The 60,948-nt window shown below is 41.5% G+C and overlaps 3 protein-coding genes across 4 annotated transcripts; 2 read left to right on the top strand and 1 right to left on the bottom strand.

The window, feature by feature from the left end:
* The first annotated feature begins 505 nt into the window (after window positions 1–505).
* Window positions 506–13,476, top strand: LOC306752655 (inosine-5'-monophosphate dehydrogenase 1b-like). 2 transcript variants are annotated; one of them, XM_079236448.1, is made up of 16 exons: window positions 506–632; window positions 2,384–2,482; window positions 2,658–2,735; window positions 5,837–5,885; window positions 7,375–7,476; window positions 7,578–7,652; window positions 8,110–8,316; window positions 8,409–8,496; window positions 8,596–8,795; window positions 9,171–9,261; window positions 9,385–9,480; window positions 9,921–10,064; window positions 10,238–10,382; window positions 10,471–10,614; window positions 10,700–10,783; window positions 11,324–13,476. In XM_079236448.1, the coding sequence occupies exons 2-16, from the start codon at window positions 2,385–2,387 to the stop codon at window positions 11,343–11,345; spliced, it is 1,623 nt and encodes a 540-aa protein (XP_079092574.1). In that variant the 5' UTR covers window positions 506–632; window position 2,384; the 3' UTR covers window positions 11,346–13,476. The 2 variants fall into 2 exon arrangements, with proteins under 2 accessions (XP_079092574.1, XP_079092573.1); XM_079236447.1 differs by lacking the exon at window positions 506–632 and having other exon boundaries at window positions 2,655–2,735.
* A 645-nt stretch (window positions 13,477–14,121) lies between these two features.
* On the bottom strand, window positions 14,122–27,401 carry prrt4b (proline rich transmembrane protein 4b; the record flags this gene model as incomplete). The annotated part of the gene is given in 3 exon segments (XM_079235817.1): window positions 14,122–16,329; window positions 21,283–21,440; window positions 26,366–27,401. Coding segments are annotated over 3 exon segments (3,249 nt in total). The 3' UTR covers window positions 14,122–14,274.
* Window positions 27,402–41,056: 13,655 nt separating this feature from the next.
* On the top strand, window positions 41,057–43,946 carry LOC306752354 (uncharacterized protein; the record flags this gene model as incomplete). The annotated part of the gene is made up of 4 exons (XM_079236105.1): window positions 41,057–41,082; window positions 42,073–42,146; window positions 42,261–42,734; window positions 43,463–43,946. 4 exons carry the CDS (start codon window positions 41,057–41,059, stop codon window positions 43,846–43,848), a joined length of 960 nt encoding a protein of 319 aa, XP_079092231.1. The 3' UTR covers window positions 43,849–43,946.
* Window positions 43,947–60,948: the final 17,002 nt, after the last annotated feature.

Genomic DNA, 60,948 nt, shown 5'->3' with positions numbered 1-60,948 from the left:
CACAAGAGACATTATTATGTTTTAATATTTTATGTTTTAGATATTTCTGAATAAAATGTTTTTATGTTTTAATAAGTTATCATCATTATGTTTTAATATTAATAAGAGAGACATAAGAGACATTAGACATAATTAAAGACAACAGAGACGACAGTAGAGATAACAAGTACAAATCCTGCATTCAAAATGCAAACAACTAAATAAACTGTAATGCACCGCAGGCAGCTGTGATAAACCGGTCCGGCAGCATGACAGAGAGCGAAACGTCCACGTAGAACGAGAAAACTAGTTAACCATTTTTCCTTCACCCAAAAAAAAGCAGAGGGTTAAACACGCCTCTGAAAGGAGGAGAGGGGATGTGACGCCGCTGCCAGTACATAGCACCAAACACGCACTGTCTGCAGCGACAGGCAATCACTTCTGATTCACTTGACTGCTAGCCAGTACTTTCACATCTTGGAGCACCGAGCGACTCCCTTTTTTTCCTCTTCCTCTCTCTCCATCAGTTTTGTTTCTTCGGGGTAGAAGGAAACGCACCGCGTCTATTGCCGTGTTTGAGAGCGTGGTTTTCGGTAGCTTCACAGCTGGAAAGTTGCTTCCCCTTGGTCAACGTGGGCATCAGCTCCAAAAAGGTTAGCTAGCGAACGTAACTCGGTGAAGTGTGGGGGGAATATTGTGCACGCTGGTTTCAGAAGCCACGTACTCTCAGACCACGGTATTTCCTGTTTCACTAAAGGGTGGAACAAAAGCTTGCTTTAAGCTCGGGAGCATTTTTTTTCATTGTGCCACGCCAAAAAATAACAACCAGACCGCTGATGTTAATGCTAAATGCTAACTGCTGCTCCCACATGTCTGCAAGTAAAGCCTTGCTGGACTCGGCTCATGTGTGGTCTGCCAGAAGTTGCGTTTGCGTGCACATACGTGGATTATTAACACATCGGCACCAATTGGGGTGCTTTTTATTGTTGTTGTAGCGCAAACGGGGTAAAGTGTATCTACTTGTATTAAAAGAGTAACATTGTAGCCGCACGGTTATCTGACCCGTTACGAAGACAGTGCGATGGTGCGGCGACTGTACACAGACAACGATAACGTTTAGTGACATTAATGTTTATTTCGTTGAACTTTACTGGTAATGATGCTAAACAATTGTAAGTGCACGTTAATTGAGTCCCTCGCGTCTGCTTTGTTTTTTATGAAAACGCTACATTAATTGTATCGAACAGAACGCCCACACGTTCTGTCGGCATGTACTCGACCTACACCTGAACGCAACACCAAACTCTCATCAAAACTCCAGCGAAATAATTTTGCCTCTGTTCTTTTAATCGGCGTTATATGGGGTAGACAAGTATGTTGGATCCTATAGTGAACAAAAAGAGCCCCTCTTCCATTCGGCATGCTTTGTATCGGTTTTCAAAATGCAATGGTCTGTTTAATCGGATGTTTGCTTTCGAGGTGATGTGAGGAGGCTAACATGGGGACTAGCATGGATCATAATCAAACAGTAGATACAAAGCAAGGGTGTTGCGTATCCTCCTTACTGTAAACATGTAACGCTGGTACGTTGTGTTAACTAAGGGTGTGCAGTGCCAAGGCAGCTAATGTTTGGCAGCTACTGATAATGCAATGCAGGTCATCAGGCCAGTAACGAGACGTCCCGTTCCAGTTGAGACAACACATGTGGAGGATGTCGTGTTCTTTTTTTCTTTTTCTTTTTTTTTCAGACAACGTTACAATTGATAAGCTTGTTTTCCTTTTCAATTTTTTTAAACCTGGTATAGTCCTAGCTATCCGTTCAGTTAAATGTAAGTGGGTCATACGGCCAGGTTTTGCTTCACAGGCGCTCACGTGGGGATTATTGCACTGATGTCATACGCCATATGCGCACGATTTTATGTTTTGAGAATAGTAATGGCATTAATAATTTAGAAGTAGATTCATAAATTCGCTCGGCACTAAATCACAGTAGACATTTTATTTTTTCACAGTGACGTATATATGTTTGTGATATATAATGTTACATAACGTCCCGTGATATATCCGCAGCAGTCATAAAAACAATGTCTGAATTAAACGTGTATAACATTATGACGAGTTTATTACTGGATTATTATTATTATTGGCCTGTTTTTGCAAACGTATGAAGTGGTCGCAGCTTGCGTCCGTCGCGCAGGCGCACTGACCTGCCACTGGCTGTGGGATGTTGATGTTGCTATGGTTATGTCTTCCTGTGAGAAGGTCACTAAAGCTCTGCCTGCAAAGTGGATGCCAAGTGTTCTTGCAGAGCATCCTTCTACTGTCTTTCTTTTAGATGCACATCTTTGTCCGAGTCTTGGGCTGCACAGTTGATCTGAAGTTGCTTCTCTTTATCATTTGGCAGCATGGCGGATTACTTGATCAGCGGTGGTACGGGATACGTCCCTGAAGATGGACTCTCTGCTCAGCAGCTTTTCTCAGTCGGAGATGGCCTTACGTACAAGTAAGTTTCCCTTCATCACAATCTTTGATTTAGATTTTTCCAAGAAATCTCAGTAAAATTAAATTCATTCAAAGTTAGGTCTCCTTATTTTAATAAAAACCCTCACCTGCGCGCAATGGTGGGTGACGTGTACGCAGCAGTGCTTTGTAATGGCCAACACGTTTTGAACCAGCAGATCTGACCAACAGTGCGTTGTCTCCGATGGTCATACGGCTGAAGAGCTATGCTCTAAAGGAGATGGGTTGACTTACAAGTGAGTAAAACAGTCATCTTCAAACTGTTTTGAAACTGTGCTGTTAAAAATCCTTTGTCTCTCCAAAGAGTGAATTTATAAAGGGGAAGCAAATGACAGTCCTTCTAAAGCAACTTTACTTTAACTGAAACAAACCATACCAAAAATCTCAATCTGGTGTCATGAAAGTGCATGAATGCAGGAGATAAAAGGGGGGCTCAATATGATTTTAGTCATGGGGATCAAATTTGCTTCCATTGGACATAACTGCATGATTACCTTCAACTAACCATCAAAGGGCATGATCTGTTCTGTGAATGCACCATGCATGTCAGAGCAGCTCATGCCCTTTCTTAAAAACACACACTTTTCTTTGATTAAATCACCAATCGAGCATTACTTTCTCTCACCTTTTTGTGTTATCCTCACTCAGCTCTGGTACACATTCTGGTGATGAACAAAACCTGCTTTGTATTTGAACTCATCATGCATTTTGTCTGAACTTGTCTTTTAATAATCCTTGAACTCACCCCTTTTAATTTTTATAAATTCTAAATGACAAGAAGCAAAGCATCGTGTAACTCAGTCGTAGCAGCTTGAACTTTCTCCTGAATCCTTTGCAGTGCTTTACCTCTTGAACAGACACTAACAACCACCACAATCAATGCTTATGATCAGCGCTCCCTGAAAGACCATTAGTCAATGTATGATTCTCTCTGGTATATAGTAGATATTTCTCCTAATTGTCAGTGCAAAAAACCCCGTAATTTATCTACAACTACACTGATCACGCTGCGCCTGCTATTACAGACGCTAATTGAATAGAAAACGTTAATAGTGTTTGAGTGTGTCCGCATGTGATTGAACAACCCGCTCCACACTGTAATGAAGTGCATCACGGCCAAAGGAAGGTTTGTGCACATGATGGCCTGAATTGACATCATGTGGACTGCAGGAGCAACTGGGGTTGATCGGGTTGGTTCAACTTCTATTGTTAGACTTCTTAGAAGCACAATAATATTTGCTGACCACGTTTTTGGTAATATATATCTGTTAAATCTCCAAAATTACTTGATCAACTTAGACTCTTATCTCAGGTTCTGAATCTAAGAATCCAATTCAACAGGATGTTGCTAATTTATCTCTTTTGTTATGTTCGGGGTAAAGGAAGTAAGCCATCTAAAGCAAGTGAGACACCGGAAGACGGAAACAGTGAGGGAAATGTGTTTCTGCATCATTTTGACCTTTTTTAAACTAGGTACATCTTCTTTTTAATCAAAGCTACTTTTGAACTACACTTTTCTGTCACTATTGAAATGGCCTAGAAAGTGAAAGAGATGGCCGACTTTCAGAGTTCCTAGTTGTTAGCTTTCCTTTATGAGTCAAGATGATGAACTGTAGTTTATGCACGTAAAAAAGTTAAAGTGCCTCCTATGCCACAGGCTGCTGGTTAAATACATGGTCACCGGCATTCACATAAGACTACTTCAACTCAACCATATCATTTAAACCATGCACCTTATACTACTCGGCTACATGCTGTGGGCCTTGTGGACTCAACAGTCTGTCCAGGATGTTCACTGATCACACACTGTATCTTTATAATGACGCGTAAAAATCGCTCTATACGGTCGAGTCACTTGGCAAACCAAGTCATCTTAAAACAATCATTTGATACCAACCGTAGTTGATGATCTCAGACGTGGGTCTGGCATAAGAGCACCTACTGTATTTCTCATTGTTTTACTTCTTACAGAGCCGTAGCAGATGCATCCCTGCTGCTAACTAGTGTAATAATATCGTCCACCAGCGAAAAATACTGAGGGCCATGCTCTCAGCTGCTTTTGGATGATGTTTTGAGGGGAGTGCTTTTTTATTTTGTATTTTTATGCCCAGGCAAGAAGAGGCATCGGCACAAACGAAGGCAGATCTGTTCAGGCCTCTGGCTCATGCATTTGTCTACATTAAACATTCAAAACGAGAACCATAATAAGGCATCACCGAGCCAGTGTTGGCGTTTTGGAATTCAAATCCGACACGATGAGCTCTGGTGTAGCGCTGACCTCCCCCACGAGTCAGAAGGTGCAGCCCCGTGAGCCGCAAAATATAGCGGCTGAGGTTTGTGGCGGCTGCTAAATGCGAGCAGATGTGTGCTGGACTTCCTGTGCGTCCCCACGCTGATGTTTGTGGATGTTTGGACTCTAAAGTGAGGGGGAAGCAAACAACCACACAAACGGGACTCCTCCCTTTATAGTAGAATAGTAAGAAGATCTTCCTTTTCCACACACACAGATCTGTTACAGTGTGTCAGCCCTCTACTTTCACTGTCATCCATTGTCCGCCTGTACTGCTCACCTTGTACCTGTTTCACACACCCACACTGTGTCTCCCCACCCCACCACCTCAAGCTTCCTCCAACGTCCACGTGGCATACAAAGCCTCCCTTGTTCCTGCATCTTTCCGTCCGTTCCCTGCCCTGTTTTCACACCCACCTACAAAAACCACTCGAGGTTCTGGTTGAAAAACAAACGCACCATTCCTGCGTCTCGCACTCCCACTTATCTCATCCTTGTACCTGCTCGTGGTGTTTATACAGTCCAAGAGCTGAGTGAGATCAACTGTAGCTTTTACAGGACACAGCGTGACCCAGCCACACTGTGTCTGTGCTCGGCCACTACCCTACTTAGTAATATTCTGGGAACCGTGAGGAGACATAAAAAGAGTATCCAGCAATAGGTTGCAGGCTAGTTAAAATTGGTATTCTGAAGGAAACGAGTAGAAAGAGAGCAGGCAATGACGAACCAATTAAATGTCTTACTAATATTTTTTGTTGTTCTGTTATGGCCCCTTACGACTCAGTTTTCTTTTTTAAAACACAGTCTTGTTCAATAGCAGTCACATTCAATTGCTTTTCTATTCACCCCATGCGCTACTCGTAAGGTAGGAATAAGAAAACATGCTCAATTCTGTTTTTCTTGAAGATATTTTGCAGAATAAACCACAAATATTCACAATGTTTTCAACACGAGGGACTCTTTAGCTCTTGGTATTTTAAAGGATTTCACACCAACCATGCAAAGTCACACCGGGCCCTTACTTCACATCTTGTTTATGTCTTTCAGTGACTTCCTGATATTACCTGGCTTCATCGACTTCACCTCAGACGAAGTGGTGAGTACACCTACGCGCGAAGGACATCTTTGAGAATACAAAAGGGCACGTAAGGTCGTTGGTTGTTTCAGAAGATTGTTGCAAGTATCCGCCGCATCTGAGAAGAGACTTTCTCAGGCACTATAAAAGACGAGGCAATCACTTCTGTTTCTTCCGCACCCCTCCATGATAGTTAATGTGTCGGCAGACGCAGCGCTCTTGGCCGAGTCCTAAACCATCAGCCGTATAGCAGTCTCTCTTTTTAAATTTAATTTAAAAATAAGCCTCTCTATCCCAGACTGCAACAGTGTGTCATAATGGCAGCTCTTACAAAAAAACAGTCTTGTTTTTGTCCCTTTTTTTTTTTTAAAACCGTCTGCATCATTTCTTCTCTTCCCCCACTGCCCTGCTATTTTTGCTATTTTTGCCCTATGTGGTCACCCACTGGCTGCTGCCTCACCCGTGTGTTTACATTTGTCTGGTCGGTTGCTCGTCCACATCTCTCGGCAGATGACAGAAGAGTTAATCTCTGGGCTTCAGATGAAATTCCTCTCTTCTGCTTTGTCCATCTCGGCAGTCCTTTTAATTAATGTATCTCTAATCTCTTTTTTTCTTCTTCCTTTTAGTTATAGAGGGCTTTCGATGCTGTGCGAGATGCTTGCCTGCATCGCCATGTTGTCATGGGCTTGTTGTCTCAACAGTCTTTGCCATGCCCTAGTTTTATTCAGGCTTGAATAACAAATGCTTCCACATTTGACCTCTGTCGCAGCTTTGAATGGAGCAGTTTATATTCACACAGTAACTCTGTAAATCGGACAGAAATCTCCAATATACTCCGTATCGTTTGTGCTCACACTGTAAGGTGACGCATGTGCGTGGAGGTGTTGTGGAAAATTCCCGGGTTTGTGATGTTCTTGACCTGCCGTCCTAGCGCTCGGTTGAATTTAGCAGGCTAGTGCAGCTGTGCTCTCTAAATGGAGACGTGGTGTTAGGTCCTGACTTGGCCGTGAACACCCCTGAGATAAGCCTCCGTAGTTTGTCTGCCACCGATAAGGAGGGGACGCTTGGACACCACAGAACTCATTTGCTGGTTTCCCATGTGCAAAGAATGTCAGTGTTTTCACACACGCGTGGTCGAAGATAACAGTAGCGGGTGACGGCTGTTGTGGGAATCGGCAAGATGTTAAAGTCGGAGATACAGTGGTATGGAGGACTGTGGTTGTGATGGCCCTTGCATCTTATTCACTATAGACATCTTGTGTCACAGATGAACACACAAACTGACATGATGTACATTTTATGTGAAAGGAGCTCTAACGTACACCAATTGTAAATGAATGTGACCTCAAGTGACTCCTTTGCTGTCACTGAAACATATTAGAAAATATGAACTACTACAGTATATTGAATCTGCCAAGTTTAGTCTGCCCCCTGGTGGTTCATGTGCAGACCTCCAGAAACAAACCTGTGAAGACATTAAAGAGTGCATGCCCCTCTTTGTGTCTCTTAGGACCTGACGTCAGCGCTGACCAGGAAGATCACATTGAAGACCCCTCTCATCTCCTCCCCCATGGACACGGTCACAGAGTCGGCTATGGCTATTGCTATGGCGGTAAGACACTGCTTCGCCAAAACTGCTATTACGGAAGCACCAATTTTCATTTATTGTCTAATTCAATTCTGAAATTGTTTTTATTTTATTTCATTTGGTAGCTTATGGGAGGCATTGGCATCATTCACCACAACTGCACACCAGAATTTCAAGCCAATGAGGTCCGCAAGGTTAAGGTAAATAATGATGATAAATGATTCTTCTTCATATGTACAACCATCTTCTTTACATTTTATGTCACGCTATCTCAGCATTGTGTAGTTAAGTCCAATGCTTACTCATGTTTGATTTTTTTTAATGGAATTATTGTTGTTTTTACCATGACGCACTTGCATACCTGTACAAATTTATATTTACACCAAAAGGACTAAAGTATAAACCTTCACCAACCTAACTTGACTCTTGCATGACCCATATCTTGATCTCTCCTCCTAGGTTATGGTAATCATCTTCTGTGTGTGCGTGTGTGTGTGTGATTTGTATATTAATAGTTTTTTTCTATTTGCTTATTAACTTGTACTTGTTGTTTGGTGTCCTGCTGTGATTTGTTTTGCGCTGCTTTGCACAAATAAAGCGGAGGGGTGGGGAATGTAGCAATAGTAATAATTCCTTTTGGTTTCTCTTGGTCTCCAGAGGTTTGAGCAGGGTTTTATCACAGACCCTGTTGTGATGAGTCCGCGCCACACAGTCGGGGATGTGTTTGAGGCCAAAGTAAGACACGGCTTCTCTGGTATTCCGGTCACAGAGACGGGCAAAATGGGCAGCAAACTGGTGGGCATCGTCACCTCCCGAGACATTGACTTCCTTTCTGAGAAAGACCACAGCAAACCTCTGGAAGAGGTGTGTATCGTTAATTTACTTTTTAAGAAAACCGATCATCCAGTTTACAAACGTTCCTCTCATTTGATTGCTTCCTGCTTGTCATCCCCAAGGTCATGACAAAGAGGGAGGAGTTGGTCGTGGCTCCGGCCGGTGTTACCCTAAAAGAAGCCAATGATATTCTGCAGCGCAGTAAAAAAGGTGATTAGAAGTTCATGTGTGGCGGCAGCTTTTTGTCGTTGAATTTTGGTCACTTTCATGCAATTTATTAACCCCAACTTTAACTTTCTCCACAACCAGGCAAGCTTCCCATTGTAAACAATAACGACGAGCTGGTGGCCATTATTGCCAGGACGGATCTGAAGAAGAACAGGGACTACCCGCTGGCCTCCAAAGACTCACGCAAACAGCTGCTCTGTGGCGCCGCCATCGGCACCAGGGAGGACGACAAATACCGACTGGACCTGTTAGTGCAGGCTGGAGTGGATGTCGTTGTGCTGGTGGGTCGTTGGATTGTTAAGGAGGCTTGGACCAAAGTTAGGTCATTGTCTAAGCAGAGATTGCCTAAAAATGCATGTTTTTCACAGCGGATTACAACTGATACTTGGGGAGAGGGTATGTTCATACGGTGGAAATTCTATGCCTCTGCATACTATATTTTACTGGGAGCTTTAAGTAAATACTTAACAATACATTGTTAAAATATATACCATTACTGTCTTAATTTACAAGTATGAAGAACAGAATGTTTCCTGCACGTGAAATATGCCTGCATGATGCACACACTGCATGCGTTTCTTAGTTTTCTGTTAAGACTGCTGACTCCTCGGGTCCATGACAGTGAACTTTACTCATGAATGTTTTTGCATCCCCAGGACTCTTCACAAGGCAACTCGGTGTATCAAATCAACATGATAAATTATATTAAACAGAAGTATCTAGAATTACAAGTGGTGGGAGGAAACGGTGAGTTCCGCTTGTTGCTGCTGTTGCCTAATGACTTTGATTTAGTTTTTTTTTTTTGCCAGCCAACAAAAGCTAACAGTTTGCAAAACATATCTGCCCCTTTTCTTCCTCTTTTACCGACAGTGGTCACAGCGGCCCAGGCCAAGAATCTGATCGACGCTGGTATCGATGCTCTGAGAGTCGGCATGGGCTGCGGCTCCATCTGCATCACGCAGGAAGGTACTTGACCTTCTTTGCTCAATGCCATCCCATAAACACAGTCGCAGCACGTTTTCTCTTCTTTTGTTACCAGAGTACCGGAAATTACATTTACATAAATTTAATTTGCGCTATAGTGAAAAGAAAAGGCCATCCGTTGCTAATGCTAAAAAAAAAAAAAATACCCCAAGACCCTCCTAGTTGTCATGGTGATCTACCAAGGCCTCATTCTCGGTAACCATGGGGACCAGCCTCTTGTGCTCAGATTGGGTCACGTTCCTCATCAAGAACAGAAGACACGCTTTGAAGCAAGAGGACAGCAACCTAAAATAACTCCATTAGTCCCCACTAAAATAGATGCTGCTTGTTATTGTTTGTGTGTGTGTGACTGTGTTTATTGACTGTTGTTTAGCTCATCTGATTCCATGGCAGTCATGTCAGATATGCTTTCTGTCTTCCAGTCATGGCATGTGGACGGCCCCAGGGGACCTCGGTGTACAAGGTAGCCGAGTACGCCAGGCGCTTCGGCGTGCCCGTTATCGCTGACGGCGGCATTCAGACCGTGGGCCACGTGGTGAAGGCTCTGTCTCTCGGAGCGTCGACTGGTGAGATTTTAAAAAGATTATGACATGGAGAGTGTTGTAACATTGTGAAAGGAAGGCCTTATCTCCGTAGTCATATTTCATAGTTTCTTAATCCTGGAGAAATGCAGTCTAGCGATGCCGCTAGATTGGGTAATAAAAGAACACAGATAATACTCTCCTGTCTCCCACTCCAGTAATGATGGGCTCGTTGCTCGCTGCAACCACTGAGGCTCCAGGGGAGTACTTCTTCTCAGACGGTGTGCGGCTGAAAAAGTACCGCGGCATGGGCTCCCTGGACGCTATGGAGAAGAGCACCAGCAGCCAGAAACGCTATTTTAGGTAAGTGGGAAACAAAAGTTAGCGAAAAGCAGCAGCTGTTAAACACTGTGATTCCATAGGAGGAATAATGATGAATGTGTTTCCACAGTGAGGGCGACAACGTGAAGGTAGCCCAGGGTGTGTCGGGCTCCATCCAGGACAAGGGCTCCATCCACAAGTTCGTCCCTTACCTGATAGCTGGTATACAGCACGGCTGCCAGGACATCGGGGCAAAGAGTCTCTCTGTCCTCCGGTGAGTAGTGTGCGAGTCTCTGGTTATAATACAGATGGTAACTTTTATGTGCTTTTATGTTTGATAACCTTTCTATCTTTTACAGTTCCATGATGTACTCTGGAGAGCTGAAGTTCGAAAAGAGGACCATGTCTGCACAGGTGGAGGGAGGTGTTCATGGACTCCACTCGTAAGTACAACAAAAATAAAAGCTCTTTTCTGCATTGTACCGTACATTTTCTTCCCAAAAACGTATTTACTCTGGGACTTTATCCTCTGTAGGGATCATGCACAAAGAAACAACAACAAACGCCCTCCTTTTTTAAAAGGAAGATGGACTGAATTGTTGTGGTAGAAACAAAATGTCAGTCCCAGAAGCAGGAAGGGGAACTCTAATTTGTGGTTTCTTTGACAGCCATAGATGGTTTCATCCTCACGTTGCTAAGAAACAGTGGTTCCAATAGTACTGCTCTTCCTGTTCAGCGTTGGCAAAAGCTTCAATGGAAAATAAACCTGCTATAGTTGAGGGAAAGACGGGACAATGCTATTGGTCCCCATACTGTATGTCTGTGCGTTCCATAGAGACCCTTTTTGCAAATGCATTCAGAAAACATGTTACCAGTACATGCAAGTTAATGAATTAAAGTGAATCTCAGTTAACGTACTTAATGCAGCAATACACTGATTTACATGCTCTGATTTCTCTCCCGATTTCTCTCTGTCTCCACAGTTACGAGAAGCGGCTTTACTGAGCGGGGATGGAGTGCAGATCATCGGTGCACGTCTAACAGTGACCAAATGTTAAAAATGCCACTTCTGCTAAAATACGCACCGCCCTCTCTGCCCTCTCCTCTGTTGTATCCACCGTTACTCTCTCTCTCTGATCCCAGCCGGTGGATCATCAAACCGACAACCGACTTTCTCTCTCTCTCTCTCTCTCTCTCTCTCTCTCTCTCTTCCCCCCCCCCCCGGGATTTTGCACTCAAAAAGTGGCGGATCAGGGTTTTCGGAATGACACGCTAAATCTTGAGTATGCAGCCGATCCCAATTTAGCGTGCGTGTTGACGGTAGTGAGTGGATGAACTGTGTGGGTGGTGAATCATGGGTAGCGTGCGTCTGAGTGAGAGTTAAAAATGTGTCTTGGGACAACAAAAGTGAAGGTGCACTGTGTTTACTTGTTATTGGAGATCACATCAGCATCCTATCTTTTTTACTTTTTAAGAAAAAAAAGAAGCTTTTTTTGGGATCCACGTTTACAGCACGCTCCCCTTCTGAAGCCTCTCCCATCCCAGCTCTTAAACACACCAGTAAATGCAGAATATAAGACAAAACACTTGTATGTCTATGTGAAGTGTATTGGTGTTTCATGGCAATCTTACTATTGTTTTTTTTCCTTTCTTAAGTCATTTAAGGTATAAGCTACTTTATGAACAGTAGCTGTATAGCATATTGTTTACTTCCCTGTATCGTGGATCCAGAGGTACGAGATATTGGCCGTGCCAATTTTCCGGTCGGCTTTGTATCCATCGGTGTCCCCTTCAATCAATAGACTGAACCCAGACCCACAATCTTAACCTTTTGTGAGCATTCATTTTCCCTTCAACGGCATCGTGGCAAATAATCAGTGTCCCATTTCAGTGCATAGTGTTCATCTGAGCATGGAAGGGACCAAAAGCTGAAGATCTTGAAGATGTTGGAAGAAGAAAAAAAACAACTAAAATGTATTGCATCAATCAAGAATAGTTCAAAATGAGGACTATTTCTCTGCCCGTAATTTGAATACTTTTAGATAAAACAAACTTTATATTAAACCTGTATAGTCTCGGGGGGGCTTTGAATTGCGCATGACGTATTTTGATATGCATGTTAGTTTTTTCACGAAGCCAAACATGGCTGTATTTATATTCTGCGTTCCTGTAATTGCATATATACTGCCAAGTGTCTTTACGCTTCCTCTGACACTTTTTTTTCTTTTGTAATTTCAAAACCAAAATTGGCGCAAGAAGTCGCTCTTTACCTAGTCACTTCATTCCTGCATCCTCTACAGTGTGGCATAGGTTATTTGTGACTGTTTATTTTTTCTTTTTGATTTAATTTGTTTCTTTATACCAGAGATATGCCTTGAAATGGGGATGGATAAAGGCTGCATGACAGCTCAGTGGACAAAGCAAAATGCTACACACCCTCTCGCCTCTTTTTTTTTTTCCTTCTTTAAAACTGCGTCACTTGTGTTTATCATTCAGCTTGTGTAGGAGTAGGCTTTTCTAACATTTTCAGACTGGATGTCCTTTTGGCCAGATGTAATTTTTTTTTTTTATTAATAAAAATTCCCAGATTGTAAGAGTTGAGTTGATTCCTCTACCGTGATAATGTATTTACCCTGCACAGGGTTCACTTGACAGAAAAAAAAACCTTGCAATTGGACAAAATTGCAAAATAAATGTACATGAAAATATATGGAGAAATATATACCTATATCCAGTTGGAAATGACTGCTGCTTGTTTTCAGTTTCCCATCTAAAGATAATTCAGGTTTTTGTTTTAAATGTCTTATTTGTAAAGTACTGGGTTCTGTTAGTCCATCTAAAAAGCACAGATATAGTGATAAGTGAGATATTAGGTTTACATTTGTTTTAATTTTTTCTGCTGCACTTTTGTATGATTTCACCTGCAGGATGTTGTGAAGCCGCTACAGTTGCCAGAAGTAGCTTCTGCAACCAAAACAATAAAAGCGTTGGCTTTTTAGATGGACAGAAAAGACTTAGTATTCATTCAAATTGTTTGGGATTTTTGAGGAATATCACTTCAGCACATGTTTACAGTTAAACACTCAATGTTTTGTTGCTTTTGCTTTCAATATGGCAAAACAAGAATAAATAAATCAAACCAGTATGGACTTGTGTCTTATTGAAATTGAGCTGCAAAGTCACATTGGATGTCACTTCTAAACTTCAGTAAAAGACACATTTTTATAAAAGACACTTTATTAAACAATATGTTTAGCAAAGTTACGTTTGAACATAAATAAAACAGTAAGTCATAGAAGATGCTGCCAGTGTATGTAGAAGCAGTCCATTGGTGATAATTGTAGGATAAGGTAACATATTGTGTTATTTTCCAGTAGAGGGCGCTGTGTCACCAGAACTGCGTGTAAGATGTATGTCAGAGGAGTATGGGGAGTTTATAGTTTGACAAACTTAAGAGCAATCCCATTTATTTAACATGAGATTTAATGAAAATGTTATTCTGCTGAAATGGAAAACCTAAGACTTCAGTAGTATTCAATAAGTGCTTAATTTTAGTCACAGTACAGTACTATCATTTGGAATGTTGGAATGCAATAAAAACATTTGTACAAATACATTTCTCCACTCAGTAAAATGTCACTATTCTTTTGACTATCAAACTTCACCAGCCTTAATCAAACATGTAAAAGTTACAAATTACCTTTTGGCTTTTGACATTCTTGGCACTTAGACCCTCTTAGACATTCACTAATTACCACATAAGAAATCTCATCAAACCTCCAAAAGCTTTATTTTGGCAGCTATAGGTTTTATGGTGCAAGCAAAAGCTACCGTGCACTACCAAATAGGCTGTAAAAAAACCTTGACAGTCACCCTTCTGATATCCTTCTTAATAAGTCTTCTATGTAACCCTTGTTTGACCACACTGTCCTTTTTATAAATCAATAGTCTCGCTGCAGATGCTCAAAGCATCGATTTGTCTGCAAACACAGATGAACTCCTGCTGCGCTGAGCGGTCTGCCTCAGACGACATGTCCATGTCCAGGCTCTCTTGTGAGGCCGCACCCAGTGTATGATAGTGCCTCTGTGGGTCAGTGTGGCCAGAGGACGCCATATGGCCCATGCCCCCTTGTTGGAGAAGCTGCTGAGCATGTCTCTCTGGGCTTGGACAGAGGACCAGTGAGGAGCCTTCGAAAGATTCTCGGAAGAGGGAACAGGAGGAAGAGCTGCCCCTCCAACGTTCAGGAGATGAGCAGCTGGAGGATGACGACAGGGAGGGAGATGGTGGAGCACCTGCAATGGCATCTCCGTGAGATTGGGCGCAAGAGGGCTGGGGATGCGAGGTCATCTCCACGCAGGAAGAGGTTCGATAAAGGCCAGGGTCGGCTGAGAGGGGATCACAGAGGCTGTTGTATTGAAGTGCACAGTGGTTGTTTATTGATAGATCACTGCAGCGAATAGGCCTGGCAGGGCTAAAGAGGCTCATGGGAAATAGGGCCTCACTGAAGAGTGCCTCGTCTATGCTGCGACGCAGGTTGATGGGCGAAGGTGGCCGCAGGTCTGTGGTGGAGTCACTGGTAAACGAGGATCCACCTGAGGGTTCTCCGCATCCCCGATCCCCAGGTTTTACTGAACCCTGCAAGTCCAAATCCAAGTCCAGGTCTCGGTATGCCAAGGCCCGGTTGCTGTGGTAGAGGAGGTCCAGGCCGTTGAGACTGCTACCAAGCCTCTCATCTACCAGAGTGTAAAGAGGAAGGCTCTCTGTCTCTCCAAGCCCAACGGTATCAATGATTGCAAGCTTCTCTTGCTGGCTTAGGGTCCATTGGTAGCTCCCAGGCAGGATGGGCGACTTGGACGCCAACAGTTCTGTCCAGCAGCTTCCTGCAGACGGGAGGTTTTCAGAACAGTAGACTGGTTGTGCTACCACCAAGGATAATGTGAGACAAACCCCAAGCTCACATAGTCTGCAGCTAAACTGGAAAGCCCACCAGGGCCAAGGGTGGAAGATCTCCTCTCCACCTGCAACACCCATAGCATTGAGCATTGCATACAACTGCAATCCTGCACACGCTAAACAAAATAACGCTGAAATACAAACGGTTACAGCTGCACGGTTCCAGTCACGGCTCTCGGCGAAAGGGCAGCGGTTGTACCGTTCAGTAGGTGTTGGAGACGTGTTATTCAGGTGGTAGATGTGCTTAGAGTCTGCCCGCACATAGATGTAGAACACAAAATAGGCTGCAGACAGAAATGTGGCCAATACAACAAAGGTCCCACGGGAGACGAGTGCGAGAAAGAGGCAAAGGGGAGGCTTTTGTTGGTAGAACTTCAGTAATGTCACCGGTCCGAATGCAGCACCAAAGTGCACGGTCACGAGGCAGGCCAGGAAACAGGGTCTCTGGAAAGCTGAGTAGGAGAGCTGCATCCTTGAGCGCATGGAGAGGAGAAGGAAAACCAGACCGAATGCTGCAGTCAAGCAGGGAAACGGTGCCTCGTAGAGTATCAGTGAGGCCTCTGTAGAGGGTAGACGGTCCTGGTGGCCATAAGCATCGTACAGGAGGGAGAAAGATCTGGTGCAACCAGCAGCTAGTAGAAACAGACTGACCAGGGCAAAGTAGCCACAGCCGGATGGGCACCGTAGAGGCAAGCAGAGCAGATTGAGAGCCGAGGCTAGCGTTAGCATCGCAAAGACGCAACCAGCGCCGTAGACATGTACCTCCCATGCCAGGCCCCAAGATGCCATGGCACTGTTCCAGTCGGTGTACAGCGGCACCAACATGGGTGGGGCTGGAATTAGGAAGGGGTTGGCTGATTGGTTCGTGGCAGTGGTGTTTTGTGTGGGCTTGACGTCCGAGGAGGTTGTTGCGTCCCAGGTGTCAGAGGAGTTGCAGATCCCGGAGCGCTCTTTATTGCAGTCTGGAAGCAAGGTGGCGTCACTGTCCACCGGGTTGTACATCCAGTCTTCAGTGGGCAGAGGGTAATCGGGAGTTTCTAGGGGGAAGGGAAAGAAAATTTTAAATCTGTCAGATCAAATTTGCATGAAATACAAGGTAATACTATTTGAATGAGTAGTTGAAATGAGAACAAGCCAATAAAAAAACAAGGAAATCATAACAGCTGTAATCATCTACTTTTAATTATCATAAAAGAATACTAATCGTCCACGAATGAGAATTCACAGAAGCATTTAATCAACGTTCAAACTCTCTGGGCCATAGAAGACATTGGCTCAGGTCCAGGATGGTGAAAGTGTGCTTTCTGCCTAATGTGCTAATCCTGTTTAGAAGCTTGTAAAGCAACTTCATACTGAGCTAGACCCAAATCAGAGTTTGTGTGTGTGTGTGTGTGTGTGTGTGTGTGTGTGTGTGTGTGTGTGTGTGTGTGTGTGTGTGTGTGTGTTAGAGAACAGCCCACTCAGAACTGCAGAGCTGGTTTTGTCTTGCATTACGTAAGCCATCTGGAGTTTCCATGCAAGTACAGTTAATTATGATTGTTTTTGACGTGTTTTAGCACTGCAAAGGAAATGGTTTTGCTTTTGAAATTAAGGGGTTACCATATGTGTGTGTTTGCGTGATCAACAGAGACGCCTGCAAAGCTCATCTGGGCCGTACATGTTTATGTAGTTCAATTACTGGAGGATGACTTGAACGGGACGTAGCACAAGTCGTGTCACACAGCATAATGCCTCACAGATGGGCTAAAAGATTGTTCAGCCTCCTTGTCTCCACATCAACGAGCTTCACATCATATACCTTGTTCTTTTTCACAAAACATCACCATCACCATGCACACGCTATCTTTCAACCACAGAAAAGAACATAAATAGACCTTCTGTCTAATGATGGCAGCTAAATACCCTCACCCTTTAAAAAAAAGAAAAGAAAAAAAGGTTGTCAAAAGCATTAGAGGAGAAGCAGCTTCTAACTGCATCCCCATCATTTGCACATACACAATCACTCCTCCATAAAGAGCCAGGTGTCAAATGCACCTCGGAGACGGGGACAAATGACCTCGATAAACTGACAGCACAGTAATTCACACACCAGGCAGGTTTAGTGAAGTGCACGTTCATAAATACATTTTGCTGTAATATGTTTTCTGTGTGAGATTAGAGACTCACAGCCCAAAAGCAATGTAGCAATGAAACAGTGGGGGTTTAAATATTTCCAGCGAAGCCTGGTGAATACATTATATCTGGTGGTGATGCTATGTGCCAGTTTAGGAACTTAAATGTGCAGACGTCAGGACCGCAAAAAGCCCTACATCTTTGCGTATAGATTGAAGAAGTCTAATTTGTGTCCTATATAAAACTAAAAGCAGGATCTATGTGGTTTAGTATTTTTGTTTTAAGTCTTTCTCGTCTGTCTTTTAATGTTTTTTTTATGGGTTGTATTCTTGTGTTTCCCATCCTACCCTGTCCTGGTCCCCCAATTCGCTCCTTTGTTTATGATTTCCCTTCAACACCCGCTTTCATAAAGGGGAAACTCCCATAGGTGGGTTTGTTATTTTTAAACTGGAACAGTATTCCGACTGCGCTGATTATTACAAGTCTCTTCCTATGCTTTATGTTTTCTGCTTCCCCCCAATCGAAGAGAACCGATGCATGGCAGCTGCGGCTTCCATTAAGTTTATCATGTGACAGTCTCCAGCTCTATGGAGGAGAATGAAATGGCACTCACTTTGTGTCTATGTGTGCTCATATTGGAGCTGAACAAAGCCTCGCTCTTTTCCTGCATCCGATCCTGAAGAAGATTGTCACAATTGTGTTAGCGCTGCCCCTGCTGTCTGCCTGTTCTTGACCAAGTCTTTATCATTTCTCCTCATTTGTCTCCTAACCCCAGAGCTGAATCACTGTCCCAGGTTGTGATGAAAACGTCAAGCTCGAGGAAATATGACCGCTCTGCCAGAGGCTGCTGCGTCTTTTACTGTAGCACGACACAGCAGATTTATTTCAGACATCCTGAGCGGTCTTTTGAAGCTTAATCACGTCCTCAACAGGAGGAAACACGCAATGGGATAAGCTTTGTTTTTGCAAAAAAAAGAAGCAGTGTCTTTTAATTAAACCCTGGTGAATCTTTAATAGCAAAAGCTGAAATGCTGTTGAGATGGCTCCCTCGTGCATTCTCATAATGATCCTTCAGTGTCACACTAGGCTATATTGTTATGAGCAAATATGGCAGGAAAGAGAATAAGACATATATGTGTGAACATCAGTCACACATTCACACGCTGCTGCTCTGCCCAGAACTTGCAAGCAGTACTGCCATTAAGTCTGTTTAGCAACTGGGCTAAACATACTGTTCCATATTGACATTTAATATGCCAGGAAGGAAGGACTGAATTATAAAAACAGTGACTGATTCAAAATCACGAGTGCCCGGAGGTGATTTGTTGAAAGTTATAACATTAGCAGCTTGAAATGAGGTCATTAACTATGTCAGTGCTCCAATAAACCTGCACTGTTTCACTGCGCCGAAAATGTCATCCTATCAAAGCAGACACTAGCGGTGTGGGAAATGTGGCCGGAGTGTAAAATAAGCACAGCTGCAGGGGTTCTGAATGTGAGGGCCACTGATAAAGTAGGTGGGGTTCAGTACAGTGTTGTGCCAATGACTCGTCTGTCCGTTTGTTTACTTTTCCAGGGCAATGGCGTTGATTCTGGATGCCTGTCGGGCCGTGTGGAAAACGTGACGGGTATTGAATTAGTGCCATGTTTTGTCGATAAATGTCACATCTGAGCGGCCTGGCCGGCGGAGCGGCCTGCACAGGGTTTGGTATGTGGTGGCTGCAGTACAAGGATGGATAGAGCGCTACGTTCCAATGCAAGCTGCTCGGTCATCTGACACATTCCTGTGGGACCGAGTCGGTCCATGCTGGGGACAGCACACACATCCTCAGTAGACAGACAAAGACTGAAAGAAAAGTGCCGGCGGACACAGACTTAGAGGTCATTTTAACTAATAAAAAAGGCTAAAATATAATCTTTAAAGGCCTGGAATATGAGTTCCACTGATTGTATACTAACTGCACAGCAACACATGCTAGACAGACACAGTTAGCGACCAGCTGGGGGACATTTAGCAGCTAAAGAGACAGATATTTCCCTTGTCGATTGACCAAAAGCAGAGCTAAAAGAGAGTGAATATTGGACATGGGCACAGTGGGCTACTTAGGCACAGCAACATGCTAACCCTAGCATGGCAACACACTCACAGTGGCAATGCTAACAGGCTGATGTTTAGCAGCTGTGATGTTTACCATGTTCACCATCTTAGATGCTATTTGATCGACATGCAATCTTCTTCTTCTGACCTTTCTTTCATGAAGCCTGAAGCTAATAAGTGATGATTACTGTGAATATTTGATGTAAGATTCAGTTTAAATCAAAAGAACGTAAGATCCACGAGCTCTCGATGATTCACTTAATAATTAAAACGGACCGATAGCACACAGTCTAAAAGATAAATTAAACACACATTTTCTGAAATCAGCAAACCCACATGAGATGACTTGCTTCAGAAATCATTCATTTTGAGGAGTGGTTTCATTTAGGTCTCAGTGGAAACACTACTAGTGCACTGGGGCTTTATTCAAGTCTTAATTTCTTTAGGTTTTGCTAGTAAATCTTAGAAGGTCTCACATAAAGCATCTTAATCTGCAGACCAGCCGAGGTAATAAAGGTGAAGGATTCTTCTGGTGTTAAATGAGCAACAACCCCACGCACTCATCTTCTAATTGGATCTGTGTTGATTCTGCGTCGTGAAACTGAGTGCTCCATGTAGTTTTTCATCTTATTGCCGTCATTTTCAATTTGGCTCACCTCAGTAAAAGCAATTTAGCAGGAGCTCATGGAGAAGTTATATCGTGCATACTGAGGAGCGGCCAGTTGTGTGCGATGTGAAGCGTGTGGAGAGTTTATCTGCATCTAAAACACTTGCAGTGGCTGCATTAAAGCAAATGGGAGAGTTTGTACGCTAGCAGTACATTTGTTTGTGTGCCGCCAATGTTATCAAGAACAGATTTCTGCTTGAGGCAGCAAAAGGCAGGCACACGGACTACTAACGCTATTGTTTCACTCACTCACTTGTGATACGCCAAGATAGAAAGAGACCCGTAGCTCCCCATCATCAGCCAGTGGCACATTTGACATATCTATTTTTGAAAATCACTTGACGACATCTGCTATTTTGGGCAAGGTAATGTGGGTTACATCTGCTCCTGTGAACTGGGCTGAAAGTGATTTTTTTAATTAACATATTTTACCAAAAGCCAAGTTCATGATGATGGACTAATACATAATATAATAGAATGATATATCATGTTTTGCCCATTGGTACTATACCAGATTTATACACTTCCAGCGTTACCCAAAAACTATTGAAAAATGTATTGATGTTTGCTAACAGTGCCCAGCAGTGTTAAAATAAATCACACAGCTGTAATAAAAACAATTTGACACGCTAACATCATGAATAGATTCCAAAACGTAATTACGACTATAATACTTACTGAAACTGACGTGTGCAGCAACTCTTCATTTAAATTTACTCTGCTGTCATTGACCAGCACTTAATCAATACTTGTTTTCAGTTTTTTAAAGGCAACTACTGTCACCGGCTCAATGACTATATAGCTGAGAGACATATTTGTTTATCGGGTGGCATTGTTCCCTGTCTCTTCTGTTCTCGGGAGGTCTCCAAAATCACAGCTTGAATGAGCCGTTTTTCGCCTCCCGTTGGAAGCAATTAGTGGCTTCAGGCAAAGGATGCAGGGTAATTGCTTCTCCCATCCTTCTGACAGATTGACCGGTACTGAAAAAGCTACAGGACGGCTTATGAAACAAACAGCCTGCAGTCCATTCGGTGGTGGTGCCTCCTGACAGCGTGGCAGAGCCAACACAAGCTGAAAATGGATGCAATTCTGCAAAAAGTGTTTGTTTACATCTCGAGGGATTTGTTTGCTCACCTGTGCTCTTTGGCAGGGACGTGGTTAGCAGCTTAGTGGATGCCGTGGAAAAGTCTGCCAACCTGGTGTCACTATCCCCGTCGGCTGAAGGAACCACACCTTCCTCATCCTCCTTATCCTCTCCGCCTGGCGGCTCTGGGAAGACACATGCAGTTTAACCTCTGAGCGATCTCAAAGCCATCACGACCGCAATTTAAAGAACACAGCCACACGGTCGCTTCAAGTAATCGGGAGGAAAACAGATTAGTGAGTTTGGAGCCTGCCAAGAGAAAGTTTAAACCTCTGTGGTCTCTGCTCACAGCACGTCTGAGGCTTCACACTGCAGAACATGGAAGGACTATATTTCTTAACCCAGTTATGTCAACTGGATTGGCCTTCGCCCACTTAGTTGTAGCCAGTCATCCATAGCTCAGTAGTCTGCCTCTCTGTAGTCTAATTACATTGACATCCTGATGTGTGTGTGTTTGTGAGTGTGTGTACGGCCCGGTCCATCACAAATCCAGACCCCAGACCTGTTTCATGACGAGCGCAGAGGAAGAAAGAAAGCAAGACACAAAGAGGGAGATAAATCACTGACTGCAAGACAGAGCCACATCTCCCTCTTTACCCTTTGGTTCACTCACACACTATAGGGTTCACAGTCTATACTCTGCACAGCATTTGTGTGCTTTACAGTTATAAATGAATGATGGACCAGATGAGACTTGGGACAATAGTCAGGGAGCGAATCTGTTGGGAAAAACTGATGAGCTGACTCTGTGATGAAGCCAGGGATAGCAGGTGCAGTTCCAGTTTATAACTTCTGAATTAATATTAATAAAAGACGCAGAGGCATGAGGCTAGTGGGAGGAATAATGAGTTCGGGAAAAAAAACACAGCAAAGAGGCCATGCAAGCTACCAGCGCACGGTATAATCTAGGTCATGCTCACAACACCCGAGTTAATCGTAACTTTTAAAGGTCTCCACAGATATTTATTCTACTATAAATCAGTGTTGTTATAGTTTAAGCTACACATTGTCACACATCGTCACAACCTTTTTAGTTTGTACTGTTAAACTGTGGTTTGTTGACCAAATGAATTGAAAGGAGACACCACAGCCAGATCTCTGCAACATCTCAGATCTGCAGCACAGATACTGTGATGTGCTGCAGATTAAATTACAACATCTAACAAGATCTGCTACAAATCTGAGACCAGCACAGCAAACATGTGCTCTCACACTTGATGCATGGCGATTTACAGACACTCTGCTGACAGAGCAAAATAAAAGCAAAAAGGGATACGAGAGATTTGATTTATTGAACAGCTCAACACTACACCGACGCTGAATTGCCATTTCCCTGTTGACCTAATTAGTGGACGCATCATTATTTTAGCCTCCATGACCTTATAGTAAGACGTTCTTTCCATTGTTTCTCAGGTGAAGAATAATCTTTCCTTCTTCACCTCAGGCTCAGAATGGATATTTCTTTATTTAGGTTTCATCCAGAAATACAGCCTAAATTGAATTTAAAGTAGCATCCACAATGGGCAACACTTTTGAGGCAATGATGGGCATTTTAGCGGGGAGTAATTCACAGTGCAGTGTTTCAGAGGCTCCTATTATCTTCAGCTTGCAGAAATATATATGTATATAAAGATGATGTTGTACTCCATTACACCCTGTGTAATCTATGCAGGCCCCGAGTGAGTTTGGGAAAGAACACAAGGGTTGGAAACAAACACAATGAGCCGAGAGTGATAAGACAGAAAAGGAGTGGGTTGGATAGCATCTCAAATGTACTTGCAGAAAATTGCATCACGTTGTTGCTAATTTGGCTCAGTTTCAAGACAGTTACTAAGGGATCTGTGGCATTTTCAAACTCCATTAAACTTAAAAATCTGTCTGAACAACGGTGAGAAATAATCCAGATTGTTATATATTTGCACATTTGCATTAGCCAGGTTTACTCAGCTGGAGAGCTGTGGGTGAAATCCTAAAAACAAATAGCCTTTATCCATCTTTTTATTTATTTATTTTTAACTCATGGACTCTCTGTTTGACCAAATGAGTCAGGAGCTTAACATAATATTAAAGTCACCACAGTTTTTGCTTTACATTTAATCCCCTTTTCCATGTAAATTCTACACTGGGGCATTAGATATTCATGGCACATGCTGTGCATGTAAATCCATTTCCTTAATCAATTAATCTGTCGATGCTCGTTCTTTAGCTGTTTGGTATAGTGCTTGGATCAGAGGGACAATATATCCTTGTAGGTAATGGAGTGCGTTCAGGGTCTAGTCTCGCCACCACCTATTAGTACAGCATAGTAATGGAAATGGTGGGAGGAGGGGAAAGAAGGAGCAGGATAAAGGAAAGCTTTTTGGAAGAAAATTTACAGCAATGCCTATCTAGCAGGCTTTAGAAAACCTTCATTTTCCACCCCCACCTCTCATCAGCTTCAACCCCCAGCTCTTTTCCCCGACTCTTTCCGCTCTCTCTTCTCATCATTGCCCTTGCTATCAGACGTTGGAGTGTCCCTTAGTGGAGGATTTGACACAGATGCGGAGCGCTGCTGGTTTCTTTTTGTTTTTTTTACACCTAACAGCCTCCTCAAGGGCAACGCCACATTTAACAAACGCTGTCTCGATCAATGACAACCCACTCGGTTGGGTGGTGAAGATATTCCACATGTGAAATGTGTAGCGTAAAGGTGCATTACAGCACACAGAATGAATGTTCACATTGGGATAATGTATGTTAATGCAGGGGTGCTGTGCTTTCATTTTCATATTAGTCCCCTCCTGTGTCCTTTCCCAAGGTGTGATTGTTTAAACACTGCAAGACTCCAGCACAATGCCACACCAAGCAGACTACAAGGGTACATAAAAGCACCACATTTGTATATTAGTTTCAATTTCTCAGCTGGATGACTAGAAGCTTCTCTGATCCCTATCGGGACATTTTCACCCTTTAAAGCAGCCATAGCTGACAATACCGTCCATGGAAAAGAAAGTGACAGGGATTTGTGTTTGTACAGAGGCAAAACATTGCAAAGGGAGCGAGGGAGGGACGGAGGAGGGAGGGAACTAAATGGCAAGAAGCATGTTCAGCCTCCATGAACAGCGACCGGCGAGTGGATGGTCCCAGTGGAGAGGAGGTGGTTTTGCTGAGTGTGCGTTTGGAATACTGATACACGGTCACAGCAGCCCTCCCTATCCGGGCCAAACCCTTATCTTTTCTGTATGCCACCACACGGTGCACAACTGAAGACAAGTGCAGACACAACACCATGTGCTGTAGACATAACATCACCACTTTCAATACAAGCAGCGTAAAGCAGTGTGGGAATAGCTGCAATTGCTTTGTTTTTTTACTAAGGACCTCTCTGCTTTTATTGATATAGTGCAGAATACATTGCTTTCTGTAAATATCCAAGAGCGTATAGTCTCAAAGCCCATCTTTGGCCTTGGAAACGGCAGTCGTCAAAACAATCTTATTTCAAGGTCCATTTAGTAGCTGATCTCAGGCTTTTCTCTGGATCACACATGAAAAAGAAGTCCTTAAAACACTCAAAAACAGAGGAAGATAGTGTCATATGACTGAAAGCTCCAGAACAACTGCTAAATTGATCTGAACATGATATTTCCTCGAGCAGTAAACTAAATGTAGTTTCAAACAATAGAATATAAGATGATTTGAGATCAATCTGTACTGGCATTAAAAATGCATGTATTTTAAGGGGTGAATTTATGGAACAGGCAGGTGTTGTATTTTTCTTTAATTTTAGTACAATTGCATATTTAGCATAATGCTTTGTGTGAGTATGAACTCATTTAGATTGCATTTTTACTGATATTAATGGACGTTCGGTGGGATGGCGGTATTTTCTCACATAAGCTAATCAATAGAATATTAATGTCCTAAATATTGCAGACTGTGTGTATACATCCACCAAACAATTATGGTTTTACCAGATGGACACCGCACCTCCCCGACAGAGAATAATCGACTCATCATTTTCTGGCCCGACCTTTGACCCTACATGATGAATGCGTCTGTACCTGCAGGAGGACCTTCCTCTGCGAATCATTAGGCATACAGAGACCAGACTGCCACCAGTGTTGGGGGATGGGCTTTGAAGAAGGAGGTGTTGCATCAATGTCGTGTTAGTCTTCTGAAACCTACTGGCTACCAGTAGCTGTTTTAGCTCATCATCTTTCCCTTTTCATAGAGAACAACACCCCCATGGAGCAGCATTGCATCACAAACTCTTTCCTTCATTTCTCTGAGGTAATGGCTTATGAAATGATGGGAATGGAACTGCTGCTTTTAAACTCATTAAAGATGGGTAAATAGAGTTTTTTGGGGGGTATTGGTACAGATTACTTACTGGTGCCAATCGTGAAATGAAAAACTAACTTAGTCAACAACAACAACAACAACAATAGCACATCAATCAAATAAAGATTTTTAACGATCCACATTAGATTGCACAACAGACTTTGATGCTTTAAGTTTCATTCCATCTTCTCTGTGTGCTGGGACTGTTTTATTGAATCGTTTAAAGTCTGTGGGAAGCGAGCATTGGAAATCTAATAAAGATGTTTCTTTGTGTCGTAGATGGTTTTGATTGTGGTATTGTGCAACAACTCCCATTTCTGAAAGTAGTCGAAATGTATTTGTCCACAGGATTGGTAGCCTGAGACATTAAAACCACCACAGTGTAATAGACTACCTCATTATATCAAACAATCTATATAAACTATACCTTTATGATGACCTCTCTCAGCGAGGTGCACAGAATTTCCATCACATAATCCATCATTGTAATCATGTCACTGTTGATTCTAGACTTCTACCTAATGAGTGTTGACAGGTTTTCAACAATACCAGGATTTTCTGCTAATGTCAGACATTTGACTACTCACCATCTCAGAAATGTCTTCAATCGAGCCAAACGGTCTGCAGCCTTTTGACAGCCAGCTATTGAACACTTAAGACCTGCCTGCTCATGATGGATCACATCTATAGAGTCAATCCAGCCAGTATTGATTGGTTTAACTTTGCTTACCTCCTGCTATTGGGAAGTTAACCCTTTGGCTCTGAGTTGTGCTTGTTATGGATTCCGGCACTAGTTTGTGATCGATCCCCTTGGCATTGGTGATCGGCTGTTCCTCCATGGGCCCAGACCTGGACTCAGAGAAGCCCAGATCAGCCGCGCTCTGAGTGGGGTGAGTTTCTGTCATTGTTGCCTCTCCAGCATGGAGCGTAACACCAAAAGTCGAGTCTTGTGGTTTTCTGACAAACGTGGTTTCTGCGGACGTAGAGGGGGTAACAGGAACCAGAGGGTGTCTGCTGGTTAGAGTGGTCTCCACCAGTCCTGGGGCAGTTGTTGTGGTTTGGGCTGCTGCCCATGTCGAGGCAGTGGGAACTGTGATTTCTGGTGCTATCGTCGAAAAGATTGTTTCTGTAAAATCTTCAGCCTCCTTATCAGTGCGTTCCTCTGGGAGCTGCTGCGTTGTGGCTGGTGCTGTGCCCCTCGGTGGGTGGGTATGTGTCGCATTTTGTTCTGAAGCGGTTACCAGAGGGTTTCTGATAGAACTGCTTGTGGGAGAGTAGGAGTCTGAAACAAGAGTTTCATTGTCGCTCACCGCTATGCTGCTGTGTGGAGAATCTGATGTCCCTGTGGGAAGTGATTCTGTTCCTATCTCTGTCACGCTGGTTATGAGCCCCTGACTCAATGTGGTGGGTGGTTCAGAGGCCTCAGAAAATCTTTCTTCCCCTGAACCCAAGTAGTCTTGCAAGGGATTGATTGGTTCCGTCGGCCCTTCGGTGGTTGTGTTCAACTCAGCAGACCCGTCGTTCCCGTCCGAACGTAAAAAGGGGAAAGGCAAGGAAGGCAACGGAATGGAAGGCAACGGAATGGAAGGCAACGAAATGGAAGGGAATGAAATGGAAGGGAACTTTGACCACCAGTTAGAGCTTTCAGGTGGGTTTTCTTTTGATGGCGTCGGCCCCCAGAGGGCGTCTTCGTCAGCCACAGCCTGCTTGTGAAGTAGCAAAAAGCACCAGAAGCAGAAAGCCAAGGTCTGGAGGAGGCGAAGCATGCTGTCGACAGTGGCGCATGGGTCCCTCACATGTTGTTCTCCATTCTCCTGCTCCCTGAGGCGGGGTTTGGCTCGCTCTCCGGCAAAATGGCCTAAAAGACAAGAACACACAGGACACATGTGACACACTTTCCATCCACTCTCCACCAGCTAAATTTGAGTTCACGAAAACGTGATAGAATTAGCATCTGTTCGAATCAAACATTCTTGAGTGTGACCTGCTTTTCAGCTAGTACAGTATAGAAACGATGCCACTGCTGAAGTTAGCAGGCTAAAAAAAAGATGTCACCCACCACAAATCACAACAAGAGCTTAAGTATTATGGACACCCCACAATTAGTGGTATCCTGTGAGATGTGGTGGTCAGTATTTATGTCATGCTGTGTCGCGGTGGTTGGGCGGCTACACAGACTGACCAATTAGAAAACTTAAACTTAAAGAACGTCCATCCATATGTATTCTTTTCAGAGAAGAGTGGTCAATAAATAATGTGTGTGTGTGTGTGTGTGTCTGTGTGTGTGTAGGGTAGGGGGAGGATAGTGAATTAGGGTCTGGGTTGCCAACATAAGAATAGAGGGACCTCTTTTTCTTTTGTGGATCACCGAGTGGTTCAAAGTCACTAGCCTGTTGCCTCAGTGAAAAGACTGGAGCACCAAAGGAATTTCCCCTCTGAGAACAACAACCTGTATGCTTTAGCTGTACTTAACCCCCCTCGCTTCGGCCTTGCTTTCTTTCAATCTCAGATTTATTTGTTCTTTAAAGCAGAGGGAGAACGATCTGTTTGTATGGGAGAGAAAAAAAAACATAAATATTCACACAAATCCGCTATCAGAGTGAAGTTCTCTCCCGCTCTTGTTCTCCTTATGAATGTTATTTCACACTTTTTCTGCATTGTCAGCCTCCGTTCTTCACTCTGACAAGTTTATTATGGACTGACTTTCTTTTCCCCCTAATCCATGGCAGTTCTCCCTGCTCTCTCGCTCTCGTTCTTGCTATTTTCTTTCATATGCACACACAAGATCAATCAGCCACTGCCATGAGAGTCTCAGGCAGGGACTTTGCCTTCCGTCTCCCCCTCCGCTCCCACCTGGAGGGATGAAACGAGCCTATATACGCAGTCAGATGCCTGGATATGAAGACTGACTACCAGTGGGGGGTCAAACATAAAGCTTCCCACACACTCACTAGTTTTGGCATTTTGACTGAGCAGCATGAAAATCAGTTTCGAATGAGGTGGGGTTGTTTTTAGATGCCTGAGAGCTTGCGCTTGCACCAACCAACCCACCACACACAGTCACATTTCATACGTGCTGAGATATTATTGTCGATGGATTCAGATCTGACTCTGTATCTTAGTTGTTCGCCCACATGCACTCTTCTCTACTAGCCACACACACCCACGCATGCACACTTTCTTGGCTTCTTCAAGATATTCTGACAGCTATTTTAGTTTATCGTATTATGTCTAGAAAAATGTTAATCCATTTTGAAAATTATTGGTTAAATGATCTTCTATCCTTAATTGCCTTTTTCTTGATTTGATGCGTAAACGATCAATTATGTAAGAAAGGGGAATATGTATAATTCATTTTGGCGAACATTCTTACAATTCACTTCTGAATCACTTTAGCTCAGTATCAGCTCGTTAAAAGGAAATCAATCATGGGAATATACACATACACTTTTCAAGGTCATGATTTTCCTACAAAAGCTACGTTTTTGGCCACTAACACAACACAATACCGTATAACCCCCCTTCAAGTTGATATGGTGAACTCCAAGCATTTGGAGTCTGGTCACCTGATGAATGTCTGTCCAATATTCACTCTTCTTTGAAGTCTGTTTTGGTGCCCACTAAATGGAAACCCCTGGTTCTTCACTGCTAATTACTTTTTTGTGTAAACAAACAAGCAATCAAGCTAACAAATGATCTACAGTGCTAGCCAGTAATGAATAAATAACCACATCTTGTGCTTTTCTCAATTTCAGAATGGGCCTTTAACTTTCTTGTCACCACATCAAATACATGCCTGTTAGAGAAGGCATTGTCTGGTTTGACAGGCAACAGAGCAAGTGGAAAGGAACTATAAAAAGTGTCTGTGGGAAATTTACAAGTCCCCTCCATTATTTCGTTGGCGTTTTGTCTAGCTGCTCCTGACAAAGACGGGGCCTGCTGCTGTAGTGTGCTCAGTGGAGCAGAGAGGAGAAGGAGAGACAGAAGATAAGGGCAGAGAGCAAAAGACAAGGGCAATAGAAGAGAGAGCGAGAGAGTGAGAGAGAGAGAGAGAGAGACAATGACACCATATTGACATTCAGTTGTGGCATTCGTAGTCCAGGAGAGTAAACTCTGCAGCCGTCTCCCTAATGCTCATTTTAGTTTGTTGCCAGAACCTCTTTCATTAACTTTGTAAACAGACTCCTGTCTTTCAATTTCGTGTGTGTGTGTGTGTGTGTGTGTGTGTGTGTGTGTGTGTGTGTGTGTGTGTGTGTGTGTTCAGGAGAAGCCCCCACTCTCTCACTTCTTCCAGGGCCATCAGCCATCTTGTTCTCAATCAGCCTTCACCCTGCTGTAACATATTTCTCTATGGAAAATGCTCCATTCTAAATTAATCCAACGGCGGTTATTACAAGCCCCTCTGTGCTCACTGTGGTCTTATTCAGGTTACTAAAGCTAACGAGAGAGGGAAAGAAGAAGAGGAGTTGAAAGAGACAAGCAAGGACTGAATTAGAGGTGTGCGTTGCTCCTGATTGATTGAAATGGAGAGGCTCTACGCTGATGGAGGGGGGGTCACGAATGGAGACGAATTGACTGTGGTCCATGTCATTACTATTTAACAAACCTGCTATAAGCATGGTACTTGTGGATCAATGACACAGAGTAATTTACCTCCTTGCAAATGGCTACCAATGTGGGTGAATCTGCTGTGTGGGCGTGCATATTTACAAGCACTATCTCATTCTAGTAGTATTTCCATAGTTGTATGTGCGCTTGTATTTATATGTGCATCCTCCCACATGCTGTTGGGTCCGATTGCAGATCTCTAATATCACAGGGCTCTGGCTCCCATCTGAGGATAAACATGTGGCTTTTTTCTGTTGTCCTCTTCTGACTTTGACGCTACACTGGGATGTCAATACTGCACAGATTCAATCTGACTGGCCGCTTCAAGCCAGCAGGGATTTATTCTGTATATAGAAGTACATTTGAAGGGCTTTATCAGGTGTTAGAGAGCTTAACGTAGCAACCAAGCGTCTGACTATTTACCTATCAATCGATGGAGTCGACATTATGTTCGTGGCAAATTATTGTGACAGTTTAGGAGAGAGGGGTGCACAGAACCACCAAGATAAAAAACAAACATTTTAGATGTTAATGTCCTTGTTTCACACAACAAATACCTATTTACGGTTTAAGACCTTATTCATTGACTTCCAAATTCCATGATTCATTTGACCGTTGGCTCATTTTATCATTACACACAACAGTACAATGTTTATATCAATAAATATTGATTAGATAGTACACGCCATATCAGTGTTGTAATGTATCAATGTCCCAGTTTGTTTTTTCAAATAATTTTAGCTGTTGCCCATTGTTGAGCTGACAGGAATAGTTCAATGTTTTAAATAATTGATCTCTTGCTAAGAGATATCCATATCACTCTCATATCTGTTTGGTAAATATGCAACTACAACCAGTAGCCGGTTAGCATAGCATAATGGCAGAAAACAGGTGGTAACAGCTAGCTTTGAGCATTTACTGCTCTATGTGTTTCATCAGCTGTTGAAGTTAACTGTATAATTGCTCGTTTAACGTCATTTTCAAGTCGAATTTCTAAAGTCCCATCGCTGACTTGTGTCAGATCCACAGATAGAAACGGTGCAACCAGCAACCATCAATAGTTCCTGGACATTATTGACCATAATGAGAGCTGCTCTCATGTCCGAGAATAGACAAACCTCTGGTCAAATGAGCAGCATCACAGGACCTCAACAGGTTACGCATGTCCAGCGGGCTTTACAACCAAACAACATCCTCCTGAGTCATGCTATTTAACAAGATTTAGATTCTAGAACAATATTCTTTGAACATTAGCAGTCCCATTAATAACATCTTCTGGACACTTTCTCCCTTTTCATTGCTTAGTTTGTCTCTGGCATCTTCCCTGCCTCTTATACTCCACCTCTTTAAACCCCTACTTTGACCTCTCATGAAACATATTCCTCATGCTTGAGACTGACATTAACTGTGCTTGGGCTAATGCTTGTGTTCGCCCTTGAGCTGATAAATGCGGCGAACCTGCCGCCTACAAAAGGATGCTCTCAAACACAGGCGTTCCACTGGCTGCCTTTGCCATGGTGACAGCTGAAGCCAAAGACGTCTTGCTAATCCTTGGGATTTGAGCACCTTTAGGACGCCGCTGTTCCGCTGGTAGGAGTGTGCCGCACTCACATGCAAATGATCTGTCACACACACATGCACACACACACACAGACGCACACACAAACAATCAATGCTTGCAAGAGCCTTTGCTGGTTTGCAAACCTTAAAAAACACATGGATATCATTTTGGAATCCAAATTTAGATGTTCATGGTAATTAAAGATCAGGTTTATCCAGATGGGAGACTGACAGACACACACCCCCACACACACAACCACACACACACTCCTAAAATAAATGCACCTATCAACACACACATTTCCTGTTTGATTTACAACTGGATGACTCCCTCTGGTCTCCTTCATCATTTAACATCAATGCAACCAGATCAACCACACACCCTCTTACATGTGTGAATGTAAATACAACATGATTGTGCGTGTCAGTGTGTTTACCTATAGCTGCACTAGAGTGTGTTTCTCAGCGTGTAACAGCATGCATATTGGAGTCACACACTCACATTCCCTATTCATAGATGCAGAGCAGCTGATTAGCACACATGCAGAGAGAGAGAGAGAGAGAGAGGGAGAGAGAGAAATGATGATGAAAACATGACTTACCCACAGATGTATGGAATAAGATGGAGAATCCACAGCTCGTGTGTTCGTGTTGCAGGAGAGACTGTCCTTCTGAGCCAGTGTATGTTCGTCTGTGTGGAATTGAGTTCCAGTGTCCCTCCCTCCCTCTCTCTATCTCCCTCTCTCTCTCCCTCCCTCTCCCTTCTATCTCTCTCTCTTTCTCTATTTACCTCTATCTCTCTCGCTCACTGCATCAGCAGTCCACTGTGTTGCTCCCATTACAATGCCTGTGGTCACACCTCAGCGAGCAAATTGTTCATTAGCGGAGATCACCCAGTGCTGCGGACACTGGGAAACACAGTTGTGCAAACACACATGCGGAATATTACATGCACGGACTTTACACACATGCATGTGCACACACACACACACAAGCTATAAGCTGGTAAAATCTGAATGCAGCTGCTTTCAAGTACTATTTTTACACCTAATATAACTGGAATGCTGATGTTGACTTTTTGGCTCTGCAAGCAAATCACCCGACGCTCCATAGAAGAAGAAAAAAGCTTGTCTTCATGTTAAGTCAAACTTTAAAGGTTAATTGTAATTTATTACAACTCAGATCCCGTTTGGGTAGTTTTAGCTATTTGCTTATGATACAATTTAACCCCATCAGCAGACAAGAACGGTAATAATCTCCAACATCAGGGATTGGAAAATGAGATGAGGCAAACAAATGGTTATGGTTAGATCATGGTTGCGGTGGCGGGATGTGAACTTTGATCTCCTGCATGAAAGTAGCTATACATAACTACCTCGTCTCCAGACCCTTTCCGCCATCGTTTATATCTGGCACAATGACTTCCTGTGTTGGCAGTAAATGGCATTGGACATTATTGTGAGGTATAGAATCGTTCCCCTTTGAGCGTAATTCCTATGGATACCAGGCTGCCAAGACTCCAAAATAAGACCCATGCTGTACTTTAAAGCATCTGTTTTATTACTTTCCATCCCAGCCTTCCGAAGCACAGAACAACTCACTTCATATCCAAACCTCCGAGTTTACAAGAGGTTGAAGAGACTCACCTTTGACACAGAGAGTCGCTGACTACATCAAAATTGTCTGATCGATTGAGGGGCTTATTGTTGTGCACCAACTTTGGCACAACATTTCCCAGATCTTTGCCTCTACGATTCCCCGGAATTTCCTAAATATAGAAACAATCAGTGAACTCTTAGCCCAAGGAAACATAATTTCCTGAGTGGTGGCTGAGGGGTCCTGCCGTGAAGCAGCCCCCTCCTCCCCAGCTCGCTCGGTCCCGCCGGCAGCAAAGGCAACATCGCCTGAATAACATATTTGACCTTGACTCTCCTTGCTATTCGTACCACCTTTATTTTTACCCCAGTGAGATTAAAGTGTAGCTTACTTGCTACACGGCTGCATTTTATAATTTGAAGACAATGTATTGTTGTGTTTTTATACAGAATGATTGGAATTAGATTGGATGTATTGTCTGAAGATGTACACCTCATAAACAGACTATATTATTCTGACCTTCAAAAGTAGTCAAGCTATATGCTAATACTGTAACGTCTTAGAATGACATAGAATGTATATCCTGTACCGAACTGAGTGGGTGAAGGAAGAAATTATAAATTATTTACAATGTTGTGGTAAAAGCAGCATATTTATTGAAGACAGTAGAAATTTAGCACGGTTTGTCTGAAGTCTGGTTTCATGCCATGAAGAAATCAAAGAATTTATGTAATAACTAGACACATGTACTTGTTTCCAGCCTGCAGGCTTCACTTAATTCCCACTCGAATCTCAGGAGAGATTGAAAAATGTCAGTCTTACAAAGTGATGCATTTGGGACAGGCCAGGCTGATCTTTAAACTGTGCCTGAGGACAGCTTTAACAACAGACTGTGAGAGCATATGTGTTGTAATTAAGGATCCTGTAGTGTAGCCCCGGCTCAGTTTTTGTTTATTCATATCCTCATAGTGTTCTTGTTTTTTTTTATTTAAAATGAATTTTTTTCCACCCCAAAAACTGAAATATGACTTTCTTATGTAATAAATAATACTTGATTGGTATGTATTGGTGCATCTGCTTGAGTAGAGCCCCTCTGCTGTAAAACCAGAGATAGTGCTAATTTATAGAATAAAGAAAAGCGATGATATTGGACGTTTTTTCTTCTTCTTTTCTTTCGTGTTCTAATTCTACCAATATACCAGTAACACATATACTGCTATACGGACATCTTAACTAGTCTCACAAGTGGTTTCTGTATATTATACCTTTTGACATTTTTCAAATAGCCCTTGTGGTTGAGGAGATATTCTGTATTTAGTATGGGTATGCAAATCATTTGGAATTTTTGAGAAACAATTCTGGGGGGCTAAACGAGTTTTAATTGTTTGAGTCATTATCATTGAATATTTTTGGGGCTTCAGACTGTCTGTTAATACAAGACATGTGAAGACAAAACGGTGGAAACTCGGGAATACTGATCGGTATTTTCCACCTCACTGACATTTTATTGATTAGTAGAGAAAATAATCAAGAAAATAGTTGTTAGTTGTTGCTGTAAGCTTATCTTCGACTCCAGCTCATCAAAGCAGCCTCTTTACCCCACTGTAATACTGAGAACATGTCCTCTTCTAATTTAAGATAACCCGTGTGGACCGTATCATGCACCTTAACACATATTCCTGTGTGATCAGTGTGGCTAATGGCAGTGGACTTCAGTGTGTTAAAGGAACTTTTCGTGCCTTCTCAGGTCTGGTTGGCGTCTGCAGGACACTGTGAAGCAGATCTCCGTCCCCCAGAGAATACTAAGAATTCAGTGTGTGTGTGTGTGTGTGTGTGTGTGTGTGTGTGTGTGTGTGTGTGTGTGTGTGGCTTCATACTGATGTCCTCTCACTGTACAGTCCGCTGGCTCCAGCACACGGAAAGTGCCAGACAATGGCAGATTGTGGAGGTCAAAGAAAGTTTCTTTGTATTGAAAAAACAACAATGGACTCTATCAATAGTTTTTTGGCTCTGCCATCTATTAGGACCATGCCCAGGGCCCCTTCGCTATCTTTTCATAGTGACAGCATGGTCACGACCTGAAATCTCCCAACACTTTAGCTAAAAAACTTTTTCCAGCATTTGCTTTCATGATGGAAAACATGTCTTTGTGTGTCTGTATGCAGTGCAGGCACCGGCGATTCTGCTACCAGATGTTAACATGTATGAATATGTGTTAATGATGTTTCACAATAATGCTAATTCACTTAAGTAAAAACAGACTGAGGCGTGTTATTAATTGAGGTCTTTATATGGAACAGCAGCAGTCACAGCGTAAATGCAATCTTTAAAAAAATCTATGAACACAATCTGACTCTGGGAGAAATCCAATACACACCTCTTTTAACAAGCAACACAAGGTCCCCGGTTGTGTTTCACGCTGGCATGTGCACTTGTGTGTGTGTGTGTAAGTTCTGGTCTGTTTTTATGAATGTGTTCTCAGACAGCTTTCCCTGCAGATTTGATCCGGCTGATTAGGACTGTTAGATGAGGATCAGAGATGACCTTGGTGGACAAATCATCTGCTTTTCCTTGGGAGACACAGGAAATGGCCTCTGGGATAAATAATGTGACTTCATCACTTTGCTATCCTTTCTCACGATGCCAACCAATCAGAAACAATTTTTTCTGCAACACTTAAGCACAAAAATATAGCATTTTGTTCAAAACACAGAATGACAGCGAGCGTTTTCAAATGGGACTTTTGTGCGTGTGGGTCCAGTGAGATGTGGGCCTGCCATCAGTAATCAATGACCGTATGTTTAATACATCAGCTACATGCACCTGCTGGGGATTTAACGTGGTTTCCATTCCAATGAGGACGATTGATGGGATAGAAAAAAAAGCGCCTCCCTCAGTTGTCAGGTGTCAACATCCTCTAAGCATGTTATGAATGCAAAGCGCCGCCCTCACATGGAGGAGGGAGAAAGATGGAAGGTGGGGATTGATGCAAAACACAGCAGAGAGATAAAGAGTCGTATCAGGCTGAACGCTGCTTCCTTGTTTTTGGGGGAAATCTATACCTAGAATGTTTAAAGCTACTTTTATATCAACAATGGATTACACCATGGATTAAGTAGCCAAAAAGCTCTTTCCCACTGTACATTAGCATCAAACGGCGGGCACAATTAGCAATTACAAAGCTTAAAGAGAAGGTGAAGACCAAACTAGAGCTAAAAAGTCAGGGAATATTGGGCTTATACCACCGATTAGCTCTAAATTAATCCATCATGATTAGCTTAAGTTTAGAGTTCTCATTTACAGGATGATTCCACTATTGACTAAAGCTGAACCTGTTGGAGTTGAGCCCTTTTCCGGGAACATCAGATGTTAACGCCATTGATGAAGAGCGCATTGAAAACCCAGACTGCTTTGCTCTTGGTTTATTAAGATTTGCTTTTCCTTCAAGCATGAGTAATCATAAAACTGTGAATTATGTATGTTTACCGTTAAATTCTCCTAACACTGTAGTTGAAAAAAAAAAAGCACCAATACCGGTTTTGCTGGTTATATTGCTTACATTTGGGTTGTTGCCCCCTGCTCCTACAAACTCAAGCAGAAAAGGGCATATTATGTGTTTGTGTGTGTGTTTGTGTGTTTTTTAACACAGACATGCTCAGTGTAATTCCATCCGATGCATGGAGAGTGAGGAAGGCACATGATGCCAGGAGGAAATCTGACAGAGATGAGCGAGTGGAGTGAAAAGGAAAGACTGGGAGAAAAAGCAGAAAGCTGCAACGGATTTTCCGCACCTTGATGTGGGTGGACCCCTCCTGCCCAGAGAACAGAGAGGGCACATTCTCCCCTCCTCCCGTCGGGTTCTTGTCTACCTCCCCTCCCTCCCAACTTTCTCTCTTTGCTTGGACAATAGGGGCCACGGGGAAACAATGCAAAAAGGAAAGGCCGGGGATTTGAGCGGCAGCAAATACGGGGGTTGTCTGAGGTGCAGAGAGGGGAAGACGGGTGAGAGGGCCTTGGAGCTTTACAGCGGCGGTCAGAAGAGAGTGATGGAGGCTTTCTTTTCCTGGCAGAGAGAGTTTTGATGAGGGGAATATAAGGAGAATCAGCAGGAATAAGGGGGGCTGTGAGAGAGGTAGGATGGAGATGTAGAGTAGAGAGGGCTAGCCAGTGCTGAGGGTAACACAGGCGCATGGCCTAGGGGTGAGGGTTATGTTTTTGTGGGACTTAAAACAATGTTCTGTGTTCTGCCAGACTGAGCCTGAAAGTGATCATGCTGAGCAAGGCATAGAAAACCTCAGGCTGTGTATGTCGCACACACAAATTTGCACACAAAATCCAACTGTTTGCCAAATTTATAATTAAAACTGGTCTAATGCATATTTCTATATCAACACTTGATTTAAATGTGTAATGTGAAGGAGCTCACATGACTTCCCCTCAGCTCTTTGGAGTGTTTTAGCATCTTTTAGCTCATTGTTTTGACATAGTTAGTGACTAGCTGGTGAGTGGAGCAGTGCAACCGATCGTCACTGTTTATTTTAACATTATTTAGGATCCAAACAGTATCCTGTTTTTTTTTTGGAGAAGAAGCGAGCAAGTTTCTCAAAACATTTGTTAAAGGCTAATACAGGTTTCTGAAACAAGGATATTATATTTATATGTAAAACGAATTCCAGAATACCAAAGATCCTGCCCAAACTGTGGATATTAATGTTCTTATAAATATGAATAAACCCAAAATTGAAATTCAAACTGACAATCAAACTGAAGGTCAACACATAAGTGGGTTACTGGAAAATATAAGGTAATCGGTGCATGGGGGAAGGTGCAAATGGAACTGTGGAAGGAGGATCCAGGGAAAGAGAGAGAGGGAAAAAGAAAGTGAGTGAATGTGATGACCTAAAACTGCCTCTGCTGCCTGGATGGAAAGACCCGATCACAACTGTGACAGTTATTTCACCTACACATAACACTGTCATGACAACCTTGGCTCATATCCGCAGCAAAACTTTTTAGGGGAACACTTGAAGTTAGAGGATATAAGACACATCAAGGAGAACGTACAGAAACACTCTGGATGTGTTTTTCCCGAGCCTTGTTGCTGGTTTGGTGGAAGATGTTTCATGTTCCCACTGCGCGTCTAAATGTAGACAACGTGACACAACAGAATGCTTCCTGCAGCGAAAGTGGAATTTCCTGGTTGAAAGGATCTAAAACAACTGTAAACTTCAGATTTCGCGGTCAGCACCTCCAGATGAAATGGCAAGTTTGAAACGAATAGCTGAAATGGAAGAAGACAAGGCAATTATATATATATATATGTATATATATATATATATACGTATATATATATATATATATATATATATACATATATATATATATATATATATATATATGTATATACATATATATGTATATACATATATATATATATCTGTATATACATATATATATATATATATATATATATATATATATATATATATATATATATATGTATATACATATATATAAATTGCATATATATATGCAATTTACTTTATTTATACATCCAATTTTTAAAAATGCAGTTATGTGATTTACAATAAAACAAATGAAAAAAAACTACATCAGTAAAAACTAAGTTAGAACAATAAATAATTACTTAATTAAAAGAAAGTTATTTGTATGATGTCTAACTGAATGTACCCAAGCACTGTATTTAAGAACAATTTTGAGTTACTTGAGTATCTCAACATTTGAATTCATACATCTATTTATACGGCAAGACTTTTATTTTAAAACAGTGGTATGTACATTTCAATCTGAATACTGAAGGCGTGAATAACAGTTTCCAGTATGGTGTATTTGTGTAAACTGAGGTTGTCGTCACATGCATGGCACTGATTCACAATGTGGTTTTCCTCAAGGAGACAATGTACCTAGACCATTTGAGAACGAGGTATTCTGTATCACTATTAATGTGGAGGATATTCAGAGACATCCCTGTTTGAATGTCAGAAAGGCAGTTTTGAAGGGGTTCAATTTTCTGGAATTGGTTTGCAGATTAAGTTTGAGGAAAGTAGGCATCTGAAAAATATCATTGTAATGAGAAACAGATATTATAATGAATTGCTGTAATGTATTACATTACAGTCAATTTAAAAAACATTGAATCCCCAGAAATTTACAAAAGATACATGTCTGCCACTTTTACAAAGTAATACGTTTGATTATGCAGATTCATCCACATCCTGAAGTATGAAGTGCTCTTTTGTATGTGTTAGTCTGGCTCCATCTTGTGACACTGAAATGTCTTGCAGTTATTTGATCAGTTGGTCAGAACACATATAAGGCCTATATGTTTTGTTCTCTCTTTTTAGATGAAGTGACAGGCAATGTGACATTATTGTTTATCGTCACAGCAATATCCTTTGAACTATAATTAGCCAAATACATCCAGACACAAGCTCATTTATATTGGCAATAAGGTGTAATAAATACAGCACTATATTATTACAGCAGACATGAAATATAATTCAAATTAGTGTGTTGTTTATGGATAGTTTCGATGGAAACAATTCAAACAGCATTAATTAATAGATATGGTTGCAAAAAAAGCAACAGAAAACATCACATTGATTTACTTTAGTACTAAATGAAGTGTCATTAAGCACAGATGGAATGAAAAGTGCAAAATATATGTTTTATTCATTTAATAATAAAACATACGTTTAATAAAACATAATTTTTATAATAATAATAATATATTATTATTAATAATAATGATTCATACTGAGCAGATTAAATGAACTGTCCTGTGCCACAACATATCAGATGGTGGCGGTAATGTGCAATTTCGTTGTTTGCCAACCAACAATATAAAAAGAAGGAGAAGGAGAAGAAGAACATGAAGTTGGCGGTGTTGTGCCGAATAATGTTCCCCTGTCGATGTGTGCCTCTTGAATACAGCTCCTAAATACTGTTGCCCCCTAGCGTTGACGTCACACCCTTTAAGAGACCTTGCATAGAGTTTACATTCATACACATTCCCTCTATGTGTCCCTAACTTATTCTACATCCTTGCTCTTAGCTTACAAGAGTATATACATATATAAGAAAATACTTATCCTATTGTATTTCTATAGTTTTTTTCCAATACTTTTTTTCCAATATATTTATCATATTCTATATTTGTGTATTTGAAGTAGTGTGAGGTAGTGTGTCTCAGCAATAGGTCTCCTTTCTATGAACCTAATTAGAACCTGAGGAAACCTATTTTTTTCTCCTAAAAATAATATTCATGACGTCTCTCTCAATGCTCTGTGTCGTTATAAACTGCATGATGTGCTCTTGACTTGTCTGTTTTTGATATGTATATTTTTTATATAACTGTACAACAATAGCTTTTTCTGAAAAATCAAACCATTCCTTTCAATATGATGGTTAAACACTTGAAGAGTGAGACAGTTATATGCTACCGCTAACCACCACGAGGGGGCGCTGTCGCGGTAGCTGGCGGGAAACACTACTCAACAGGGGAACAGACTTCGACGCAACACACCGGCACCACCGCGGTGGAGGATTTGACCGACATTCCGAAGTCTTTTATTTTATTTTTATTGTATTATTTTGTCAGGTAACCAGGGCCGCCGCCCGGACCCCGCTGCACAAGATGGGGAATCTGGCGCTCTTCAGCGGGTAACGGAATGAAACGTTTCTGCGATATGTTGTGCGTGTGAACCTGTCTTGCGGATACTGTGCTACATTCTCCTTAGACCCGGTACCGCGATTGTTTTAATGCTCGTTTTCAATAAGCACGACTCTCATTTTGCTCTGTTTGCACGAGCTGTGTGGGTGAAAGGGAAGAGTATTATTAATGTCGCCTCTCAGCGCAGCTCCGTCTCTAATGTCCGCCCACCCGGCCCCTGCTCTCACGCGCAAGATGGAAACCCTGATTGCATTATGGATGCAGGCCCTCCCTCAATTTAGGACACGTACCACACAGGTCATGGGCGAAATGGCAATTAAAATCCATTTAATTGTTATTATGGAGAGGAAATGTTCATTTGGGTAGAATGAAAAATAAATACAAAGTTGGCCTAATAGTCTATACATTGATAATGATGAATAATAGCCTGAAAGACAATACGAGTTTGAACTTGATTAATACAAAAAAAGTTATTGTGCCCGAGATTAATCAAAGATTACAACAGAAGAATAATAAGAAAAAAAAGCATGTAAATGTAAGTAATAAGTATATGATATGTATTGCTGAAATAGAATGGTAATACGATACATAGAAATGTAATATAATATATACATATAGTGAAACTATTAATCTAGAATAGAAAAAGTTAATTACAACAACAAAAGATTAAAAAGTGTTAAATGGAAATTAATATTGAGCATGGTATTAAGAGTAATATTGGCAATGGTATTGAAATGTTTTAACAATAAATGAGCATGTTTATATATATATATATATATATATATATATATATATATATATATATATATATATATATATACACACACACACACACACACACACACACACACACACACACACACACACACACAAGTGACTGCACAAACCAGCCTTTAATTGTTTTCTGGGTCTCAGGAGGAACATATTTCTCTCTGTCAGACTGCGGGAATGACTAAATCTGATTTGTAATTTTGTTCCAGTCTCTTCAGGAGTAACACCACCACGTCTGAAGAAGAGGACGGAGCAAGCTTCATCGCCAGGAGGATCAGCGATGGCATAACTTATTATTGCGCTCCGTCCTCGGGGTTAGGGGAACAGACATCATGTGCTGCCAAAGACTCCCAAACCTCCACTGCACTTTGCCCCATTTCCTCTCCATCTCCCTCAGCTCTGCCCCTCAGTGCCTCCCCCTCCGCAGAGCCTTCCTCCTCTCCATTGCTCTCAGATTCACCTTCACACACACCCGCCTCCTCCCAAAACCAATCAGACTCTTCCTCCACTTCACGTCCTCTTCTTCTTTTCTTCTCCTGGCTCGGTGCCCGGCCAGCGGCGGTGGGCAAGTACCGGGACCTCTACCTGGACCGCGGCATGGACGTCCTCCTGGTCCAGAGCAAGGTGACGCACTTCCTGTGGCCCCGATGGGGGCTGGACTACGGGTTGGAGGTGTTGAAGGTCCTGGAGCGGCCTCAGTTCTCGGGGAGGGCATTGCTGATTCACGCCTCCTCCATCGGGGGCTTCACTTTCACACAGACACTCGCCCACATCGCTCAAGGACGGAAAGAACATGCAGCTGTGGCCCAGAGGGTGACGGGGCACATCTATGACAGCTTGGTGGTTGGCACTCTGGAGCACATGGCCATTGGTGTGTGTGTGTGTGAGCGTGATCCTCCTCGGGTTACTGTAGTGTGTCACATCTTTAAATGATACATGAGCCAGCTGATCCCCGGCTCCAGTCAGGAGCCCAGCAACTATTTGTGGCGGCTTGTTAGTAACGTGTCTGCAAACGGTTTAAACATTAAGGCTGTACATAAATATTTTTTTTCATTTTAAAATAGTGAAACATTTATATCATAGTTTCCCAGGCACAAATGCAATGTTAAAACAAATAAAAAGGTTCAAACCCTAATATTTAATTTATTATAATATAAAGACACTGAAAGGTTGCAAAATCTCAAACTTGAGAAGCTAGAACTCGTTTTTGCTCAATTCATTATTATAATTATTATTCAATGAGTAACTTTGCTGCTATTAATTGACTAAAATTGCAATTTTCATTATTTATTTTTCTGCTGATTATTTAACAGTGAAATGGCAAATAGGAACTACTAATAGATAGTTTGGCATACTTTTAATGGTGACTATTTGCCAAAATTGGCAAAATTATAGGCCATAAATATCCTCCAAATAGAAATAAAACAGTAGTAACATAGGAGTGGCAAAATCGAGATACATTTCACTCATGAATTGAAGTTTGACACTAAGCCTTACACAGTAATGTGTTGTGTGTGTACATACATACTGTATGTAATTGTACTCCTATTATGAAATATTAACCCTCCTGATTATTTTCTGTCTCTTGTTGTTGTTTAGGCCTTGGCAAGACTCTGTTTCCACGGTTGGAGAGCCTGGTCAAAAACGCCGCACTGCTTTACTTCTGGCTCTTCAAAACACACACGGCCGACTTCTACAACGACAGCATCCGGGTTTTCCACAACTGCCCCGTTACCGCGCCGGCCCTCTTCTTCTTCAGCGAAAACGATGCCCTGTGCAACCCGGCCGCCCTGGAAACGTTGATGGACCACTGGAGGAAGAGGGGCGTGGCCGTGGAGAGCAGGAAGTGGAAGGAGTCGAAACACGCCGCCCACATGCGATGCCACCCGGAAGACTACCTCTCCACGCTGGAGAGATTCTTGAGCTCCCTTTCCATCTCCTCCTTTAAAGCACAGAGTTCAACTGTTCGGGGGGTAAATGTTTAGTTTGACAGATTTTAACACTATAAGATGCTTTAAGACTTCAAAGACAATTCACGTATCTTTCAGCTGTAGCATGATCTATGTGTCTCCATTTAAGCATCCGCAATTGTTTGACTTCGTTGTTTGGATTTCAACCAAGGTTACATTTAAAATGATATGCACTATTTAATTGATTACTGTGGAGTATTGTTATGCTTTCATTGCACAGGAAGCGTTCTTTATTGAATTGGCGTTGCACCTTAATTCCAGATCTGGTTGTTGCACCTGGATACCAGATCTGGTTTTTGCACAATATATGGAATAAAACTTTTAGAGCTCTAATGTGAATTGCATTGTTTCTATTTATATCAGCAGAAAAGCAACACTATATATATATTTTTATTAATCTGTATACTTCGGATTTACAGAGTGCATGATGGGATTGGTTTATTTGTGAGGGTGAACTGTCTGGGGAACTGCTTTCTGACGCACCATGGCTCAGTTTTGTTGGAGAATAACCTGTGTAGAGCCATTCGATACTGTATATGATTGCGACATCTGCTGGCCAAATTCTAATACTGCGCTTGAATGTACGGATTACTTCTGAGGCCACACGAAGCAAGTCAGTTTCTGTTGAGTTGAGTTTTTCTCTTAGGAGCGATTACTAATGTTAACCGATGATGTCATTGCGGTGATAACACAAGTCCTTCATTGATCTTAGTAAAGTCCAAAAGTATTAAAAATATACTTAAAGTAGCAAAAGTAAGTATTCGTTATGCAGAATGGCTCATTTCAGAATCATAGTCATTATACAACTTGTAAATAATCAAACTTCATGATTGTTTGGTCATGGATTTTTGCTTATTCAAACAAACTCTACTGCACAGTGTGATTTATAGATATCTTTGCTCTCAATGGTACATTTGCTAAGTGCATGTAATACTGCTTTTTCAACCCTCTTTTCCACAGATGCTTGTTTCTAAATTCATCCCTTAATTAATTATAGGCTCTTTGCATGATTATGAAGGTATTAGTGAGATTATATGTGGGTCAGAGTTTAACAGTTACTGGCACATTGTTGTGCTTTTCACAGATGACCTCTGGGTAACCTACAGAGAATTATCTCGCCGCGATGTTTTCTATGATTTGCGTAGTATTTTATTCATTGCTTACTTAAACTCAGAGTTAAAAAAGACAATATATTCAATAATTTTGAAAAATCTAAATGAATATGATAAAAAAAGGTGTAAACAAAATAAAGAGCTGTATATCATTAATAATAATAACAATAATAATTTTCTTTCAGTTCTTTCAGTCTATTTAGGAGTGGGGAAAACTTATTTTACACACATTAGAATCTGAACAATGTGATGTTAAGCATGGTGTCTTGTCTTTTTATAATGCAGATTATACAAACAATGTGTATATTTTTTATTTAATCTACAGTACTTTGAAAAAGCGCTATATAAATCTGATAATTATTATTATCTCTTTCAACTTTAAGTTTAAATGTATGTAAATAATAACAAATAACTAAAGACTGAAATTAAGATTAATCAATCAATTTATGTTAATATTTCAACATCAAAATAAAGCATGTGAATATTAACATTTCAAAGAAAGCCATTTAAATTGGTTATTTTTATTTCCTCTGGGGGTGTTATTTTATGTCAGGACATTGACCCAACTGAAAAATAACTAATAATAAGTTATGAGATGATTTTCAAAATATGCCCTGACTTTATGGTTTTAAATGTTCTCATAGAAAAAAAAACCTTCAACAAATTCCACAAGCAACATATATTGTCTTAAGTCTTTATAGCAAAATTGGATAATGCAAATTACATTTTAGCAAAACATCCTACTGACCATAACCAAGCTGAATGTTTCTTCTCATAATAACATAACCAGAGCACTTTAAATCAAACACCATTAATATTGCACTTTCATCAAATAGTTTCCCATACTTTTCAAACTATCATCGTAGACCGATAACAACAAACATTTTGTTTGAACTAAATCATACTGCTAGAAACATAATAACAATTTGAATAATTCAATTAACATTAAATACGTCTACAGATCATACACAATAAATCAGTTCCCATATTTTTCAAACTATAAGATTTTTATCGTACATACATACACACCCCATTGCAGACTTGTGATATAAGGGTGGATTTCTCAGCAGACCTTGAGTTTGTCCTTGTGGAGCAGAAAGGTCTCCAGGTAGTGCTGCACCGTGGTCAGAGTCAGGTGACGCCGGCTGTCGGGGAACATGTTGTCACCGGGCTGTCCCGTGGGTCTGGCCGGGACGGGACAGTCCATTGTCGAGGCGAGGGAGCGCACCCGCCCCTCCAAGCTGGAGACATCAGCCCGGATCTGGATGAAGAGCTCCGTGAGAGGGCACTGCAGTTCATTATCCAAAAGTCCAAGATCATGGCAGATACTAGTTAGTCCCTCAATGGAAGGGGTGCTGGTTACTATCCTTGGAGCCACCGGCAACTAAGGAAAAGAAGAACATTAGTTTGACCCTACCCTAAACTGGTTGTTACCAGGCAGACAACAAATAATGTTTGTTTTTTTTGAATGAATGAAGCAGGATACATATCCTCACTTTTCTTAAACACACAGCGATTAGATTCCACTGTGCAAACACTGGTAACTTATGATGTTATTATAAGCATACCTTTTTCCGTAGTTTGTTAATGTGCACCAGAGTTATCTGAGCTATGTTTATTATTCTGTTTCTAGTATTTCTGAGGCCTTCTCCCTTTGTTGGAAGACTTGAGCTCCCAGGAACCACCGCAAGAGAGACACAGAGGAGAGCTGTAAAGATATGCATCCTGGGAAGAAAAAAAACATGATCAAAATATGATTCAATTAAATACAATTAATCAGTTATATACAATTAAATGGCATTTTGGCATTTTCAACTTGATGTTTATTTCCCTCACAATATTAAACTTCAAATAATTATACTATAACTTTTGTTAATATGTCTGCCTTCTGCAAAATGCTGTGAAATATCATATGTTAGTCTTACCTGTGTTTTTCCACGTGTGGCCGTGCTCCTGTAAGGCTGAACGATAGAGAGATGAGATGACTCTCTTTGCAGGTTCCCCCTTTTAAATACTCTCGTCTGGATCCATTCCCCTCCTCTTTCCTCCCCCGACTCAAACCTGAGCCTGACCCTTACAGGTCAACTCACCAAACATGCTCTGATTAAGCAGGGGTTTCACAATAAATGCCAGTTAAAGAAGAAAACAAGTTGATCACTTCAGTCTGAATCAGAGGCTTGGAACTCCTGTGTTCTTAGTTTGTTTTTCCTGTCCGATTATTTCTTCTGATGCGCCTGTCGGCCGAAGTAAGCCTTACATATAATTATTTTAAAATGTATAGGTATAATACTCGTGTGACCAAATAAAGAACGGGATGATAAGGTAGAGAAGAAAAGAATCGTGAAATGTGTGTATTTAAATGCTATTTTATACACAGGTGAATTGAAATGATATATGCATTTGGCATCTTGTAATCTAGAATAAATGCCGTGAGTCATCTTTTTTCCTCTTGTCTTTGACAGTCTTCCGTGGATTTGATAGCATTTATCTTATTTTTGATATACATGAAAAGAAGAAGTGGGAAATGAATTCTTGGAACATGGTTCCTGTGATGCACAAAAGCCAAAAATAAAAACAGAATTATGGCACACAGTTTTTAACTGAAGTTTTTTGTGTGTTCTGTATCATTACACTATGTGTGGAAAAGAATGCATTTTTCCATTGTGCTGCATACAGCAGGAATGCTCCTCTCTGAGGCGGCTCCGTGCTCGCATCGTGTGTGAGGCAAAGCCTCCATGTCAGAAAAAGGGCCCTCACCAGTGTGTGTGGCTTTCTCCTAATGTACTTGCGCTTCTTTGGCTGACCTTTTGTGTGTTGATGCCAACAAGATCTTGTAGAAAGGAGGCTACGTGTGTCAGTGTCCAACATCCAAGCCTCTCAGGGCTCCGGCTATTTACTGGGCCTGACTAATTCAGTTGAGACACTCCTGCAGCTGAACCGGCCCGGGTTGAGAGAAACCCACGGAGTAGAGATCCAGGACTTTTGAGGAAGCACAATGCATTCACTTGAGATACAATATTTGCCCAGTTTTTCTGAATGATTAATTAATATCTCAGAATTATGAGACGTTTTCATTGAAAAAAAGTTGCTGTTTTTCTGAATTAACATGATTATCTCAGAATTATGAGCAGTTTTCTCAGGGAAAACAAATCTGCTATGTTTGAATATATTCAAAATCCCAAGAGAAGCTCTCTTTTTCATTAACTTGTCCAATAATTCTGATAATTAACATCTTAATTCAAATCAACAGTGCATTTTGTAACTTCATAGTGTTCTTCATATTGAGGCGATGGTATAATTTGTGGTTTGGCAGAAGGTGTGGTGATACTCATTTGTTTGATTGCAAAATTAAGCCCTGGAAACAAATGGTGCTTTGCAGGTCAGTAGTTTATAATTGCACTTTACATACTGATTCTTAGGTTGACGCATGCATTGAAATGGGATGAATTCATAAGAGAGGGTTTTATGGAATTATGAAAAAATAAAATAAAATTGAGCCATGAACTATTCAAGTAAACCGATTAATCTGTTTTTTTTTTAAATAAGCGCATCACTCTTCCTTTCCTGTTTTGAACACTGACTAATTGAGAATAAATGAGATAGAGTAAACAAACAAATATTAAGTATGGGAAATACTCAATATGTACAATACAACAGCAGAGCATATTCATTTAAGAAATAATAAAGACAATGCAAGCATATACAGTGAATTAGAAGTTTATTGTCAAGGAGGGGGGAAGGAGAGGACCCAAATGCCAGAGCAACGGTTTCAAAGTAAATTTATTTCAATAAACAAAACTTAGGATAGGCTTCAACGGGACGTGGAAAATACAAAAACAAAACCAGGACTCCAAAAGACAAGGACAAGACTACTCACGATGCGACCGCTTACAGGGGGGAAATCAGTACAATCCGACAAGGGGAGAGAAGACAAACAGGGTTTAAATACAAGAGGAGGGTAACGAGGAACAGGTGGAAACACTGAGGGCAGCACAGGTGAAAGGAATGCACAATCAGGGAACAGGGCAGACAGACCATCATGGACAATCACAAGGGAGGAAGTGCAGGAACACAGAGGACACACAAGACAAGGACTTCACAATAAGACAGGACACCAGACAAACCAACATCGGGACATTTATACTGTGAAAGCAGTGCTAGGGTTATTGATGATTCAATCTGGCCAGAGGTGATTCATTATAAAGTCTTATAGCAGTGGGCAGGAATGTTCTCCTGTATCGGTCCTTGTGACCCAGTTGCACAAGTTTCCCAGAATTTTGATTATCTTGAATAGTTTGTTGAAAGAGTGAGAATCATAAAATGTAGTTTCACCCATCCCGTCGGGCCCACTGCACCCAGAGACATCGCTCCTTTACGCCGGAAGAACAACGTGATGCAGATTGCCGGCTTTGTTCACTTCCAGTAAACTGACATTTCACAGGTCTGACTCATTTTGACCTCTTTGTTCGACCCCTGTTTCACGCTAAATGACGAAACTAATGTGATAGGGAAGAGTGTAGGCAATGCCTTGTCTGCACAGGAAATAGCTGTGGCTTAATGACTAATGAGTCAGAATGATTGTACAGTAGACATAAAACAGTTATAGGCGATGTATTTTCCTTTGAGTCTTTCAAAATAATAAAATACATCTGTCATTAAAATGAGGTATTTTGCAGTCATGGTATGTCTTGCATGGTTCCACTTACCTTTTTTTTTTTTTTTTACCTTTTTTTACTTTTTCATCTTATTTCAAACCAAAGTGTGATGCTTCCCATATCCCCTTTCCTCCAGCAACAGCAGGTTGACTTTTTTTGTTTGTTTTGTTTTTAATATCTTGACACCTATTGGATGGAATGTCATGACATGTATACACATTATTGTCTCCTGATATTAGCATGCTAAAGTTAGCAGTGTGCTCCTAAGCACTGTATGCATAAGTGCAGCCTCACAGAGCAACGAGCATAGTCTTGCTAAGATGGCTTTTGCTTTTATGTAATGAAAAGTTAACTTTTAAGGTAGTGCTCGCCCCATAATAAGTGTTTCTCCCTGGCATATTAACCTGCAGTTCTTTAAAGTGAAGCGCCTTATACTTGCATTCTTTATAATAGTGTTCAGGGTGCAACTTCTGTGAAGTCTGATTATATGGAAGTCTATGAGAACATGATCCTACTCCTCACTTAATGTATTACCTCAGAAAACATTGTGAACATGGTCTTAATTGCTTAGGGTGTTCATTTAGTACATTATAGTTTTATGTCAGGGACTCTGAAAAGCAGGGTTTCTACTGTTTGCCATCTTGAACAACTACAGAGAACCGATGACTACACTGCTTATGTTTTTTTTTTTTATCTATGATTTCGATAAAAACAAGTGAGTTACTTCTCTGGGGAGTAATGAAACTCAAACCAACCAAAATTACTAAATGTGCCAGATGTATTTTGTTGGGTCATTTCCAGTGGCCTTGAGTGGAAACACAATATTGTTGCCAGTCCTACCAGATGCATGAATGACTGGAACAATAATTATCTTCCGTTGAGTAAACTCAAATAACTTCAGCTCTATTTCACGAGTAGGCTTTCGGCAATTACATTGAATCACATCACTGAGCTGAAACCACATACTTGGCAGTGCTTGGCAAAAAAACACCAAGACACAGAGCAGATCATTGAAAAGCCGAAAGCCAACAACAGCACACTTTGCCTCAGACGGCATATTTAGTTACTTAAAATGAGACATTGACTTTAACACTTTTTACCGTAACTTTGTTGTGAATACGTCATGGGGAGGAGACTACCGGTACGAACATCACCATTTAACTGAATACATCTGCTGTACCCACTCTGTGTCCAGCTGGGTCTTGTGAAAACTTTCCTGGAATACCTTTGAACACTGTACTTTGTTTTGTACTTTGTGAGCTCTTGATTGCAGTTCCCAAAACATCCTCTGGAGAGCTACACTCACCAAGAGATTGAACAGGTCGCTAGTTTGAGTCGAGTGTGTTCCAACACTGCAAGACATTCTTTCTTTTCTTATTCATTTCCTGGAGTCACAACGCAACATCAGCACATATTTTCCTGTGGCATTGGCAAAACACTCACCATGGTTTGTTTGAGTTTATTCTCTCTTAACCATTCTCCTTTTTACTCTTTTTTTATTAAAATTCAGTGTTCATCTTATTGCAACAGGCATGCCAGTTTAATGTAGATGTTATCCTCTTCTTTAGGAATATTCTTAAACTCATCTGGCCTCTTTAATATAATTGTTAATGGTAAAGAAACCTTTAAATCAATCCCCCACATGTACTTCCTCTATTCCAAATTGTACTTTGTGTTAAATGACACGCTATCAAAGTACATATTGAACAGTAATATGAGACCCCGAAACATCCCTTTTCCGCTATCGTTCGCCTGTGGTCACCGATTTGATTGACTCAATTACAAGTGGGAGAGGAGCCAAAGTGCATCCACTAACCCACGTCGCTATCTGATGACATGGATGAGGCACTGTCCTATTTCCCAGGGCGATGTGTGACACACAAATTGTGGGCCACGGCTGTGCTTTAACTGGGAATCTCTGACTCCCATCTGAAGGTCAGTGAGAGATTTGTTCGGTCAATTAATGGGTGCAGAGGCGCGGCCGACCGGAAAGCATGTCACTCTGTGTGATACTAACACCCACAAGGCAGGAAGAGTCCGCGGGTTTTTCTTTTAGACATCAATAATACGTATATTGCTCTTTGTTGTGGCTGTAGTGTATTTGTACTACTTATTTTTGTTAAAGCATACTGAGAAATTATCATGAAGCATCTCTTAAAAAGAGAATAAGAAATCCCAATTACTAAATTGATGATTTGTTTCACTGACAAATCAGAATTTAAATCTTTGTTTCAGTGTAATAAGTATATCGCAACATTAGGTATGTTAAAAAAAAATACACACGTACACACTGTAGACAAATAAAACAAATACAAATTCCATCAATCGCAAAGGAAAGTTCATATTACTTATAATATATTGGACAGACCACCAAACTTTATTAAAATCTTTATTCAACAAGTCATAACACTTAAGAGGAAATTTCCTGCTCACAATAATGACCAAATATGGTATTGAGCGATGCTACACAGCTGCATAATCTCCCTTAACACATGTTCCTAATCGCGTTTGCCCACTGTACTGTGAGGAACGTCACATGCACACGTATGTCGATGTACAGTACTCACGCATATGAACAGTCCCTGAGCGATGAAGTCACGTGGTTACTGGAAGTGAAGTATCCTCGTCAGCACACGAGATCTGCCTTGGGTTTTTAATGTGCACAAGCCACGTTGTGAAGACTCACGGGTTTAGATAAATAATCACGTTTACGTAACACACAGTTATATTCATTTCCCCTCAGCTCGTTTGTTCACTGTGTGCATCCTTTCTTATGTTGCTTCTCGAGGTGATTCTATACATGTCTGTTCGCCGTCAATTGATAGTTTTGTGTGTTTTTTAATTAAACAAATATTCCTCTAACATAATGTGACATAATGTGCATAAGTATATCACCTGTAAATATAATACTGTATAATACAAATATGTTGAGTGCATGAACTTAGAGAAATGACTCCTTTGTCATATTGGAGGTGTGAAAACCATCAGAGAAATTCTTTTGACAATTCACAAGAAATGTAGAACACACATTCATGATTTGCTTTCATTGGTAATGCAAACATAGTGTTATGGCAAAAGAAAATGTAGTATATATGACACGATGATAACATATAAGAAAAATCTCATTGACATGTTGAGTAATTTAACCTTCTTCCAAAATCCACATCTGGATTATCTCAGATCTTCACGAACTCATTTGCGTTTCTTTATCTGCACCTGCTCCTGTGTTATTATACGTATTAGTATGGACTAATATGTAACATGGGAAATTAATAATGTATTTTACCTATATTTCTCTATGATAAAGAGTATGTTTTATATATTTAAATATGTATTTTTCTGCAGCCAAATGATGTGCACAGTGGAGAATGATAACTGTTTTGCATGTTCGAATTATATAAAAGTATATTTTATAGGGTCGTGTTAACTTTAGGAAGTAAAGCTTTACGCTCTTCGCTTTGAGGTCAGGGCGAGTAAAGCTGCTATCTTTTTCTTGCTGTAAGACCCTTTGCAATCAGATTTTTCTCAGGTTGGATAAGACATTAAGACGTCCGCTCTGCCACATCCTGTATCTCAAATGCTTCATATTAAAAAACACCCTTGTATTTCACAATTGATCAAAAGCCACTTTGGCCAATCCTCGACAGTCTCAGATTGTGAATAATCTTAAAGCACCGCCGAGTGCTGCGTGTATTCCACAAATGAGTAGTGGCCTCACTCTGAACCGCCCACAGAGATGAGAGATACTCACTGCTCCATCGGGAAGAAAGAAAGGGTGACGCCTGGTTCAGAAGCCAGAATCCAGTGCAGATACTTTTTGGGGTAAGGGCTTCCTGGCTACTGCCTTGGGAACAGCAAGCCCAGACCGCAAAAAGACCCACAAAGGACAAAAAAGTGACTTCTTCATGTCGTGGCGATCTCCTCAGCATCTGTAGAAAGAAATAGAGTCATTATCACATCTGATGCATGCAAGAGATGCATAAAGCAGGTAGTGTTGACCATGGGTGGAAACTCAATACACAGTATGCTCAGAAATCACACTTTTTTTTACTCTTCTATCTAGAAAGCTTGAAGTATGTCTCGTGTTAAATGTGATTCCTCCATCATCCACAGATAACCCACCAGACCTCATCCTCCACCCCCAAAAACCCACTAAAGTGTTCCCAATAGCCCAAAGCAGGATTTATGACATTTTGTTTCATAGCTATAATTGAATGAGATGAATTTGTAAATTGGATGTGTGTGCTTGTTATTGCTTCATGTTCGAGGCCCTGAGACGCCCACTGACAGGAGAACGACGAGATGTGACGTCAATACTGCTACATAAGAAAAAACACACTGGGGGAGAATTAAATGAAAGACATGCTCGAAACAACAACAATAATAATAATAATAATAATAATAATAATAATGATAATAATAATAATAAAGACGTCATTTCAAGAATGACAGTATCATTTTCTTGGTGAATTAGCCACCAGCAGAGTTGGACATTGATTGAATTCACATATCGTCTTCATGAGATGTTACACTGGGGCTTCAGGTTGGATTATATGATCCTGTTGATTTTGACTGTTGGTTTTGACGGCAGTTTCCTGCCCGTCTAAACACGATTTCCAGGACATGTATGGTGTGATTGTGTGATCCGGGAAATGAAATAAAAGTTCTGAAGGGTTTTCAGTCGATCAGGTGTTTGATTAGCGAGAGATGTGGTTCATAACTTCCCCATAAAACCATTTGGATCTCACAAGACCCTTGTGACCGACTAAAAGGACCAAAGCAGGACAAGGCCTTAAGAATCATCTCTAATGAAGGAAGCTCACACTCTTCCCCCTGTTTAATCACCCACATAACTAAAATAAGATGCCATTCCCTTCTTCAACGTACGGACGAATGCATCAGGCTCAATATCTCAAAAGCTCATTTGTGCAAGATTTGAGACTGGAATTCCTGAAGTTGTATCTTCCAGTTTTTCCTCCGCAACTTGAAGATGCAACCATTTTTAGAAGTGTTTAAGGCTCAAATCAGAAGAACAAAGGGGAAACAAGTCCCTTTTGTCTTTTGAGAGAGGAGCTGACCAGAAGGATACACCTGACAGGTTGGCATCTTTACCTCATCCTTTCACCTGATGAGACATTAAGTCCATGCTGGCCAGAAGCTCTCCTTCTTGACCCTGGATTTCTATAAACATCAGCGAGCTCCTACAATCCCGTCCTTTAAAGAAGTAAAGCGTCATCTTATCCCCGGGCGGTACACCCCACATTGTGATACGTACTGCCCTCTAACATCCTCACTTTCGAGGTCCTCAGATTTTACTGGCCGTAGCAGGAGATCAATATCCTGTTGAATTAAAAAAAAAATCTCAGAAACATAGTACATTTAAGCTTAACTATAGTTTATAAAAGTATATTTTGAGATTTGTATTGGTAGCTGATTGTTTGGTCTTGTGCTGCATCAAACACTAAACAACGAGAGTAAATCCATTCAACGTGCAGGCCTACATCATGACATTTCATGCTCCAGTAAAGAACAAGTTCATTAAAGGGTCTTTTGTGGTGTGTATTGAGGAGGCGTGCCCAGTACATGACCACATGTGGATGATGGTGCCTCTGCGCGTTACGTCAAGCCCAGGGCAGATAAGGACCAGCAGACTGGACCATCTGCACACGAAGGCATCTGCCTCACTAACCTCACCACATGCGCCATATGTGTGTGCGTCACATCCCCTATACTGCTCTTTTTCTTAATGTGTCCTACATTGTCCCATACCCAGCTTACTTTGTCATAGAGGACCGTCTATCTTGATTATTTATTTACTTAATAAACAACGTGCATCTGTGAGGGCTCGTCCGTGCTCCAATTATCTAATTGTCGTGGTGTCAGTTCCACGGGACGCGGGTGAGCTCCCCGTGTCTTCAGCTGCTGAGGTGGATCCACCTTTGCAGCAACGGATGATCAGTCCGGTGTTCAAAGACGATTGCCGGCCTTACAAACGCAGGAGAGCGCTCTCCGCGGTGCTGAAACTAGCTCTCGCTGCGTGGTAAACGCCCTGCACTGGAGCCCAGTGAATGGAGAGAGGGAGAAGTGGAGTTGGTTAAAAAATAAAAATAAATGAGAGCAACACCATTAATCTAAACTAGAAAAGAAAAACAAATCTATATATACACAATAAAAGCAGCTCACACAACATCACATATCTCTTCTTGGGCGTCACTGGGTGTGCAGCAGGTCTGGAGATGAATTGATCGTGCATGAATTGGCACTTGTTGCCATAACGCATTGAAAGGTTTGCCGACTGGGGCAATATGTGTTTGTGGGCGCGTGTGCCGCGTGCGCGTGCACCCGGAGAGCGGTCTAATCTTTGCTATTCCGCGCTAATAGAAGTAACGTTACTTCTTCAAGGCTCCGCGCGCACGACTGCCCCCCCCCCCCCTCCATCTCTCTCACTCACACACACACACACACACACACACACACACACACACACACACACACACACACACACACACGCACGCACAGGCGCGCGCGCGCCCGGCAGTGAAAAGTAGCTTATTGACAAATGATCAGCCAGCTCCATTTCTATAGATAGCTCGATGTTGATGAAACTCACCGGAATCGTTTACATTTTACTATACACATTTATGTAAGACGTTGGGTGATTGTCATTGCAATTAGACGACACACGCTCACAAGTATTGCTTTGATGATTTTGATGGTGTTTCGAACATTTCGGAGATTACGGACAGTCTTCAAAATTGCAATTATCGCACTAAAATGTATTTCCCCTCAGCGCACTCTCTCTCTCTCTTTCTCTCTCTCCCTCTCTCTTTATCTCTTCCTCTCTCTCTCCCTCTCTCTCAGCGGTGAATCTGTATCGATGGATGCAGAATTTGTATTGCATCGGCAGCCTATTACAGGGCTGTAGACGGAGCACGTCCGCCGCTGCGGTTGACGATAAATAATTATAATCAACTCCGTAGAAGTCAACACGAAGACACTTTAAGTTGAATATGTTTGCCCCCTCCCTCCTATCGCCACACATCAACACGTCTCTCCGGAGAAAACACCGGCCACTCACGCGTCACCGTCAAAACTCGGGGATGAATTTCTCAATGGCAACACTGTCTATAAGCACGAAAACAGAATGGCAGGTTGTTGTTTTACTCACTTCAACACTAAGCAAAGAGAGAATAATAAGAATAGAATGGACTCACCAGTCGTCACCGATCCGAGGAAGCGTGCATTTTTCTCTTCCCCCCCTTTTTTCCCTCCAATAATCCCTGGGAATATGAACGGCACCCATTGATATGCAGCAGTAGGGCCCCCCCTCCCCTCCACCACCTCCACCCTCTCACCCTCCCTCCATCCTCTCTCTTCTCAGACGTCAGTCGCATTGCCTCCCATTCATTTCGGTCTATATTTATTTTGTTTCTGTGCGTTTCTTAATCTTAATCCATTTTGTCCTCCTCCCTCCTCTGTGGAAAATGCTGCAAAAGCTCTAATGGAAGCCACTCAATTCCTCCAGCCTGCTTCTTGCTGGTGACCTGCATTGACGTCATTGCGTCATTAGGTTTCCCCTGGAAACACGGGAGAGCCAAAAATAGAAACACATTAATTCAAACCCCAGGCAGGGGGGGGGGGGGGTTGGGGTAAAGAGTTGGGGGCTTTTGGCGACTATTTCTTTCTTTCTATCAATTCATAATCTTCTGACCCTCCTCCCCCCTTTGGTTTCCCTTCACTGCTCACTGAGCTCCATCTCAACACACTTACATATTCATTCCAACCATAAGGAAATATCCATTTGTCACATTTTCTTAGGGTATTTAACATATAACTAATAATACATTATTATTTAACATTTTAAGTCATTATTATCATCCTTTAGCATCAAAGTATACATTGTATTGTGTGATTGTCAGATGTTATTGTATTAAGGTTATTTTGCTTTTACTATGTTAATCTCTTAATATATCATCCTTGATCTAATACCATCTATACCAGTGGTTCTCAACCTTTTTTCAGTGATGTACCCCATGTACAATATTTTTTCAGCCAAGTCCCCTCCTAACCAGCACAAAGCATTCTTGGTTGAAATAAAAATGTAATACACAGCACTGTGCCATCAGTGTCAGATTTAATCTAGTATATATACAATTCAGTTTATGAATTTACACTTATATTTGATTGAATGTGTATTAATTAACTATTTTTAAAGGATTTTTGATTGGATGTTACTTTTACATATATAAAAAAAAATCTTGCGTACCTCCATTTGAGAACCAATGATATACAATCTAATCAGGAAGAGTGTCATGCATGTGGCACTGTTAAATCAAAAACAAATGTGCAGTTGTAACTAAAGTCCTTGTTGAATCGCACACCAGCAGTATCACAATTTAAGAATAATGATCAACGGCACCAAGCTCAAATAGTTACCTCATTTATTCACTTAGCTATTTGTGTGTTGCTCTTTTTGTTTGGGAAAACATAATGTGGGTGAATTATAAACAGTGTGATTAAGAGATGGTAAGTGACCAAGTAAAATGTGTACTTGATAATTAAAGGCCACCCCCTACGCCTGCTCTCAATAAGAACCAAACAAAACACCAATTGTATCTTTAGCTCATTTCATTTATCAGTCAATCCCCAAAAACGTGTCATATTCTCAGTTAAAATAGTTGTAAAGCCCCTATACGTAATGTGTAACTATGAAGTTATTCATAAAGAGATACATTTTGTTGCACATGCCCATCACTAGTTAACTTCCCAAAACAGCTTTGCAGTATTTTTGCCCTCATAGAACCTTACATTCAACGTATAACAAATAATGCATGAGTAAAAACCATACGGTCTAAACCTAGTGATTATGTGAAAGCAAAAAATCCCCACGTCGACATTATGCTCACCACTCTGTGTAAATATGCAATACATAGATAAGGTCAGTTTGTGAAATATCTGTGACAATGTGATTATGATGAAGCAAACACTATGAGAGCGCTTTCTGCAATGTATTCAGCAATGTTATCTCAAGCAGCGTCTGATGGGCTGTAAAAGGTGGGCAAATGAAATGTAGGAAATAGTTATATAGAAGTCATTCATTGTGTTTTCATTCATGCAGTCATTCATGTAGTCCTCTTCTTAATCCATTCACATATCCGGGGCAGCCACCTTTCCAGTGACGCAAAGCCCTCCCCCCCATTTAAGCACTTTAGCTTCGTCTATCTGCTGTGATGTTCAAGATCAAGTGACATACGCCGCCTCGTGCACCCCCACCCCCCCCACCCCACCGCGCACCACCGCTCACACACAGGCACGTGTTCACGAGCACACACGCCAGCCTCGTGACACCCGGCAGGAGGCACACGCACTGGCACATGAGTGGTGATGCTGCATTCATGCTGTGGCCTCAAAGGAAGGAAAGAGAAAGAAGAACTCTGGCAGCATTGGCATCGCGAGATGATGATGGTGGTACATAATGGCAAACTGCCAATCGTTGCCAAGGTGATTTCCCTCAACAAGTCATTATGCCACCTACAATAGTGTCTTTTCAATATTTGTATTCTACTTCCCAAACTATTTATTGACCATATCATGTGTGTGTTTCAAAACATATTTTTTTTCTTTTATTTCTCTCAGAAATTAGGCAATATTTCTCTCAATTATTCCTCTGGTTGAAAAGAAGAGTGAGCGATGACAACAGCAACTTTGTGGTCTGTTTGGCTACCAACAAGTGCAAATACCTGCTGGACGGACTTCTACACCTTCTTTCACCACGTCCTGATTACACACCTGTTGCTTGGAACAAGAAAGTATATAATCCCAAAATTGTCATTATTTTCTATTGGAGTATTCTACGTAAATAAAATAGGACTCCAAGATTGCTTTCTGGCTTTAGCGTCACACCTTGTTGCTTGACAGGTTATTAGAAGTAGCAATAATATATACATATATATATATATATATATATATATATATATATATATATATGCTACCCATTTATTAAATAGCATTTGTCAAGTCCTTTTTTCTCTGATGTAAAAGCAACCCCTCTGTCTTCCCCATGGACCAGAGTGCCCTCTAAATCCAAGACCTGTTGCTTAAAGGGACAGCGTATTTCCCTTAAAGCCTTAATACCAAGATGACCACATCATTATCTGCCCCTGACCATGGGGGAAACCATTGGGTTTCACATGAACTGGAGCTATAGCCCTTTTGGACTCTGCCAAGTGCCTTTTTTGCAAAACGTTTTTCCTTTTTTTTTCTTCAAATTTTAAATCCTAAACATTCTTAATTTAAAACTTCTTGTAATGCCTGACAACTGCATTGGAGTTGTTATTCTGCTAGACCGCACGTCTCCCTGACCTGCCTTCAGCGGTGACAGCCAGCCAGGTGGTGATAATGTTTGTTTAGGGCCTGGATATTGGGCTATAGCCGTGGGTATTTTTTTGTTACTGCTAAAATATTAAATACGAATATAAATTATGAGCTCATTCAACCACTAAATCTTGTGCGGCGAAAGCAGCTGTCCCCCGTCTCTCCCTCTCCTCTTGCTCTCTTAAATAAGGTGCCAGATTGCATCAAAATAAGCATCAAAATAGAGCTTGCTTATATAAAAAAAATGATATCCCTATGGATGTTTATATTTGCATAATTGCATGAACATTAGAATATATTAATATGCAGCAAGTAAAATATGTGCTGCTTTATGTAACTTAATTCTGTATAACAATTGTGTTATTTTCTTTGTTTAGGTACCCATCCCTAATAATATATCTGTGTGCAGCACTGTCATTCTATATGGTGGCTTTCATGAATGTTTCCCTGATGTTCAATGTTTGTTTATCCTGCTCAACCCTCCTTTTTTTAAACACCTGTTACACAGGTTAATCTAAACACTTGAGTTGTGATGCATCCATCGCATTAAGGAACCAAAACATATCTAACAATGCATGAAAAGACATACACAAACTGAAACTTGCTGTCTGTGTTGCTTCTTTCTTAAGAGTGCTTCATCCTTCGTGTCTGCGATCAGAATAGGCACAATTATTGATTCCTGGCTGATTGGAGAGTTTGAGCAGCGTGGTTGTCAGGTGACAGTGATGATGATGATGATGATGATGATGGTTGTGGACCATGACGAGATGATACCCTGCATGTGTAGGCCGACATGTCTTCCCGTGACTCCTCTTGGTTTGTGAGTCAGATGTCAGGAGGAGTCTAAAAGCACAGAGGCTATAAGGACAACATATTATTTCTGCTAGTTTCTTTTCAGCACTTTCCTGATTTCTACTGTCCTGGAGCGCTTGTTGTTGTTCAGCCCAGAGACGAGATGTGACGAACACGTTGCT

Source organism: Taurulus bubalis (assembly GCF_910589615.1).
Source record: "Taurulus bubalis genome assembly, chromosome: 20".
In the NCBI taxonomy this organism is placed as follows: domain Eukaryota; kingdom Metazoa; phylum Chordata; class Actinopteri; order Perciformes; family Cottidae; genus Taurulus; species Taurulus bubalis.
Note: the sequence above shows the minus strand (reverse complement) of the source record. Positions and strands in the feature narration are given on the sequence as shown.

Bases quoted from the DNA above. Each gene is read 5' to 3' on its own strand.
- LOC306752655 (XM_079236447.1), top strand. From the start codon at position 2,385: ATGGCGGATTACTTGATCAGCGGTGGTACGGGATACGTCCCTGAAGAT. The intron at 9,262-9,384 runs GTGAGTTCCGCT...TTTTACCGACAG, and splicing joins ACAAGTGGTGGGAGGAAACG to TGGTCACAGCGGCCCAGGCC. The intron at 10,383-10,470 runs GTAAGTGGGAAA...GTGTTTCCACAG, and splicing joins AGCCAGAAACGCTATTTTAG to TGAGGGCGACAACGTGAAGG.